General features: G+C 42.2%; 2 protein-coding genes across 2 annotated transcripts in view; one reads left to right on the top strand and one right to left on the bottom strand.

Annotated features, from left to right (window-relative positions):
- The first annotated feature begins 655 nt into the window (after positions 1-655).
- Positions 656-16985, top strand: RUVBL1 (RuvB like AAA ATPase 1). The gene is made up of 10 exons (XM_035894831.1): positions 656-738; positions 1360-1492; positions 5394-5545; positions 6820-6909; positions 7762-7911; positions 9286-9349; positions 10583-10781; positions 12790-12892; positions 16056-16147; positions 16461-16985. Exons 1-10 carry the CDS (start codon positions 691-693, stop codon positions 16618-16620), a joined length of 1191 nt encoding a protein of 396 aa, XP_035750724.1. The 5' UTR covers positions 656-690; the 3' UTR covers positions 16621-16985.
- Positions 16986-40246: 23261 nt separating this feature from the next.
- The window catches only part of SEC61A1 (SEC61 translocon subunit alpha 1), a 12799-nt gene continuing 721 nt past the window's right edge, over positions 40247-52324 (bottom strand). The window contains exons 2-13 of the mRNA XM_035894649.1: positions 52151-52157; positions 50981-51048; positions 50218-50283; positions 50037-50115; positions 49011-49142; positions 48111-48220; positions 47747-47900; positions 46650-46810; positions 45802-45999; positions 45188-45379; positions 43508-43584; positions 40247-42559 (exon numbers count right to left, since the gene is read on the bottom strand). Of these exons, the coding sequence (XP_035750542.1) occupies positions 42373-42559; positions 43508-43584; positions 45188-45379; positions 45802-45999; positions 46650-46810; positions 47747-47900; positions 48111-48220; positions 49011-49142; positions 50037-50115; positions 50218-50283; positions 50981-51048; positions 52151-52157 (1431 nt within the window). The 3' untranslated portion in view covers positions 40247-42372. The remainder of the gene's footprint in view (positions 42560-43507; positions 43585-45187; positions 45380-45801; positions 46000-46649; positions 46811-47746; positions 47901-48110; positions 48221-49010; positions 49143-50036; positions 50116-50217; positions 50284-50980; positions 51049-52150; positions 52158-52324) is intronic.

The raw sequence follows: 52324 nt of genomic DNA, 5'->3' as shown, positions 1-52324 counted from the left end.
CCCAGGGGCCCCGGGCGGCGCAGGGGCCGGGCCCGATCTGTGCTGGGTATCTGTAAGTCCCGTTAGCGAGTGAAAGTCTTTGCCCGGGCTCCTCCGTGTTTGCCGCTGCTGTGCGAGAAGCGCTGGGGGTAACCGAGGCTGCTCCTTACGCCCCTACTTTTTTGCGTTAGCTGGCGGCAAGAGCAGGCGACTGCCTCCCAGGTTTTAGGCGTAGAAATTGGCTTATCAAAGGCAGTGAAGCCTACCGAAAGGCAAGAGATTTGGTGCGAGTGGGGCTTGGAGCTTCCGTTTCAGTCCGGTGTCTGGCCCCGGGCGGGTGCTTTAGCTGATCAGTCGTTCTGAAAGTGAAAGATTGATTTTCTGCTGTATTTTTAAACGTTTGTAATTATGCAACTCCAGGAGGGGAGTCTGTGCTCTTAGGTTGGTTTGTTGTCTGTAATTTTTTTTTTTTTTTAAGTCTGTCTTAGATAAAGTGATTGTAGGAAGTAGGCTTTTCTGATCTTGCCTCATTTCATGTTCATGAAATTGAAATCCTCTTCATTTTTAGGGGGCTCACAAAACCTAATATTTCTAAACACTTTAGTAATATTGGAACAAAAGGTATTATAGCCATACCTGTGTTAACAGTGTAAATACTTATTTAATTTACAGGCTTGTGGGGTTATAGTGGAACTAATCAAAAGCAAGAAAATGGCTGGCAGAGCTGTGCTGTTGGCAGGACCTCCTGGAACTGGCAAGGTATTATTTTTCTTTTTTTGACATGAAATAAAGTATTTCCAAATCTATTTTATTTTAATTTTCTGTCAAAACCATTTTAGGGTAGTGGTTATATAATGTTTTCATCAACTGGATGTTTTTTCATCAATGTATTGACATGGTTTCCTGCTTTATATTTTGATTTTTGCCATGTCATCAACGTTGGCAGTATCCAGTGGTGTGTTCAGGCATCATTAGTGTGGAACCACCAGACACATAGGTAATAAGGTCTCTGAAGAAGTGTCTTAGAAGGTAATGTTATATTAGAAAGCTAAACAGTTTTTGCTTTGGTTTTTTTCCCCCTGTGCTATTTCAGATTTCTTGCATTTGTATCACATGTCAAAATGCCCAGTATGGTTTCTTTAAGGTGTTATGCAAGTTTTTGATAAAAGTCACTTTATACGTGTTGAACTTGTTTTGCGGGAAGGAGGGTTGTTATATGTGAGAAATACATGTCAGACAGAATAATCTTAACATTAAGTTGATAGTTAATACATTGAAGGTGGTATGATGAGGCAACTTTTGTGCAGAAAGAAGCCTATGTTAATTCTCATAAAAATTAATACGTGGGGTTTCTTTCTGTTTTGTTTTGGTTTTTTTAAGACTGCTTTGGCTTTAGCTATTGCCCAGGAACTGGGAAGTAAAGTTCCCTTTTGTCCTATGGTTGGAAGTGAGGTCTATTCCACTGAGATCAAGAAGACAGAAGTTCTGATGGAAAACTTCCGACGTGCAATTGGTAAGTTTCAGAAAAACACAAGAATTAAGCATTTGCATGACACTTATTTTGCTTTTTCCCAGGCATCTCAAAAGGAAAAACTTTTCAGTGGTCATGGTGGTTTTTAGATTATTGTATGTTCTTTTTTTCAGCGCTGATCTTAATTTAGTGAATCTCTTCCACACTTAGTGAAGTCAGATTTTCTGTTTGTAAAACATAATTTAATTGTTGCGTTATGGTTTGTTCTACTTCTCCTGATTCTCCTCTCATGCTCCAGGTTCATCTCCTGGCATTGCCTGTGACTCTGAATAAAGCTGAAAGAAAAATTATTTTTAGTTTCTTGCGTTAGCAGAAATACTTGTAGACAGGAAAATGCCCTCTCCTTTTTTATGTTAGTGATTTCACCCTACTAAGCAAGCAGTCTAAATCGGGCACTCCCAAATGGCAGTGTTAGCCTGACTTAGTATTCCAGCGAGCACAAAGAAAGTTCCATGCCCACAAAATAAATACTTCACCTTAATGCCTTCCTCAATTCTAGAGTGCTTTTACAAGTTTGATGTAAATTGGTTAAATTTGCAAAACAACCTCAATGAGTATCTAAAATCTCTTATATGATTGCTGCTGACAGCTGATAAATGCAGTTAGAAGTGGCCCTTGTTTGTATGAGGATTGGCTATAGATAGCCTAACTGATTTTACTACTGAACATATTAACAGTTAATTTTCCCGGTTTCTGTACCATGTTTCTCCTTGGACTTATACCTAAGTCTTCCGTGGCAGCAAGGTGAAGAAATCTCTCAGTTCTGCAATGAAACAAAAGTATTCCATTGACTTTTATAAGAAAGCAACTCTGAGTAGTCTCTAGTCTTCTGGTTACCATGAATCTGGCAGGGCCTGGGGGAGGGAAGCCAGAGACTGAGTAGTCTGCAATATTTCCTTGATGTGATGAAGTTCCCTGTCAGAGATTTGGAAACCTGAACCAACAGATGAAACTTACGCCATCCATGTTGTCATTTCTAGAGATAGCAGTATTTTAACTCTCTAAGGTTTAACAGCCAGCTACATTGTTAGTTCCCTGCATTCCCTGAATGTCAGTAGAGAGACGCTTCTAAACAAATATTGGTGTTCATGAAAGATGGAACTCCTTTTATTCCTTTCTGTTGAATTCCATGTCACATTTTCATAACACAACCTTTATTGAATATTTTTATCAGTGTAAAAAAAAAAAAATCTCTGAAATATTTTAAAGGACTAGTAGCTACCATTTCTCATAATGGAACACTTTCTTATTATGTTTAAATCTCTATTATGTTTTAGCTTCCTTGCCTGGTAAATAAATGATTTTAAAGGGTGTGTTTTTAAAAAAATTATTTTGTATGCACAATGTCAGCTGTGACTGGGTGCAAGAGAAGCTTCAGCTCACGTGTCAACCAGGACCTAAAGTAGTGTTTGGTTTTTTGGGGGGCGGGACACGGACGGCATTGTATGATTCCTTATTAACAGGTCCTGTAGAAATCATCTATTGCTCATATTGTGTGTTTTACTTTCAGAGGGTTTAGACACTTCAATTTATAAAAATGATCAGGGATATTAACATCAATGTTTTACTTTTTTTTTTATTTTCTTAGAAACAATAGTTTGACTGGTTATACAGTCCTCACTGTATTAGGAAACCAGGATGATTCCAAGTTCACAGAATTTTTATTATTGAGAGTCTATTAATAACAGACACGGCATAGTCCCATGGCCAAATACTGCTTGGGGTATAGTAGAGGGTTTGTAATACCTAAGAAACATAAAAGGACAGAGTGGGAAATGAGAAGATGGAATTGTTGTACTGGTTAAAAAAACTTCGGCTGAGAGAGATTAATCGTGTAGAGCTTATTAGCAGCTGGCAAGGATGATGACAGTAGCTAATGTTAGAGCTCAGTTGCAGTAAAAAATAACTGCTGGAATAGCCACTTAAATAGCATATCTGTTCCCTGTGTCTCCAAATTGTAGCTGCCAGTAAATCAAACAAGCGCTATTTAACTCCATATAGTGCTATTGAACCAAAACATGAAATAGCCCACAATAGCCGCCTTACACTCGTGCCTCTGACTTGTAAATAGGAAATGTCTCTGTTTAATTTAGAGCTCTTTTGAGAATTAAGTCCATAGTTGATAAATGCAGATTCATTTGAAAACAAAGGATAATCAGCAGCAAGTTCAAAGCATTGATTACCTTTGTTCAGCTCATGTTCATCTGTAAATATTTTCTCTAGACACATCTGTATGATGACATTAGTTTAGATTAGAGGTGTGCTTTTGAAGTAAATCTCTAGGTTGTCATTGCTGACTGGGCTTTGGTTTGCATTGTGGAGCAGACTCTGAGCACGTGAATTGGATTTTTTTCAGATGAAATGAAATAGAAAGATGCAGCATACAAAATATACCCCATACACAAACAGGCTTCCAGTTTTTCAGAGCAGAATAGAGCTTGTGCTGGAAGTTTAAAAACAAAACAAAAAGGAAAAACAAACCTCAGTACCAGCAGTTCCCATATTGCTTGCATACGTAGCCTTATCTACATCAGTTTTATAACTCAAAGGTTCGTTAATTTTTTTTGTCTGATGTTTTAGCATGCCTGAAAAACATTTTTTAAAAAATTACTGGACTTAACCTTATATAGGACTTCTTACACAGTGCTAAGAGAAAGCAAACATTTCTTACCAAGGATTTACCATGTTATGCACAATTAACCTATTTCTCACATTTCAAATCCTTGTCTTAATTTGGTTCCAAACTCAAGATTACTGGTGAAGTGTCTGATCTATTTCAAAGCAAAATGAAAAGTTATGGAACAAGGAAAGTTTTATAAAGTCCTAATAGCCTCAGACTGGGCAGGATGACTTCCTTATATCTTGTTACAGCCCGTTCATTATTTTTGGTATGGCATGTGTGTCTCATAAAATACTTTATAGAGTCTCTTCAGATGTGGGTTCTTTGAACTTTTATGTAGTTAGAACGTCTGCATAATTGTAGTAGTGGTGGTGATGATAGTGGTTTTTCTCTAGAACAGTCTTAACTGTAAAACTCTTCAGCTCTATTATTCACCAATTTAAAATAACTTAGTTAATTACAATAGTTGTGACTGGAATAGAAGCTACCCAGGTACTGTGATGATTGTTCAACTGTATGAAAACCAACAAAGTAAGGATGTCATTGTCAGCTATTTTGAAACAGTTTTAAATTTGCATTATAGCAGATTCTGCTAAATTTTGTTTAGCGCACCTTTTACTATTCACTTGAAAAATATTTTAAATGGTACATTAACCTTTTCATAGTTTTATGAGGTTTTAACACAATACCTGTTAATCAATGTATGTTATTTTTAACTCAGTTGCTAAAATTTAAAGTTCTTTATGAAGTTACTTCTTCTCTCATGTCTTTTTCCTTATTTTCCAGGGCTTTTCTAATGGTACAAAAATTGTGTAAAACTTGCAGTTGTATTAGTGTCACTGATCTTTAGTTTCAGAAGATTATAATTTCTCTGACTTGAGCATAGGGGAACAAATCAAGCGCATCCCCTCTTTGGGGAAGGGAAAAAGAGAGAGGATGCTGACATTTGCTTCAAGAACCAATAATAAAGACAGAAATAAAATAATTTCTTAGAGTTTAATAAATTGCTTTGCAGTCAGAACTTGGGCTGAACTTCCACTCTAATGACACAGGATAAATATTCTCGCTTCATATTGAAGAAGAGGACAATTAACTCGTATTTCTACTTTTGAAAGTAAAAAATTACCATTAAATGTAATGCAGCCTAATAATATGCTACATTCTGTTGGCAGTAACACAGCAAACTCCTGAGTGTATACAGCCATTGGTTTGTGCAAACTATTCTAAAATTTCTTTTTAACTATTTCTGAAAATTTCTTTCAGGCTTGAGGATTAAAGAGACCAAGGAGGTTTATGAAGGAGAAGTCACAGAACTAACTCCATGTGAGACTGAAAATCCTATGGGGGGCTACGGCAAAACCATCAGCCATGTAATTATAGGACTTAAGACTGCAAAGGGAACCAAACAGTTGAAGGTATGTATGGTAGAATCTCAAAAGTTTCCTTAAGTATTTCAGGTCTGCATCTTCTGTTTTTATCGGGTCTTATTTCCATTTCAAGCTCTTGATCCCCATCTCTGCAGAGTGGGGATGCCAGGAGGCTGTTTTCTTTTGCTAGACAACTTTATCCTGCTCCTGAGCGTGTATGTTCATCTGCTTTGTGTAGAATACTTAGATGTTTGTCTTGTCTCCTACTAATTGAAATCGGGGATAAACCCATGGCTCAATTAGCAGACCCTGTTATTTTTCTGTTTGGCAGCACACACTTGTATGTCTTCAACAAGTTAAAGGAGAGTTTAAGCAGGAAGACATCCTGTTGCAGTTTTGCAGCATTACTAGTACCACAGAAAAATGGGCTTATTTGGGAATCTGAACTATGATCTGTCTCAGTCCGTGATACACTCACACTGACCCTGGCTATAAATTCACGTTCGTGATAACAAACGTACGAGAAGGGTCTCATTTGTTTTTTGTTTTCCTGATTTGTCAACTGAATTTTTGAGGATGGTTTTGGGAAATCTTGCCTGCTTCAGTATAAATGTTTCTGTCACATCCCTTCTTTCTACACGGGGAGGTGTGCTCTAGTGAATATTTGATGTGGACTGGAAATTGAGCTGGTGTGTTGCCAGCTCAGACCCACTTTCCCTTTGTTTTCTTGTATGAGTCTCTGCCCATGTTGTTCAATTTCCCTGTCAGAGCATGAGAGAAATGAAAGCTGTCTGTGCGGTTATCATCTTGCATTTGTTCACTCTGAAAACAAGAAAATGCAGAGCAAAAGTGAATAAACATGTACTGAGAGAAACAAAAGCATCTAATGTATTCTACATTCACTCTACCTCACACAGCTCCACAGAGGGTACAGATTCAAGAAATCAAGTAGCATAGTCCAGTGCTGTAGCCAGATTTTTTATAAAAGTTTTGTTTAAAAGCAAGTGCTGCATCCTAGGTATAAATATATTGCTACATTAACACAAAGACGTACTTTGTGATAGTAACTGGTATCATTATGTTTCTGACACTTAACATCACTTCCTTCAGATAGCAGATCTTTTTGGTAAGAAAGAAAGTTCTGTATGTAGTCTTTCAGATTTATTCTCTATCACTACTCCAACTGTTACAGCTTTATAAAATCCTAGAGGTACTATTTAATTTTGTCTGGTGGGAGTGAGCTTTAAACTAAATTTCTCTTCCTTCATTACCATAACAATATGGAACTGTTTTGACCAACTGTGATGTTTGCTTGTCTCCAGCTGGACCCAAGCATATTTGAAAGCTTGCAGAAGGAGCGAGTGGAAACTGGTGATGTTATTTATATTGAAGCAAACAGTGGAGCCGTCAAGGTAAAAGAAAAGTTCTACGCTTTTATGCAGGTGTATGTATTCTTGCAGACCTTTCTGTGCCTTTGTCAGAAGGCTCTCAGATTTATTAACCTTAACTGACATGAAATGGTTACATGGAAGTTTTAAAAAGAGCCCAGTGTTTTCCTTATCTGGAGAGAAAATTCTCTCTTGCACTGAAAGAACGTGGTCACCTGGTTCACAATTAAGGTCATCTGGCAAGGAGGCTATCACTGATGCTGTCTGGATGAGTTTTCTTTTCTGTAAGATCAAGACATCTTTAAGGGAAGGGGGGGAAAAAAACCAAGCAACTTTAGTCATTTTCAGGCTGACATGTGCAGTGTATTTAATCTTTCTTTTATCGCTCTGGTATTTTCTCCAAAAGATATATACATGTAGAAGGGAATACTGCATTAGTTAGCATTCTTTTCATATCTGATTTAGAAAGTAGTGTACAGGGATACTTGCTGTTTAATGGATGAGCATAATATTTTGTATCATATAATAAATCACCCACCTACAAAGGAGTCTTGAACAGTTCTCCCAATCTCTAGTTAATCTGCTGGATTTGTCCTTTAGCAAGAATTGCATACGGTTAAAAGAAGGGGAGAGAGGAGTGGAATATTCTTACCACTGAAAATATCAGGTGTTTTTCAACAGAGTTTTTGAGCTTTGATCAGTAGATAGGGTATTCCTGCTGCTAAGCAGAGGGTGGGATGGCAGAATTGTCAGCTGAAGCTTGTCAGGACTGGAATTGTGAACCAAGCCCTTTATCTTTATCAGGTTCATGTCACTCAAGGTTTTGGCACTGAACCTAATTCTATACCTGGGTTTCTCTTCTTTGCTTTTTCTCAGAGGCAAGGCAGGTGTGATATCTATGCTACAGAATTTGACCTTGAAGCTGAAGAGTATGTTCCCTTGCCAAAGGGTGATGTGCACAAGAAAAAGGAAATTATTCAGGATGTCACCCTGCATGACTTGGATGTGGCTAATGCTCGACCTCAGGTATCTGACTCCACAGATGAAGTCTTTACAGAAAAATTACTTGACATAGATGTGATGGTTACTAGAATAATCAAGGAGATGTAGAAAGTTGAGCTGTCCTAAATCACCCCCAAAGATCCCGCTATAGGAAAAGCAGTAGGTGTTACATGATGAAGGCCGGTCTAGCTCTCTGGAGGGAGGTCGTGCTGCAGTTGGCTACCTCAGTGGCCCTGCCATAACAAGTTAAAGAGGCAGTTGCTAGGTTAGGATTCACGCACCTGGTCATGGAATATTTATCAGAATACATTTCCTAACACTACAGAGAACAGACTTGCAGCCATAGCGGAGCTTCCACATGGATATTTGGGATCCGCTACCTTCACAGTTAATGCATAATCTAGACGTAGCTCTCCCCCTTCCCTCTGCTGCTGTGCCCCATCCCCTGAAGAAAAAGAACAGCATGGGCTGCTCCTCTTGACCAGGAAAAGAGATTATTATTTTCTTTCCAGAAGGAAAGTTGCCTACAGCTGTGAGGTAGCAGCAGGCAGATCTGCATCATTTTATTTATCGGAAGTTCTGAATACAGATTAATTTATTCTGCTCTGTGTTTATGGTTTTGTGGCTGTGAAATGGAAACTGCAAGCACTATGATAAAAGGTCACTAAGTATTTTTGACTGCTGCAGATTCTGTTGATGTCCCTGCTTCCTTCAGAAGTGTTTCATAACCTCTTGTTAAATTTCCTTGTGACTTCCAGTAGAGCTCTGAACATATTGCAGCAAAAAATTGAAAATAGGAGAATTACTCCTTGCTGTACCTTAACATAAACCCAGTACTGAGGGAATTCCATCTATGTCATAAACAAAAGCCACTAACAATACAGTATCTTTGTTTAAAGGCTGGCATCCCTACAACATGATACTACAAGCCCTTAACGTACTCCATTTCAAAATAAACATCTTTTTCCAACAAAATCAGTTACATGATAAAAAAAAAAGGTGTTCATAACTCTTAAAATTCAGCATAATTGTTCCTCTGTTTACAGGTTGAACACCTACTGCGCATGCAGGCAATCAAAGTCTCTGTGTTCCCTGACAATTCTAGTCCTTATGAGCTTCTCTGTGAAAATTTTTTTAAGAGGGTACTGCATTTTGGTTTTTTATGTTCTCCAAATGAACAAGGCTAAAGGAACGGTGAGGAGGTAGCTAAATGATGATGTTTAGAATACTGCTGCAGTGAGGGGACCTAACCTTGGACACCTTATTAACCAGTGCTGATATAAAGTATCAAGTTAACTGCAAGAAACAACTTCTTTAACCAATTCCTGATTTATAAAATTCTCATAGTACGTGTTCACTGTAAGACGTCATAGCTGACCTGTAACTTTGTTTTACTAGGGTGGGCAAGACATCCTTTCTATGATGGGACAATTGATGAAGCCTAAGAAAACTGAAATTACTGGTAGGAATCCTGTGTGGTATTTTTAGACCAATATAACCTATATGTTTGCCGGTTAGAAAAGGATTAAAAATAGGGTTATTCATGCACCATGTCTAAATGAACGCCTACATAATATTTATTCATAAATATTCAGATTTCAAAAAGCAGTGATACAGCTGCTAGAATTGCAATGGCTGGAAACAGTACAACATGTTATTGTTTCACACACAGAGTGATAAAATATATGCTGTACTCTGCACCTATCTTCCTGGGGAAATAGATCTTAGAATGCAAGTGCTATCCCCTGTTCTCAAAACAGTCCTGCCAGAGAGTCTGAGGTTCACACTTTGACAAAGGGCCAAAGTGAACAACAACAACAATCTAAAAAACGTTCTTAGGATGCATGCTTATGTGAAGCAGCCATACTGAACTTCTGTGGAGTAGAAAAATGGCTTTTTAAGCCTCTAACCTTGGTTTGGTCTAGACACCTCTATAGCAGCTGTCTATTGACTTGGTGCTTTAAGTGCACTGCTGCTCTTGACTTGGTGCTTTAAGTGCACTGCTGCTCTTCCTACCTACAGATCATTGGAGGAAAAAAAAAAAAAAAGATCTATTCTCCTTTTTGCTTTGAAAGAAACGATGTTTCAGTAAGTGACTATCTAAATTTAGATCAAAGTCTGTTTCAATACCTAACTTGAATGGGGGTCTTTTGAAGTACTTCATCTGTTCCAGAGGTTACGTTCCTTATTCTAATGTCAGATGTATCGATGTGACATCTTGCATAGCTTTGAGATCCATATGTTCACAAAAATATATATAGCCCTATAATTCTGTTGTTAAACACAAATTCTGTGCTGAAATACAGTAGTAATATTTCATTCTTTCAGTGATGTTCTTTTCAGTCATGCTTGGAGACTTTGTTCAAAGTTTCATGTTTTAAACTGAGGCTTGACTGACTTCTCTCCCCCCTGCCCCGCCAAACTCCCCACACCCACAAAAATCATAGTTTTTCAGAAGCCATGTGAGGGGACAAACTACTCAGTTGAGTGCTAGAAGTTGTTTAGAAATATCTCGTTGCACAGATGTCTCCCCAGTACAGGAGGGAATGCTACAGAATTTTAGTGTCACAGAGATTTTTCCCTGTGGCAGTAAAGATACCATGAAAAAGTTAAAGGAAAATTTTACTTGCTTTAAGTCTTCATATAGACCTATAGTTCACTAGCAGAACAACTAACAGTTTCTTTCTGTTCTCAGACAAACTTCGAGGAGAGATAAATAAGGTGGTAAATAAATACATAGATCAAGGCATCGCAGAGCTAGTCCCAGGCGTACTCTTTGTAGATGAAGTTCACATGCTGGATATTGAATGTTTCACATACCTGCACCGAGCACTGGAATCTTCTATTTCCCCCATTGTCATCTTTGCTTCCAATCGAGGAAACTGTGTTATCAGGTATGATGTCTAAAGTTGAATTTTCCAGTTTGCATTGGTCTATGAACCCAGGAGTTCTATGAACCCAGCTGTTGCAGCAGTTATAATCTCTGAAGGCTTTTGTTTCTGATGCTGACATCTGTGGTCATCCCTGGGTTACAAGCTGCATCAGTGCTGAAGAACGGCTCGTGAGCGTCATGATTGGACAGGCATTTAATGCCAGTTCGACTGAGTTAAAGCAGAATGGAATTCCTCCTTTTACTTCCACTGACAAATCCCTCTTTCTCTAACAGCTCCTGAATTGTCTTATTTCCTGGGTGATCTGTAACAATTACCTTTCTCATAGGATACCTCAACACATCTGTTGCTTGCACATTAGGGACATCAAAAGCACCAGGGCTACACACCTGTAATATCATAGTTTCTTGCTTCTTCTGGATGATTTTGCTGTTTGCTATACTCATTACATCAGACCTAAGCTTCCTGTTCTTACTGTTAAAGGATGTCACAGTTCAGTCTCGCCCTACCCTTCCTTATTTCCTGTGTTGGTCTAGCATTTTGTGATTATTTGGTCTTGCCAGATAACTTGGTTTTTGTCTCCACTCCAGTTCGTGCCTCCACTTCAATATTTTGCACCCACGCAATACGTTCTTTGCATGTTGAGTAGAAGTGCTCTCCTCTTTCAGATTTCTTCCTTAAGTTCTACTGCTACTTTGTGGTCTAGGTCTAATTATGTCTAAACAAGCTGTCATTAGCAATGATTGCTACTCTTTAAATTGATTTAATTCAGCTGTGTAACCAGCTATTCCTTTCCCTCTTAGTGGCTCATCTGGTATTAATCTTCCTCTGCTTGCATTGCTTAGAAGTTAAGGTGATAAGCCCTTCAAAAACGTTTAAGGTGGACATTGCAGTGCTTGCTTTGCAAAGGCATAAAAAGGCTGTCCTTTCAGAGAAAATGCAGATCTGTCAGCGTGGATTCACTGCAGATCTTGTTAGGAAAAAAACTGATTTAAGAAAGGAAGATTTCCATAGCATAGCTTTATCTAATATTGCTAAATTAAGTCCTTAAAAACAAGCTCTTAACTGTATACTGCTGTCTCAAGAAGTTAGCAATGCTCCGATTTGCCTGCTGATGGCTCTTAAAAGGGCTGGGGAAAAATTAATTGGATAGTATAGTTGATTCTGTAACCTCTTAAGAGGAGGAATCACTTCAGAGAAGAGAACACCATGTACTCAGGAGTACAGCAGATGATTGCAGGGCATTTTGATTCATTTCCCAAGGAGGACCATGGCCAAAGCTGCAGTGTCTGAATACTATCACTGAACTTAGAAATGTAGTTCTCTACCAGCACTTTGCTGTTTTTACCTGTATTCTGTAGATCTCATGAAATCTGGATATCTTTCAGTCTTGACTTCACAGCAAATAGTGGTGGTCCTGGAAAACTGAGAGTAGATGTGTCTGCAGCCTTTGCTGTTGGGTGTTGTACATCAAACAAATGAAATGGTTGGGGTCTAGATCCTGCTCTATCCTTCAAGCACAGACCTCCACTTATCAATTTGCTGGATTCCAAGTATGGAATGTAAACCACTGCAATATTCACTGGAAGGACTGGGGAAGGGATTGAACAGAATAATGATTTATTCACCAAGAGGGAATGTTTTCCAAATGGATGATAGCAGAGATAATTTCTACTGATACTGCTAAAGTTTAGTAAGAATGATTTGTTCCTTGCTGGAAGATACTTTGGAACACTAGATTAGACTGGGTTGTAAGATATAATTCAGGGAAACATGAAAGAAAGCACCACCTGTAAGTATTTTTGAGTGGCATGTTTAAGAACTCCAGAAATAGTATTTGTTTCCCTCGGGCTGTCCGGTATGAACTTCAGACTACAGTGTTTCCTGTCTGTATCTGGGGAGTGTCTCTCTATGGGAAGACACAAGAATTGTAAACTAATAGATTTTAGTAAAATCAATGTACTGAACTCAGAATAGCATCTGATCTCTTTCTGTTCGGTTTCTCCTTTAGAGGCACAGAGGATGTCGTGTCTCCTCATGGAATACCACTGGACCTGCTGGATAGAGTGATGATTATCCGAACCATGCTGTATACACCCCAAGAAATGAAGCAGGTGTGCACAGCATTTTAGAGAAATTCTAAAAAGTCTCCAGAGTTCTATTCTATCAGGATGACTGCTGCGTCTCTGTATTTTCTGTTACTATAACGCTGTTTGACACTTTGTGGTCACCAGAGTTTGTGCCAGAAAGCTTACCACTTCCTAAATGCATGCTGCTTTAGTAACCATTTACTGTAAGCTGGTTAAAATTGTGCCTGCAATTTCTCTGTCTGATTTTCACCCACCAATGAGCTGTACTGGGGGACGTATCTAGAGCTGAAAGTGACATCTCACTTGCATGAAATAGCATGAATAGTTCACTGACCTTACCTCTTGCACAGATGCACTTTCCATAGAGTTTGCAGGTTCCAGCAGGTAACGCTTTTTCAGTTGGTAGGAGATGAAGTGTCACATTTTGGGACTTTTAGTCTCAGACCTCAGGCTGTTCCTCCATGTAAGAGATGAGAGGGATTGAGGAACGCAACTTCACGCGCTGCGTTTTTGCCTCTGCCCTGTACTATAGCTTTAACCTACCAGGACTGTCTCCATAAACTGGGAGGATTTTTATGCCTCTAGTCAAGTTTGGAAATGTAAGCACAGTAAGTGTTGCAGAGATATGCTTCTAAATGCCCGAAACTTTTCCTGTGGGGCCATCACAATGTATTGTGTATCGATTATAATGCTTGGGTGCCATTATGATGCATCGTGTCAAAGATCCCCCTCATTAGCGTCTCAATGCTGTGAAGTGACACAATGCAGAAGACATTACGGTTTATCATGTCAATTCTTTGTATTATTTAAGAGATAGTGTCAATGGAGGAGAGCGTTGTCACAAGATAATAGTCTCCTGCTGCTGGATAAGTGCCAAGGTGAAGCTAAGGCATTTATCGAATATAAACGTAGAGGCAAAGCTTCATTTCACTTGGTTTGAGGAGCTTTTCACATGCGGCTGCTGTGAGCCATTCTCAGGGTGATTTTTTTGTGCCTAAAAGGACGCTTTAAAACATTATGGTACAGATTACAGTAGAAGCAACCCAGCTATTTAATAATACAATTCTGTTTCATCTGTATACAAAATACATTTTAAAGTGTGACTTTTACTCAGTCTGGAGATGTTAAAGACTGTTGTCTGGACTTCCCTATACTGTGTGTGAATTTTGTGTAGTTAGGGTAGTAGGAGTATATGTACTCTGAGTTACTTTGTTAAGGTTGCTATATATAATACCTGCCTAGCGTGCTGTATTATCGTGCAGGTAATACACTGTTAAAGAGCTCGTTTCTGAACTGTTGATTTTCAGAAGAGCTGGGTAAGTGCTGTGATTTCCACTCTCCCCAGGCGTGAGGGAAAGGAAGTGTTTACAGTAGCATTTCCTAAAGCTAAAAACAGAGTACAGACATGATGTCCCGTAAATCATGTTCCCATAGTCAGATAATCTCATCTTCCCTTAAATTATGGCTTTTGAATGACAACTTCTCTTGGGAGGAGAAGCTATTACACTTAACTTTAGTTTCTAATTAAATACAATTGAGAGGGGCTAAAAATAAGACGAACATAAATTACTTCTCTATTTTTGCTCCCATTTTCATTTCATGCTAGGAAGAATTTTTCACTGCTTATGTTTCTGTGTGAGATTCTTTGCCTTGGCCTTTCACAATTGATTTGTTTAACAGCACAAGAACTGCCCATTTATCTACTGAAAGTTTGTTCATAACCAGTTCAAAATATTCCCCTTGGTGTTGATAAAGTAGAAATCCCATTGCGTAGCTCTGCTCTGAGAGCAAGCCCACAGTTACCTTAGTGCAACCAGAATAGAGAAAAAATTCACTTCTATGCATATTCTAGTCAGGTATTGTTGTAATCAAACTTTTTTGCATACATGCCTGCTGTTAGATAATAGAGGTTATAACCTGGACTTTTTGTTCCTAATGTATTTTACCTGATAAATACTTATTTTCCTATTTCATAGCAACTTATATATATATATGTATTTGCTGAGTTAATGGCTTGGGCCCCAATCCTTCAGTGACGTTCTACCAAGTTGTTAGATAGCTATTTAAAAAAAGTTGTTAAAGACGCGACATTCAAGATACCCTGGTTCTAGAAAGGGAAGAGTAAAGTATTTTATTTCATTCATTATTTGAATGAAAGGAAAGTGATATTTGAGTGATCTAAAGGATAGAAAAAAAATTTCTTCAATTTGAAATTGCAATTTGCAGCAGCATTGCCAATATTCAGTATTAATATCTTAGCACAACTTCCTGCCATTTCAAGCCCCTCTCTTTTACTCTGTTCCCTACCCTGACTCCCCTAGCGCATTTTTATGGCTTTAATTTAAACGAGTGCTTCTTGATATCTTGTTTACAAAGCTGCCAAAGTGAAAAATACCTGTATTATATGAGGCTTGCAGTTCCAGAGTTATCTCAGCACTACAACACAACATCATTATCCAGTCTGCCCCTTATCACTCAGCTGGCAATACGGACTACCGAGAGACTTGTGCCACTTTTGTTACAGCTTTATATGCTCAGGCTTATTAGTGATATCTTGCTCTCCAACTTCGTAAAGATCTTCAAACTGGTACAAGCCTGAGACTGTTCTTGAAAGATTAGATTCTTCTTGGTGATTTTTTTCTTCTTGCAGGAATAGGTGAATCATAGAAAGTAACTTTTTGATTTATTTTACTATCTTCTTGTCAATTGAATAAAAAGTGTGTTGTGAGCTGCTAAAGAAAGGGCGTAGCTTTCTGTAGGGCTTTTTGGAGGGCTCTGCTGTACAGCGGCAATGACACACTGCAAAATTTAGTTACTAACTGGTGTAGCTGTCACTTACTGCCTGCATACTTTTTCCATTTTCTTGTATAAGTTCCCATATTCTGCTCCTTATGAGCAGATAAACTTTGCTAACCATGCAGAATTATCATTGCGGGTTAGTAGTCCAGATGTGTTACTTTACTTGCCTTTTGTGATAATCAGTTTTTCAACATTATATTTGCCTACTCAAAGACGTAGAATTCTACAAATTCTGGTTTAGTGGTAAGTTACGCTAGGATAACTCTCCACAGCATCTCGTTTTATAGCATGTCTCATCTCTAAGCTGACAGTTTCCAGATACTAAGCTAAGTAGTATAGCATGCTAACTGTTTGGGCTGGTTCCTCACTTACTCATCCCTCCCAACAGATCATAAAACTTCGTGCTCAGACAGAAGGAATTAATATTAGTGAAGAAGCTCTAAACCATTTAGGGGAAATTGGTACCAAGACCACTTTAAGGTAAGTTGACTGCAGTTGACTTTTCTCTTAAGTATGACTGGGCCAAAACCACTGTAGAATAACTCACTCTTGGAAGTGAGACAACCCTCTCCCATATAAGAATGTGGTCTGTTAAGAGCAGTGCTAACATTAAAAGAGAGTGGTAACCCTCCTTTTCGCTCATATAAGGAATGTACGTGCTGGAGGGTCTTGCAGACTTCTGACAGTGCTGGTAGAGCTGTGTGTTCCCTAACAAATCTCCCACCCCTACATACATTCAGTTGACCGGGATGCACTGAATTGTAATTATTCATCCATCTCTGTTTGATCACAGGTACGCTGTGCAGTTACTGACCCCAGCTAACCTGCTTGCCAAGATTAATGGGAAAGACAGCATTGAGAAAGAGCATATTGAAGAAATAAATGAACTTTTCTATGATGCCAAATCCTCAGCAAAAATCTTGGCTGATCAACAGGAGAAGTATATGAAATAAAGAGCTTATCGTGTTAGGTGCTTTGAAGTGGCTTTAACCCTTACCCAGGGCTGGCTTAATTATTGAATGAGAAATGTTAATGGTTTGTCTCTTTTGGGACTGAAAAATACTTAAATGTTGGACTGCTTTGTCAGGCCAGAGTTAATTATCAAGTATCCCTATTTCATTATCAACAATAAGATGCTCTGTGATGTCTGTGTAACATCTTAGTCGCCCTTTTATGAGTATATATATGAAAAGAATAGCTCTTGACCCATCAGTTTTGTCCTTAGATTTCATTACAGAAGAGCTCTAACTAACCGAAGTTGATGCTTAAGAACAGTCTATTTTCTTTATGAATGTTGTTTTAAAATAGTTTCCTTTTACAGATGAGAACTCTTTTTTTTTTTTTTTTTTTGAATCAAAGTTTGTCTGAAGTGCTTTATAATAAAATATTTCAAGAATATTGGAAGCTTGCATTTGTTTGCCCCGGGTGTTGACCTGCCTAAAGAAACAGTCAAAGTAAGTTGAAATTAACAAAGCCAAGTATGAGTAAAATGGATTGGCAACACAAAAATAGATCTATAGCAAAGGAAAAAAAAAGTAATGGGACCTTTTTAAAGTATTTACTCTTTTGTAGGTCTTGTTTTTTATTTTCTGAAGACTTCATTGGAGAATGCAGAAATACATAACAGTAATTATCTTGGCCCTATTGAAAGCCTTTCTTTCAGGGTAACTTATCCTTTGTGTTTTCTTAAAGCAGATTAAATAAAAATTGCTTTCCATCATGGTTAGCTATTTTTCCACTATGTTCCTGTCCCCACTTTCTTGATCACCCAGGATCAGAGAAAAAAAAAAAAATCAGAAACCAAAAATGTGTGAATATTCATACATAAACCTGAAAGTTAGCAGAACGAATAGTGAAAAGAATAACCCAATAATTAAGGTTTGAAATCCTGCTCTGCGCGGAGTTTGTGTGAACTTAGCCTCAGTCTCTTGTTCACAGTGTGCACCTGTGTTTTGTAAAGCAAGAGTACTTGATTGTTTCACAGCACCCTGAGGATAAATGATTTAAAGATTAAGATCCTTGTAACACTGAAATACAAATCTATGTAACCATGTAAATGGGTGAACTAGGAAAAAAATGTAGAAGCTTTATAAAGTGACTAACCTCACATTCTTTATTAGAACCTTTAGTGATTTAAAACGCTTCATGTGCACTTACTTAAGTAAGCATGGTTCTTAGGGTAGGGTGGGAAGGGAAGAAATAATAACTTGCACAGGAGCCCGGTTTTAAACCCCATTTTAGCAGCTGCAAATTGGAGAAGATAAGTTTCCAATTAATACTTCTAGCTCATCAAAAATGTTAATCCACATTCCTAAATGAGAAGCTTTCTGACAAGCACCAAACATACATACACCTACTAAGCCTTCCACAAACCCTTCACAGAAAGTCATCGGTTCCTCACGCTGGGAGAATCTCTGTAGCATTACATTAGGCAGACACTGGCAATTGCACTTTTTTTTTTTTTAATTTAAAAAGGTAAAAAGCACCTCTGTTACTACTCATTTTGCTTTCCTAAGAGGTTTTCTTTTAGGAGTTCCTGGTAGCTAGAGAAGCTAAAATGATCACAGAGCCATATCATGCGTGTTTATATAAAATACATTTACATGGCTTAATTGCTACATACCAATTATAACAAAGATTCCTTGTTAAATTGTAGCATTCTGACTTCTAAAACTAAGGCATAAGCTCAGTCATCGTCTTTTGGGGAAAGGAATCCAGCTGCTAAAAACCTCTGTCCTCACCCCCATATGCGCTAGAGGCTCATCTCTCCCTTGTGCTGAAATGCTCTTTGTGGAAATTGCTGATGATTTTTCCACTCCAAAAAACGTGGACTGGACAGCAGAGACTGCTGGAGGGAAAAAAGCAGAGCTGGAAGGAAGCTGGATGGTTTGGATTTAATAATGTTTTGATCACATTCTACCATCTCAGTCATGTAAAACCTGTCCCATTCTTCAAAGTAAAATTCAGTACTCTGTCAGCCAACCCTAATTAGCTTTCGTACTTTAAATAATCTATCTACTCCTTTCTCTACATCTGCAACTAAACAGTAGTGACAGAGATATTTAATTCATTATTTTTGGTTTATCTGTGAATATTTCTGGCCAAGGGGCAATCCTGCTTTCAAACTTAAAACCCCTCTCTTCTTACTGACTCCAAATGAATAAAGATTGCAACTCTGCCATCAGACTCATTTTCACAGCGCTTCCAGAATCTCTTTTTACCGCGGCAGGATGGCACATTCTGTCTTAGTGCGATGGCAGGGTGGAAAGAGACCCGGTGAACTAAGCTGCTGTGTGGTTAAAACTGAACCTTTTTTTTTTTTTTTCTGTTGCAGTTTGAAAGTCCTTGGCAATGATGAATGTAGTTATTTAAGAATATAAGTACCATTTTTCTTTGAGTTTTCTGAAATATCTAACTGATTGATTTAGAAAGAAGTTTGAATAAGCCCTAAATAATTGTGAATGACAGCTGTTCAATGTCCCAATCAACGTTTGGTGGCATTGGCTTCTTACTGATAAATTTGACTCTGTTCACACAGCAGCAAAAGACCTACTGGGGCAGCGAGGGGCAGAAGAACAGTGAAGTCTTAAGACCACTGTTCCCACTGCCTACCACTGGCAGGAGGGGGCGGAAACTCGGTTTCTCCTTTGGCAAACCAATTATTTGCTTACAAAATGTTCTTTATAAAAATTCAGGCTCTGTAAAACTGGGAAGGAATAGCTGTTCTCACAAGTAGTAAAACAAGCGGTCCTCTGTAAAACTCAAGCTGGATAGCCTACCAGACCTCGGACATCAAGCAAAGACCTAGGAGGAAGCGAACTGCGTGCCACACGCTGAAAATGAGCGGTTCCATCCGACCCTAGTTTCATAGCTGGCTTCATGACTGATGGTACCTGTCACCTGAGGCTGACTGCAGGTACAGAAGTGTACTTTAGGAGGAAAACAAGATCTCAAAATACACATGAGGGGAAAGCAGCAGCGATCAATCTAAATTGGCATTTTCCCCAAACCTTGAGCAGAAAAAAAAAAAAAAAATCATCACTACTTCATCATGTAAGACCATCCTCATACCTGCCAAGTTAAGCACAGCCGCTGCTCTGCAGCAGCGTGGTGGCCAGTACCAAACAATGCCCAGAAGGGAGCCAGAACCCTTCTAATGGGCAAGAGCAGAGTTAGGTGCGGGGTGCGCTCCGAGGGATCGCTGCTCCCTACCGGCGTGCTCCTCCTAAACCCTCAGTTCTGCTGCTGAAGGGCTTCGCTCCATGCAAATCAGCTCATGACAAGAAGGGCCTTGCTTTTCCGTTCTGCACAGTAACATTCGTACAGCAGCAAATAAGCCCCTACCTCGTCTCTGACCGTGCACCGGTCTGGAGAGCTCTCTCCCAAAGCTGCCATCTCTCTAACGGCCATTGAGTGTCTACGAAAGACATAAAGCTGTGATATAAAGGGAAAATCCTTCTACGCTAAATGGCGAGCGAATGTTTATCTAGCCTATTAAGTGACGTCCAGCAGACTTATTGGTGTCAAAGCTTTGCCCATGAAAATAGTCTTTCATATTACTGATAAAAATAGTTCTGGTGAAAGAATCACTGCACCACATACCATAGCTACTGATGAAGGATCTCAAAAAAAAAAATAGAAATACTTATTTGACGCAAAGCTGCCCCTTGCAGTGGGAAGGCACATGCAGCAAGGAACATTCCCACCAAATAAGTTTGGTTATTAATATTAAATGTGAAAGAACAAACTATTATTTTAATTCTTTTCTTCCTATTTTCCACAAAGGTTGCACTTAATGCATTAATCTTCTAAGCGAAGTTTTTACGACCGATTGCCTGCACACTATGAGAAGTTTCTCCATCCATTACTTGCAGGCAAACGGGCCCTGCTGTGTAGGAAAATATTTGTTACATCTTATCAGGGTGACACATAATCTAACAACAATTACAGCAAGCCCATATTTTGTACTATTTCGGTTTCAACGTGAAAAATAGTTCTAATATTAAACCTGGGGTGGGTGGGGGTTATAGTAACCAGTTGAATATTATAAGCTGTGATTTCCTTTCGACGCAGAGCGGTGCCACACTCGGATCCTGCTCCGGGAGAGTGGATACACATAAATCCAGTGTACGTGCCTCCTATGCAGATGCCACAGTGTGGTAGCCACTGAAAGTTGATTCCCCCTCTTTTTTTCTGACCTACTGAGTCAGAAATTGCCACACCTTTAGTTTTCACGTGGCCAAAAACATCTAAAATGCAATTAACATTTTTTGAGAAAAATAGGGGATACTCTGAAAACTGACCCAGGCAGGAGACCGCTGAAGTCAAGAAAACACAAGATCACCCACATCCTAAAAACTTCCCATCTCAAAAACTGGTCCAAATGCCCTCAATGGAAAACCACTGAGATTCCCCTCTTCCATTGGCCTTTACCATTCAAAACTGGGGTACCAAAAAAGAATGGCACCGGGGTGCGCGCAGCAGCTCACGGTGGGGTACGGGCGATGCCGAAGGACAGCAGATGTGAGACAAGGGTGTACAACCCAAGGACAACCTTGTTTTAGGGAGGCAGGATGGCCGGAGGACATGCTGGCATTACATCAGCTGCCTGGTTTAGACCCTGCATCCACAGCACCATGGCAAAGCCGGCAAAATGCTCATTTGGGAAACCCTTCTTCTGTCCTGAGGCCTGTGCTCAGTGGGAATGTGAGATCCATCAGCATTCCTCAGGGTGGGGAACACCCCAGAGAGGTGATGATGCTTTTTTCTTGTTTTGGCAGAGGGTACCCTAGTAATCAAGAGCCACTACCAGCAGGAGTTTATTTTAAACTCCAGTGTTCTCGTCCAGCCTCAGAGTGCCCAGAAGCAAGCGTGAGCTTTTCCTGCCTAACATTTCTTTTAAAAGGAGCAAATGCAAGTGCCCAGCCCTGTGTCAATTCTGGGAGCTGGGTATAAATACACTCTGGGCTCTCAGTTCACCATCTGTATCTCCTCTGCTGATTAATAGCTTTGGAGCCCGTGCATCATTGTACATGGTTCAATTGTGCATGTCCAAGCGAGTCATTAACATCAGGCAAAGAGACAGCACCCGTATCCTGGGAGTGGGCAAGGTTACAATGGCAAAATTTATTTAGCGGGAAGATTTTGATAAAGGCCAGGGAAAGACCAGCCTTTTTTCCTTTAAACAATAAAAATTAAGAACCAAATTATGTTTGTTACAAACAAGATTTTCAACAACCAGCACTCGGGGGTTTTTGGGGTGCCAATTAAAGATTTCCGAAGAGGAGAGGACCTAACACTGCTCGCTTGACCTGGTAACTCTGCAGCCTGCACAGCCCTGCTGGGGTCCCAGCCCCAGTTTCCAAACCAGGCTCCAGCCCCCCGGCTCTGCCACTGCCCCTCTGCGCTGACTGGCAGCCCTGTGACTCTGCCACCAGCCAGCAGAACTTGTAATGGTTTTCTGGTGAAAAAACAAGCAGACAAGGAGAAAGAGGAGAATCTTGAGCACGTTTCAGATCTGAAACCAGGCATAGGAAGGGGCGTGGGGATGGCGCGGAAGCAAAGAGCACGCTCACATGTGCCTCTCAACATCTGCAGCTGACGTCTTCTTTTTCTTTTCCAAAGGAAGAAAACACGTTCGTGAGTCTGCAATGAAAAGTGGGAACCGGCACAACCTGCAATTTTGCTGCCCACTCGCCATGGCCCCCCATCCCACAGCCCCGTGTGGATCCTGTCTCCCATGGGAAGGTGGAAGCCACAGGGGCTGTTGGAGGCAGCTGTGGTAAAAACACATTAGTGCCCCAACTTCCAGACCAGGCTCACATTGCGTGGGAGACAGCCAGAGAGGCCGGCTGTGGGGTCCCACGCTTTGGGCTGTCAGGGTGCAGAGCGTGGCAGGAGGTCTGGCCCCATCCTGCCCCGGGCTGAGCTCCCTGCAGGGGCTGCTGCTCTGTAAGCAGGGAGAGAGGGGCGGCTCTGCCCTCTCCCTGGCAAAGGCCATTTGCCTGTTCAGGACCTTTGTCAATCAAGTGTCAGCAAGGACAAAAGCAGCATTCCCAGCACGTGCCTGATCCCCTAGACCTGGAGCTCCATCCCTGCAGCTGCCAATTCCCTGTTGCACTGAACTCACCCAGCCATGACAAGCTCTGCCTGGTGGGGTGCTCCACACGCTTGTGACTAACACTTGCTGGGTCAATAACTCATCCCCTTGATGCCTAGCTTGCCATTTTCTGTCCTGGGCTGTTATTCCCCCTCAAAAACAATGGTGGTAACTGGCAGGTATCGAGCGTGTTGTCATCTCAGATGACAAAATGGATTTTACTTCCAGGGAAACCTGTAATTTCCCAGGAACCCCAGCTGAATCCACCACTGTGGTCAAGAACGGTGGAACAGCATCACCAGATCAGAAAGCGCTCCAGGCTCGTTTGCCAAAGCAAAGACATTGCCCACAGACAGCAGCAGCCACATATGAAACCACAACATGTAATTACGGGGCTCACACAGAAGTACACGGTGCCACTGCCGTTGCTGCTCCACGTGTCACAGCTGCGAAACCCCTGCAGATGCCGTGGAGGCCCAGTGGCACATGGCTCACCTCAAGGCATGTGTTTGGGCAACTGAAGCGAGCCCCAGAGCATTGCAACAATGATGAAGCACATAAGAAAAGATTTTTAAGGCTGTCTAGTAACCTTGAGTCCGGCCTGAATCAGACATCTGCCAAGCACATGCTATTTCCTTGATCTGTTTCCTGGTTGTGGCTGGAGGTCCCAGCTGGGGCCATGGTTCCGTTGCCTGGGATGCTGTTTGCCCACACAGCAAGGGATGATTTCTGTCCTGGAAAGCTTCCAATCTTTACACTGAAGTTGGGCAGTATATTGGTGTCCAGTGCAGCTCTTAGCAGGGAACATTCCTGGGGACTGGCTATCCCAGTTTGTGAAATGGACTTTCTGAGACTAGAAAATACATTTCACTCTTTGGGGGAAGAAGAATAAAATACTTTGTAGGCTGAAGTGTCTTGTTAAAAAACCCCTGTGGTTTCCATGATCTGGTGTCATGCTGACTTTTGCAATAGGCTCCTAGTTCTGACCTCCCCCAGCCATCCCACGCAGACTGCAAGGAGGTGTGTGAGGTGCTGCTAAGACCTTTCCAGCAAAATCTTGGAAGGGTCTGTGCCAACCTTTGCTGGGGAGGGAAAGTAGGTGAGAGCTCTGGCCAACTGAAGGATTTCAGGTTGGGCCAGGAAAATTCAACCATAGTGAAATTACTTCCCATGGTCTCACAGGGAATTACAGCCCCTCTCCAGCAGGGAGGGAGCAAGAGCGGGATCAAGAACACCCCATGGGGCAACTGTGAACACAGTGGTGGTAGTAACAACCTGTGCACAGTCCAGCTCCTGCCATCTCAAGAGCCAGAGAGGAGCAGAGACAATCACTTTGCGGTCTCTCAGTGATGTCCAGGAGACGTGGCAGGGTTCAAGAGCTCCACTTGCTGCCATGGAACAATGGAAGAGCACAAGTCAGTGTGCGGTGAGGGTGGAGGGGGGCTTGCTATCCTGTGACCTCCAGTGCTTTAAGAAGTTGGAAGAGCCCGAAGATTTGTATTGTCTAGTGGTAAGAGCAGTAGAGCAAAGACCAAGTCATTTCTACACTGCAAACTCAACTATGTTGAGTAGTTTCCCCATTTCATTAAGATGTTTGCAGACAGGACCAAATTGTTCATAATCATCTTAGTAGAATGGTGCTACAGCAGCCAGCTCATAACCCAATTTCTTTAATATGATTAAGGGACAATTTGATCTCATCTGCAAAAGCAATCAGAATACTGCAACGCATCTGTACTCTGCCATAAACATAAATACCATGCAAACATGACCTCATCTCGCGTTTAAATGCATCTTGCCCAAGGTGACAGCCTCTCTGGTTAGATTTCGTGCAGTGTCTAGCTCTTTGGTGCAATACTTCAGAATTAGGGTTAGCAAGAGATTAACCACATGCCAAGAAAGCACTTTGAAACCTGCTTCATTCTATAATTCACCAGATTTACATTATGAATGGAGCCCCCACTCCGCTTAAGTCATTACAAACCTGCACTGGTTGCATTAGGCTAGAGCAGATCCAGGCAGCAGAGATGGACTTTGTGTAATGTCATTTTGGCCATTTTTGGATGAGGCCATTGGGCCTGGCTCTGCCTCCCACACTCTGTACCTGCCCAAGCAGCGTGGTACAATATTAAATAACAGTTTCTCAGCATGCAGGTTGCACTGCACATGTGGCACGTCAGCAGCATCACATATCCTAGGACCTATGTTTTGAGGCTCATTTGTAAATGGGATGGGGCACTGTTTCACCTGGCAGCATGTAGGATGTTTGTGCAGGATTCCCTAACAGACCTGTTTTTTTAGCCCCAGAAGGCTGGTATTCAGGCCAACTCTAGAGAGCACCAGCATGATAACCATTTGCACTGGAAAAAGACCTGCTTCCCATTGATTTGGATGCAATCACCTGGGAGAGGTTTGTTGCCAGGTTGCAAGCCCCTGTAAATGTGGTAACCCTAGAGACACAGCCGATCCCTCATGACACGCTCCGAAAGCATGAAGCCAAGCCCGAGTCGCACACACAGCACATCCTTCCACTGGAGAAGTAACAGCTGAAATGAACTTAGGAGTCATGTCCTGATACCTCAAGGCCCAACTACTTCTAGTTTACACTGCAGTCCTCAATGAGTCATTCTCTTGGGTAACAGTTCCCCACCATTACTTTGGGCACTTATGTTTTAGAGATCATGGCACACGAGAGATAAAAATGTGCGGTACCTCTTCAAAATCAGCTCAGGCATTTGAGTTAGAGGTCCCTGTTCTTACAGCTCCAGGCCATGGAGACACCAGCCTACAGACTGCAGAAAATGTTACCAGGCAAAAGTATTATTTCCTCATTTTATCACCAGCAAACTGCATCTGTATCATCTTTGCAGTGGATATGTGAAGGATTCATCCTTTAAGCGTCCTCCAAAGCTCCTAGATGGACAGACCAAGCCATCTCTCCAGGACCCATTTGCTCTTCCATGCACTCTTGCTAAAGGGGTCTGCATGGAGACCAGAGCTCCACTTCCCTGCATGAGCTGTGCTTATCCATTCTGGGTTCAAGTTTCCTGTATGGATGAGGGAAATATTCCTCAAGGATTGTTTTCACCACCACTTATTACCACCATTTATCCCAGCCGTATGGTTGACACACCCACCAACTACTGTCTGCAGAAGTTATCTGCTTTCATGGAGAAGGCAGAAAGTAATCACCACTCAATTTTTGGAAACCATATAGAACAAGCTGCTACTTTCAGAGATGCTGCCTAACCCTCCCCGCTTTCCTTCTGATCCTCCAGGATTTGAGATGATGGACCGCAGAGACCAGCAGCCCCAGCTTTTACAGACAAACTTATTAGGATAAAAACAAAAACAGATGCAGATTAGCAAACCAGTTGTAGGTACAAGAGAGCGAATATGCAGAATGAGAGAACCAACTGCCAAATGCTAATGCTAAAGAATTTGAGCCCAAGGGCTTCATCCCACAGAGCAGAGCTGGGCAGCCTGGAAAGCTAGTAAAAACCACAGCAGATAACCGTGTTAGAGGATGTTGCCACTTAGCCCTTAAATTAAAATAGACGTGTTCCTTAAATACAACAAAAGCGAGCCCCCTCTGTGCCTCCTGCAGATGCATGCGCCTGCTGCTCTCCCCAGACCGCCGGTGCGGGGCTGCCAGCATCTTTTTTTTATGCCGGGGAGGAATGTATACCCTGGGAAGCTTCTCCAGCCGACCCCATGCACATGTGATCTCTCGGAGGGGCTGAGGGGTTCGTGGTGCTGGGTGGCTGCAATGGGAGCCCCCGGGCACAGGGATGCAGAGCTGGGTGCTGAGGCACACGCAGGCAGCGGCTCTGAGCAACCCCACGCATTGGCTCAGTCCAAAATTCAGGGCTTTAGGGAGGCTTCGGGGTGCGGGCTAACACGCAAGCATCTTCCAACGCAGGAGGAGCTGTCAGAGCGTGATGGGCCAGGGCCAGCCGCACCACAGCCTGGAGACAGGGGCATCACATCCTGGAAGGCGAAATTCCTCCTCCTTTGGGGAAATAGGGCAGTTTCCACACAGCACTGTGAGGATGGGGCTGGGGATCAAGTCTGGCTGGATCCGAAGGATGGAGTCCCAATTACCCAGAGCAGGACACAAGTAGGTCCCCGCTGCAGGGAAACTCACAGGACTTGGAACCACGTATTTCTTCCTCCAGGCTGCAGAGGCAAAAAGAGGTTTCTGTCCAACGTAAATCCATCACACACAAGGGTCGTGCTGGTTTACACCAATGACTCCCTGCGCAGGGGGCTGCTCCCCAGTCCCCCCCACCACAACCAGCTCTGCCGTGCAGGAGGACGATGGCTCTCAAAGTTGCTCCTCTCCAAGGGTGGGTGAAGGATCCCTCTCCCCCCATCGAGGGCGCCCTGAAGCGCTGCGGGCCAGGGAACACGACAGGAGCTTCAAACCCGATGCCGGCTCCCTGCTGGAGGCACGGGCACGTTGAGCAGCCAGCATCACCTCCAGCTTCACTTTTTGATTAATGTTCTTCCAAACTTTCCTTGGCTCCCCGCGCTCCCACTTTCTGTCACCCTTCTCATTACAGATGTATCTTTGCATCGAGGAAAGCGGGAGGAAAAATTGTTCTTTCAGGGTGACAGCTGAGCGAGGGCTATATTATTAAAGGTACCAATCATAGGTGCCGAGCTATCATCGCACGATGAATGCGCTTGTCAGGAGCCCGCGGCGGCCGGGGGAGAGAGGGAGGGAGAGAGGTGGCGGGACGGCAGCGCTCGCTTCCTCGCTCCTCTCCTCCCGCCCCCCGCTCTCCCTCTCCTTTAATGTTGGCCACCTCCGCTCGCCTGAACTTGGACCTTCAGCGGCGACAATTTCTCTGGCCTCGACAGCACGATTAATTTCTCCTGCCCTCAGCGGGGCCTCCGAGTGCGGTGGAAGTCCAGCTGGCCTGCTGCTGATAAGATGTACCTTTTGATTTGTTTTGTCTTTGATTGCCTTTTCTGTCACCTACAATGGCTGGCCGCCTGGAGACCTCCACATCGCCTGACTGACGGATCTATTTATCTATAGGCTGCTCCCCGGCTTCTCCTCCCCCTCGCTCCCCTCCTCCCCCAAACCACCACCTTGTACCACTGAAGTCCCAGTCTAATAGAAGCCGTGAAGGCTCATCCACCATAAAATACATCTGCCATCCTCCTTCTCTCCAAGATAAAAGCCTGTCAGTGTTACTTTCCAATTCCAGGCAGCTTGATTAATGGTGAAAAGCCACTGCAAGATCGACTTCTGGTTTTTACAAGCGCTGTCAGCCGGCCCAGGGTTATGCGAAACACACACTCATAGAAAACAAAACAAAATGAGAAAAGGTTGGGTGGGGAGGGAGGAAAGGGACAGGAAGGAGGGGGCGAGGGTAACCAAATCATATTAGGCTCAAGACTAAATAAAATAGGAACCTGGAGTCATCAAATCCCTGTCAGCCGGGTGCAGAAATACGCTCCGCAGCTCATTGTACCAAGGCAAATTATGGCAATAATAAATCATTGTTGAAGGAAGATTGTTGATAATTTTTTTTTTTTTTTTTTTTTGGATGGTGGCATTCAATAGGGGCGCTGGGACCCCTGCCACTGGGCTTGGAGCGAGAGCTGGAGCAGGTTATTAGCCTGTCACTCAGCCCCCCTCCCCTTACCCCTCAGGGATCGCAGGCAGTGGGGCTGGAATAAAAAGTCTGGAAAGAAAGATATTAAAAAAAAATTAATTAAATAGCAGAAATATTCCTACAGGGGGGAAAAAGAAGGGGAGGGGGTCAAAAGAATTACAGCCCTCTTTGCAGTGCTCATTTTTGATAAAGGCTATTTTATGGTGGCCCAGCTTAGTAGTGCTTCAACCACTCCACTTCATCTTTCACCGAGAGGCAGCCTTCTGGGGAGGACAAGACACGACCGTCCGATGGAGCAGAGTAATGCCACACACTCTGGAAAAGTCTGGAAAAACCATACAGCCCAGAAGAGAAAGCAGGGAATATTCCTGAACCATCGAGGCTAGGCTTGAACGGTCAGGAATGGGGTTTCATCAGGCTCAGTCCTATGACAAGCGGCACCAGGATGTGTGGGGCTGTGAGCGCTGCAATGTTGGATCCCAGCCAACCCACAGCACCTCTCGCAGTGCAGGACCCTTACTGCTGTACGGGAGCATTGTCCGCTTCCGAAAAGGAAGAAGAGTGCCCTGAGCTAAATAATCACGCACTGCAGCAGCTCTGCATCTGCAGCAAGTTTCCCATTCAAGTTGATTAATCCCAACATTTCTTGGGTGACAAGGTCTGACCAGATTATGGGAGAAGGTGCAGACTGCCTAACAAAATGAAACCATGTCCCTACTTTCACCACACCAACATGGGAAGGGCTCAACATTGCTTCTTCTAAACTGGAAGGTCAGGAAAATCGGCAGATACCGTCTTAACTCTACCAGCAGGAGGGGAAAGCTGGCAAGGTAGACATAACTTCCATTGACCTCACACAGACAACTCTTCTGTTCATTTGTGGGGTAGTGGGGAGGCCAACACACCAGATTTGGCCATTTAGAACATATAAGCTGCCAGCCCAGTTCTTGGAGCCCAGCACCATGCTATTTGCCTATCACACCAGCCAGCACTCTGGCCTGGCCATCGTGTTTCAGTTTACTTCTGTTGCCTGTTGAGAGACCACCCACAAGGACTCATGTGAGTATCTCCCGAATCCTCCAATTCATACCTGCAATCCAATCACCCAGTATCCCACAGGATAACAGCAGTCAAAACCTCACCTTACACAATGGCAGCACCTCGGCTGGATGAGATTGCAGGATGATGCTATTTAAATGAATAGAGGAGGGATCCCTCGCGTGCCCCAACTCCGTTCCACACAACTGCACTGGCTGCCGGGGGTTGCACAAGTGGAGATTTACCCTGCAGGGGAATCAACACCCAACTTCTCTAGCCTCCGGTAACAACTCCATGAACGCCCACCGTGCTCCGGCGGTGCGGGTGCGTCGCTGAGCCAGCGAGCAGAGACCCTGCTGCTCGGCTGCTGCCGAGGAGGAGCCCAAGCAGAGGAAATCTGCAAGGGAGCAACAGGGCAAACCTGTTTGCAGCTTGCTGTCCCCCGAGCTGGGCCACCTCAGAGAGCAGCACTTGGGGGATAAGGAGATGGCAGAAGGGACCGAAGGAAAGGGGCTGATAAGCAAGGAGTGGATGTTGCAAGGGAGGATGGCAAGCCAGCGAGGTAAGAGGAAGAAGAGAATGGAAAAGAAAATTCCCAAAATCAGAAGAAATTGTGAGGAGGAAGAAAGAAAGAAAATCCAGAGAATGGGGAAGAAAAAGGGAAAGGCAGAAATATGCAAACAAAAGGCAAGAGAAAGCACAACCAGAGAGGTGGAATAAACCCTTTGTGTAGTGGATGCAATCCCAGAGCAAGCAAGAGGAGAAGCAGAAGAGAGATGGGGTGTTTGAAAGAAGGCTGTGCATTAGAAGAGAACAGAAAAGGGGAAGACACAGAGGAAGAGTAGAAAGGCGAAATGGAGAAGGTAAAAGAAAGAAAAGGACCCCCCCGAGAGGATGCAGCAGGCTCCCTGGCAACGCTCTTCTCAGGAAGCCAATGCCAGTAAAAGAAAAGAAAGAATTAAAAAAAAAAAAAAGTGACGAGTATAGAAGCAAATCCCCCAAAACCCCAGGCAGGGGTTTTACTCAAGTTATGTATTCAATTTGTATTAGAGAGACCTCCACGGCCACACGCTTTCCAAATCAGTGTGCACAGGGGACCTCAAATCCCGCACCCCTTTTTATTGCATTGTTTGCTCAAACAGCTTTGTTCCCCTCAATTATCTTACTAGCCAAAAGCCATCACGATTCGCTCCCACCAAGGCCTTTCTCCGACACATCATCCACACGTCTGTGGCGTCAGACCTGCGTCATGCGGCCGTCGGGCCGCCAGGTAGCGGGATATGGGGCTCTGGCTGCGGGGAGGCAGGCTTGCGTCCCCAGCCAGGGCGCAGATACCCGGGTACAATGTTCCCATTGTCAGAGCGCGCCTTGATCTGCTGACGCACGTACCGACGATGAGAGCGCCTCGGCAAGAGCCGTCAGCGGGGCCCGCGCCCGACCCCGCGCCGCGCAGATGTGAGGGATCGCAAATGAGAGATGACAGGAGAGACCAGCGGAGCGGGGCAGAGCGGAGGCGGGAGGAAGGAGCCAGGGGTGGGCGAGCGGCAGCAGGTAGGGCCACCACCGCGTGCGCTCAACACGCAGAGGAAGCCTTCGCAGACTCCCTCTGGAGTGGGACCACGAGACCGTTTTTCCATCTGGGTGAAGTTAATGACTTCCACACGTAACAGAGTAGCTGACAAGACTAGCTTAAGTGGACACATCCAAAGCCTACAGAGATCACAGGGAGGCACGAGCTCCGGTTCCCACTCCAGTCCTACCCGCAGCCAGAGATGGGGGCTGCAGCCAGGCGGCAGCTCTTCCCGGAGCCGGGTCGGGAGCTCTCCCTCGGCATCGCCCCCAGCTCAGGCAGCTCCCGCCTGCCCGGGCTCAGCGGGCACCGCTCACACCCCTGTTTCCAAAGCTTCCTGCGCCCCGCGCAGCTGGAGCCTCTGCACCACCACGCATGGGGCCGAGTGCCTGGATCCGGCCAGATGACCCCCATGCCCATCTTCGCCAACAGCAGGATTGGGAATGGGAGGGGTCAGAAACAAGGAAGGCCCAATTTAAAAAAAAAATAATTAGGAAAACATGATAACATCCTTTACACACATTAATTTTTAAAGTTATAGTATTACTTCTGTATTCCATTGATTGAAAAAACAAAAAAAGCTTTCTATAAAATGAATATTTAAGTTTGAGTTATTTTAAGTTAAAAGAGTAGGTAACTATAATTCCTATTTATCGCTGGCCAATTTTACTGTCAGCCCGTAATATTGCACTCTATTAACCACATTATAATGAACCTATATTGAAATCCCACATCCTTTTTTTCCCAGCGAGTTCTTTAAAACAGAAGTTTTGTGTGTATCTATCTGCATTATTATGTCTGGATTTAAGTTCCGCTTCAGAGCCACAAGATATAACCCTCTTTTCTGTATGCACATTAGCAATATTGATGCTTTTTGTTTTCAGTATCTTATTCCCTCCTCTTCTAGGGATAAAAGTATTTAATTTCTCCATCAGTGCAAGAATCTTTGTGAGCAATGCAATGTCATTTCTAACGTGGGGTGTATTTTGAATATGACACAGTAAAAGAAATGACAAGTATTTCATAAATATTACTATTTTCCATATACTATTTAATTGTACCAAATGCCATTTGTCGTCGTTAGAAAAGCAGACAAGGTTTAGCTGAAACAACAGCTAGGGAAAAGTGAAATATCTCCCAAAGAAGCTCAGGGGCTTTCATCCATAGAATCATAGAATCATAGAATCACTTTGGTTGGAAAAGACCTTTAAGATCATCGAGTCCAACCGTTAACCTAACCCTGCCATCCCACCACTAAACCATATCCCTAAGCACCTCATCTATCCTTCTTTTAAATACCTCCAAGGATGGGGACTCGACCACCTCCCTGGGCAGCCCATTCCAGAGCCTGACAACCCTTTCAGTGAAGAAACAAGATTCTCTCCACTCTTCAGCTGCCTTTGTTTTTTAGAAAAATTTTTACAAAATTCAGCATCTTTGCCTATGATAATCTCCCACGCAGGCCTTGATCGCCACGTGCATTCAAACCTGGCAGACTGTTCCCTGCCAAACTAGAACACGGGAGCAAGTTCACCATCAGCTTTGAATTTGGCATGGAGCGAGTCACCCGAGCCCGTCACACGGCCCCCCGCGTTCACACAGCGATTCGCATATTCGTGCGGCAAGAAAGGAGAAAGGATCTGCGAGTCCGCGCTCGCTGCTCTCCTTGCGCCTTTCTTCCTCCCCGCCAGCGCAACTCGCTGTGCCGGCCCGCGGTAGCGCCACGGCTTTGCCGTGTCACTGCAACCACACACTGCCTGCCTGGAGAGGCAGACAGAGATGGATAGCGAGAACCGCCTGATCAATGGACCGTTTGTCCAACCCTTTATCACAAACAATAGGAGCTGCAACAATCCAAAATATATTTAGGTAAATACTGAGGACTAGCAAACCAACAGGGGTCAAAGACAATCCCCCAGCACCAGACAAACATCTTTCCTGCGTCCCAAGCGGTGACTGTCAGGACCCCAGCCCTGCTTCAGCCTGTCCCTTCTTTTATTATCCCAAATGCTCTCTGGGTCTCAGAGACACATGCAGTTTTCCAGACCACTGACCGCAGGAGTGATGTGCTCAAGCTCAGTATTAATGTAAAGAACTATAGCAGCAGCTTTATTGAATGGCTCCGGCCCCTCTGGACATCTATATTGTACAGCTTGGATACAGGTGATAGGCACCTAAGATTAGAAAGACTGATAACTATATATTCCTAAAGGGTCCTGTCCTTCCAGATAGATTTTTTCAGAGGATGAATTTGCTTTGTCCAATTCAGAAGGCAGGATCTTGCCAGGAGCACCCACACCTATCATCACTTGTCTTCAGAAACACCAGCCACCCTCCCTCACCCAGAACCAGAGCAGGGTAACCCCATCCCACCCAGGCTAGGACAGGAGGTAAGCAGTCATCAAATGGCAATTAAAGACCCACGGAACACGTACATAGGAGAAAGTAAGAAAATGAAAAACATACATCTGGGAGTTGTTAAGCCTTTTAGACAGAAATAAAGCAAAACGGTTGTTTTACATAAAGCCAAGTGCTCTTGCTGTTGTTGCAAGACAAAAGCAAATTGTGTGAAGCTCATCTCATGCCCTTTAGCAGGTCATGCTGGACAAGCTTGCAAAGTTCCTGGGCCCCATCTGACTCAGGAGCCAAGGGCCGCAGGCTCTTGTGCCTTCCAGCAGACTCCTGTGAGCACAAAGCTCTGACACGCAGGGAAGGGAGGCATCTCTGACCTCTGCTGCCCACCTCTCTGGGCATTCATCCTGTTCCTGAAGCCCCTCGGGTCTTCCTACCACTTACAGAGGTATTTGGCAAGAATCACATCAGGCTCCTGCCAGAGGATTTACAAGAGAAAGGCAAAGCCGCCCTGTCAGATCCGCGCTTTATTGCTGCAGTAATAGCTCTGCTGGGTAATGGAACAAAGCAGCATCTTTCCCGATGACAGAAGTACCTGCTGGGAGGGCTCCGGGCTGGGGGCTGCCAACTTGGAGCACCTGCAGGAAAGCACCAGCCACCAGTGAATGCCAGTGGGCAGGGAGAAGAGATGCCTTGCTGAGCTCTTTAACCTTTAACATGCTCATGCTCAGCTCTCAGAGACTTGCAGGCCGCACAATACCCACGTTCTCTCCGAGAAGAGGGTGGTAGGCTGCACGCTCTGGTGCACGCTTCAGGGCTGTGCTTAGCACAGGCAGTTTTGATCTGGTTGGATCTTCTCAATGCATTTGTGAGACAGATTGCACAGGAAACCCACGGGCCAGCAGGATGCTATCAAGGTAGCAGGTAACTTAAGGAGGGTTATTAGTAACAGAAACACTCAATGGAAGGAGGAGCAAAATCCATAGAAGTGATTCATTATAGACTGCACTGCTCTCCCGTGAATGTCTTTCCCCATGCAAATGCTTCAGAGCATTTAACAAATCCCGATATGAGAAAGACAAAATCTTAACACATAGCCAGAGGGAGATTAACAGATACCCACCACAGTGACTCTGTGGCAGGGACAGAACGTGTCCTTGCTCACATTTTTCCCGTGCCAATCCCCTCATCACAGCATCTTCCTGTAACTGTAGAAACACCAAACAAGTTCCTTTTCCGGCTATCGGGGAACACTGGACACAGATGGAAATTTCCCAGGCACAAACAGATACCCAGCCAGGTACCGGAAGTCCGTCAGTACCTGCACCCAGAGCCCCCCTGCTCCCCCCACCCAAGCAGGAAAGAGAGCATGGCTGAGCCCCTCAGAAGCTGAGAGGTACGTCCATCAGTGGGCTGCACGTGGGTGAGAGGGTTTCTCTTCTTACCTCTCCCCTCCACCTCAGACTCACACTTAAATGCTGGAGGATGCTAGCTGTGCCTCAGCTCACATCAGGGATGTCCTGGTAAACTACAACCACAGGAACAAATTTGGGTCTGTCCTATTTAATCCCTCCTTTCCCCCTTACTGCCCCATCCTGATGGACAGAGAGTGCCCTTCATTGTGTTTACCTTTGCTGCAGCATATTATCAGGGGGAAATGTGAGGTGAGGATAGTCTAAGTGTCGCTTCCATGGCAGGACTGAAGCTCTGACAGGAGCAATGTCTGTCTCACGCAAGAACCTCCCACCACAGATCCACCCGTGGAAAGTAGGGCGGAGGCTTTTACTCAGGCCTTTCAAGCTGTGGGGGGGGAGCCTGGGCTAAATAATGATCCTTTCTCCCAATTTCTAGAAGGTGCTCCTACTTCATTATACTCATGCAAAGCTCCCTGGGCCACCATAATGTAACAGCCTTCAGGCAATTTCACCTTCTAGAACCCCAGTAGCATCAATCTGTCACCTCTGCTTAGGGAGATGATCCAGATTTGGGTTTATTTTATAGCAATTACTTTTAACAACCAAAAACATAGAGAAATGTTTTTGTCTTCTCATATAGTAAGCGTAAAGCGTTAAACTTGATGAATTGCAGGCACTCAAAGCTCTGACCATCACTTAATGAACTATGCATAAAAGAAACACTCTCTGGAGAAGTGGAGATATTCTACAAGGATGAAATAACATCAAGGCTGTGATCTCTCAGCAATTCTGCAAGAACAAAGGAAAACATGACCATGCTGGTACATGGACCCCTCGGTTCCCTGACCCTCTTTTTCCTACAGGCGCGAGCTGCCTGCTGACATGCTGATTTTGGGATTAAGGACAGAATGAAGCGTACAACTTCATTTATTAGCTGCTCATAGTTATGTTTTAAAGACACCCACTTTACAGACACACACACACGTGCAATTTGGATCTGCATTTCAATTTCTACAGCATCACCATTTCTTTCTGGTGCTTCAAGAAGAGGCAACATCAATGGAAGAGGAAGGTACAGAGAAGGCATGGTACAGACATTGTATTTGAGTCCGGACTCTTGCATTGATCAGCTGTATGACTGGGGACAAGTACTCTCCTTCCCTACAGCATTTCCTTTGGCTTTTTAAAATTTTATTCAGACTGTACAATCTTTGGAGCCAAATATCTCTCTCAATATCAAATATGTTGTAATTACAGCCAGTACCCACCAAAATGGGCGCTCTCATGCAGAACAAGCAACTCCCGCAATACAAGTAACAGCTGAGAAGCCACTTCATAAAAATGGAAACCCTTCTAGTTTATCTGCTCTACAAGTAGGGCTCTTCTCTTGTCACATGAGATACTCCGGTCACAATTCCACTTCGAAGGATCATGCAAGCTTCCAGCTATCCACTACAAAAAGGTTAGATACAAGTGTTTAAAGCTAAATAAAAATGACAGCAGTGTACCTCAGCTGCAGAAAGTTGTGTTAGACCCCCTGGCTTGTGTTACCGTGTTCATTCCATCATTAAATTAGATAAGCCTGATTCCAAATGTTGGCTTGCTTCCACTAGCCTGCACTGCTTAAGAAATGGGAGGCACTGAGATAAGAGGCAGCTCTTTTCTAACTACCTAAGGCAGTTAACTCCCCACCCCTGTAAATCTCTCCTCCTTTCAAGAGTTACTCAAAGCAAGAGGGGCCAGGTTAAAAAAATTCTCTTCTTATAACTTAAAGATCACCAGTTCAAGCTCTATCCTGAAATGGCTGAGATAAATTAATTCCTTTTCTAAGCACTTTTACACACTTCTCTATCTTACAAGTTCCTACATCTGCAGAATACGAAGAAAACTTTGTATAGTGGAAAGGGAACACCAGGTCAGGCCGGGATAACAAGGTTAAACAAAACATCGATTTCTATAGCACACAGGTATTCTGGGCTTTCACTAGGGAGATCTAGCAGGCAGCTACCCCTTTGGAATTTTAATCACCATCCCCATCAGCACAATGCACTCACGATTTGTTGTCAGCAGTCATCAAAGTCCTGGAGCTCAAGAGCATTCTTAGATGCACTCATCGTAAGCACAGACACGTCACACCACCGCATCCTGGCTTCGCAAGGATACAGCTCCTCACTGCCCTGGCTCCCACGTTACTTCTGCCCACATGGAGCTCCATGGAGCCACGGCCTCTCACCACACACCCACCAGTCCAGTCTCTGCAGCTGAGCTCTGCAATCCCCAATCACCGCATAAAATGACTACATTTGTGGTGGCGCTGAGCCCTTGCTCCAGATGCATTAGGCACAGTTCCGCAGCACTCGGGAGTCCAGCAGCAGCAACAATTCCTCGTTCTTGCGCTGCCAAAAGGTAAAGCTCTTTAAACACAAATGAAATTCACACTTACATAGTGCAGTTAACCATGCAAAATGTTCTGCTCCCTGTTCCCTGCTCCCGTATGCCCGGAGCTGTCTTTTATAAAGCTTCATGTCACAGGTATACAGAAGAGGCACATCAGAGGTGTAAGCACATCAAATGGCTAAAGACATACTGAAGATTAAAGTGGATAATGCTCACCTCTGATTTCGGATCACTAATATTCCCCCAACAGCACTCACACGATTTTTAGAACTGTCCACTTCAGCCTTAATATGTAAGAAAGGGAATCTGGGATTTTATATGTGCCATGTATCCTGATTTTCTCCAAAGCCATACGAAAATGCCTGAAACAGGTCTTTAAAAATTTATATCCTAACTGTTCTTCCATTTTATTTGTTCCCTCTTTTAAGCTCTTGGGTATTCATATGGCTGGAAAAATGACTGGCCCAGTTGTCTTGTTCTCCAACAAGAAACATCTCAGAGCAGGCACCCCATCCCTGACCTTGACGGCCCACTCTGCGATGACAAAGTGTATCATGTCTGTGCTCATTCAGCCCTCTGATGCGGCTGCCAAAGGAGGTGCCAATTCTCAGGGTATTTCCTTTCTGCCCAGCGCTGCCAGCTTGGCTGGCATCACATTAGCAATAGCCAGAGGATTGCTAGAACCTGGCCCACAGAAGAGTTTCAATTTTAGCAGATCCATCCAGTAGCACATTATAAAACAGCAGCTTAAAGTCTAGCTGACTAATTAGGTCCCCAGCTTAGAATATTGATTTTGGTTTTAAATGCTTCTTTTCTTGTCTTCTTTCCAATCCCATAGACTGTCTCAGTCTAGGCTTAAATTGTGTGGCAATATTCAGCAGACTAAGTGGCCGTCACAGCAACTGCCCCTTGACACCTAGCACGCTTGAAAAATATTAGAAAATATTATAAATAATATAAAATATTGTAATTATTATATAAACTTTCTAAAAGAAGAATATTATAATTTTAAGCAGTTCAGCTTAAAATCAACCTCAGTCCTGGCCCCGATTCTAGGAAGTACAAATAAATATTGGTGTGCTCTTTTCCCAACTTTTTACATTGTACGACACCCGTCAGCGCAGCAGCGAAGTAAAGAAAGAACACACATTTGGAACAGATTTGATACGCATTTCACTGTTCCAAATTGCCTTGAACCTGGTGCCTTGAATTGCAGTGTAACATTGCCACCAGGCGGGCAAACGCTCCCCTTCGGCGTGCCAGCCTGCGTCCTTCGGGGAGGCTGGGTGAAGGTGGAGGGGCCCGTGTTTCGCAGAGCCAGGCCCCCCTGAACAAGCAGGCATTGTTTGAACACCTGCACATCTCTCCGTGCGGCTGGGAGGGTGCCAGCAGCACCGCTCGCCCTGGCCGCAGCTCAAACCGTGACCTGTTTCGGCAGGAAGCCGGCGAAGGCTGAGGTTTCGTGTCAGAAAGCTGGCAGAGGGAGCAGCAAGAGAAAGGGCGACGGGCAGGCTGTCCAAGCCACACACCAACTAAAAAAAGTGTTTCAGAAACGCCCTTGCTCTCCCTCCCCTGCGCACTTCTCCCGAAAGCACCCTTCTTTACCAGTGACAACACCCTGCAGCCACCGTGTGCATGCACTGGCGGTGGGAAAGGCTGGAACACTTGTTCAGCACACAGCAACCCACCAGGAAGCAGTTTTAGCATTCCAGGCAGCCAGGGCTGATTGAGGACCTGTCAGCTGTGTCACACCACGTCGGTAAGCAAACAGCAGCTTACAAAAACCTGCGCGAAACTCCCCAAAGCTGTGATAAAATTGAAGGCCACCTAAAGCTTATTATTCCTTGCTGCAAGGGAGAACAATTAGGAAAAGCAGTTACTAGGCCACTTGGCTTCCTCCTTTACCAAAAGCTGGCTGAGAAATCTATTTCACAAATCACAGTCTGTTTACAGTACAGGGACAGGGTTATCCCCAGAAGAAATCAAGGGAGCACAGCCATGAGACGTTTCACAGAGTAAAGCAACAACCTTTATAGTTGCAGCCAATAGGATTTTTTTTTTTAAAACAAACAAAAAACCCAACAACAAACAAAATGTTTGAGGAAATAGGGGAAGAAGTCCCTTTGTTTGCCATCTCAAAATTATATGGGGATAGGCCCTAGGAATAAGTGAACCAGATGATTTTTAAGGCTTCCTGAATAATGGCACCAGGGACAAAATCAAACACCCAGCACTTAAGTGAAATCTACAGTGCACTTAAACTACTAGCAGAAAGAGGATCTCAGACTTTGCCTTGGTGCTGGTATTTCACCCAGCTGCATCATGGATAACTCACCACATCTACAGTGACTTCAATTATTTCTGTGAATATACGCGTGATGACATAATGTTCCCACAGCAACCACAGTTCATAATGCAAGTTTCCTGGGGAGAAATAAAACAGCAAGGGACAAATCGAGCTGTTGCTTAAAGCAACTTTATACATGACCAAAATCTTGGCTGAACTTCTTGCATCCCATAGCAGGATTTTAAATAAATTTGCTTGTTTGAATTTGTACTAGTGCATTTCTATTCAGGAGGAAGATAGATAAAAATTCTTTCTTACTCCAAGTTAAGTTTAAAAACTCAGAGGGCAAAACAATATTGGGAGTACCATCAGCTTTGAAATTTGTTGTTTCGGTTAATATCCTGTTACTACTGTCATGCTACAATCAGGTTGGCACTGTATTTCCTATGGAAATACAGTTTTTGTTAAACTGATGCATCATTACCTCACTCTCCCACTATTTACTTGTGCGGTGCCTTTTGAATCACAACTCCCCTGGAACAGGAAAGCCCAGAGGAATGGTTGAGGTTCTGTTATTTTGGCAACCTATTGTTGAGAGAAGACCTTGGAGCAAATACAATTTGTCTTTATTGTACACTGACACTATAAACAGCTGGTTTGAGAGGGATCACTTTCATGGTCTCATAGGTGGGTAACGTTATTCTGCAAGTGTTAGAATCGTAACAGTATTCAAAGCACCGAAAGCCAAGCATTAGCTCCAAAGATGTACTTTATTTCATTATAAAGCAGATTGTTTAGGCATTATTTCTTTTTGTGAACATCCACCATATGGTCAGCAGGTCCTGCTTTGAGGACATAGCTGCTTGATAACAGACGAAGATTTCACTACTAGACAACAAAAATACAGATGCAGAGAACAAGCGCTGCTTAGACACAGAAGAGCTAACGGTCTAAGCTGCAACCAGTTCAAACAGATGATATGACCAACACCACATGTACAGCTCCAGCCCAGCCAGAGCTGCATGCCCAAAAGCGGAGTCCTTTTTATTTCAAAACAAAATCTGTATTGGGCTTCCTGGAAAAATAACAACACAAAAAATCCCCGAAGCAGAAGAACCACACCACGCTCCTTCCCTCTCCTTTTAAAATCACTTTTTAACTGTCCCTTATTTCACATCAAAATTGTGCTGTGGCATACTAGTAAAAAAACTACAGAAAAATTATTGAACGTAGTGTGAAGTGAGCATTTCACAGATGGATACTTTATCCCAACACTTTTGTTCCTTTTCCAACTGTGATCCTCACCCCAGGAGTTTCACTGTTATCGATAGGTGTGTATCATTCCAAATTTGCAGTTTTCTCACGCATTTGGTATTTCAGCTCAGTGCATTAACAAGGGCTCCTGGATGTCATCTGTGCTCCTCGGGTATGTAACAAAGTCCCGTCACTCCAAGCAGAAACAGTAATTCATATACTGTCAGCCCAACATGTAAAAATGCACAGAAAGTTATGTTGATGCGGCATAAAGAAACGTTCCAACATTGTAACTCCTCATTCTGGTTTCCACATTGTCCAATACTGATTGAGGAAAAGTGTATTTACAAGACTTGTACACAAATATTTGCATTTGGTCCTAGGCACCTGATTAGTACTGACAATCTAAGTTTAAATGGAAAAATAAGTATTATTCTGGTCCATTAAAGCCTTTTGCTGTAATTTCTCTAATTTGAAGGCGTGATCTTCAAAAGAAAAAAAGTCCCTATACCTTCTGAAAAAGTACTTTTCTATGCACCGTTCAAGCCAATGAGATTATAGGATGGAAAAGCCTTCTACATGAGCAACTTACAAGAGTTACCTGACAAGGGTCTCATATCTAGGTCTATAGAAACAGACAAGTGACATACATTCTTTTCACACTGTGTTGTGGTAAGGAGACTCAAAATTCACTAGATATGAGTGGTCAGATAACATCCTGATTGCAACAAGACCAGAATTTATTATCAATGAAAGAAACTTAGCTTCAGCAAAGAGCACAAGCAGATTTGCATCTATGCAGCCATAACATCCATTTCTTTCAGCTAGCATCAGAACTAGAGGTACTACCACTAATGGCGATGAAAACTAACTAGGAGGTTTCACAAAGCTGCCAGTATGACCAAGTCTTAAAGTTGCATCTCTTAGGCACAGACTCTGGCAGAATCTAGATTGACCTGAGTTTTCTGCTTATGGAGGAGGGGTGGTGGGAAAGAACACATTCCTGTCTTACACAGAAACTTGACAAGTCTCAAGCCAATATTCAACCTCTGACAAGGTCTAGCATAGTAATTACAAGACAAAATGCTTGGAATTAGAGATATCATTAAGTAAAAAGAAACAACCGCCTTCCAAATCTGCCATACTGAAAAAAAACCCCAAACACAAACCTGAACGTATTAAACAGTGTTTGTGCTTACAACAATAATTATGGAACATGAGCATAAGAGGGAGAGATTTTTCTCACCACTACTACAAAGCAGCTGCAAAAACAAGTTAAATGGAAAAAAAACCCTTCCCAACATTCATTTCACAAACATTTATTAAAACCTGTAAAGGCTTCAGGGATACTAAATTTGAAAGGGGCTCAAAAAAATGTTAAGAGTCACTGAACTAAATCCAATTCAGAAAGCTGATTCTCGTAACACATAATTAAAAAACAATTTTCTTAAAAAAAATTTTTTTGCACATTTTTCTTCATCAATTTATAAAATGCAAACAGTATGCTAGAAAAGTTTGAACATAAGGGAATGCGCTTTGGAAACATTATTAAAATATGTGTTCCTATAGAATGACATTATCAAGTTTACAATACTTCTTTTCACCTGACTGGCTATATTTTGAGTGTTTCTCCCCGCTTTCCTGGGTCCATCAGAAGCTAGGCTTAGAAAAGAAGAGCTCCCATACTGCCAACTTCACTCTGTTCCTTTACAAAAATTTCGAAGTACTGATAAATGATAGTGACAGCGAGCAAAATTCCAGTTCCAGACCCAATTGCCCCAAGGAAGTCTGCCAACACAGAGAGGGCGCCAATACAGAGACCACCAAATGCAGCAGCTGTAGGGATGTACCTGTAAAACACAAAATGAGAACAGAAAAGGTGCCATTAGTTTGCTCAGGATATTAACAAATATACTAGGGCAGGCAGTATATGGGATCTATGGAAAGTATCTACATCAGAGGCAGGTTTTTTCCTAAAAACACCAATCCCACTGAGAACATAAAGAACACTCCAAGAGATAATCTAACCAGGTGGTTAAAAAACAAGAATGAAACTACATAGAATGGAAAAAAGTCAATAGCAGAACACTCTCTTCTCTCGTGGGCCTGTGATCCAGGATAAGGATTGTGTAATAGTGCCAGTGTACTAGGTAAGGAAATAAAGAGCTCAGCCTAAATGGAGGAAAAAATGCTAAGCTAAGAAGAGAAGGTATTACAGCCTACCACGCAATTAAGCCCAAAGATTAAGTTTATGGCTACTAGCTCTTCAAGTCATTAGCAGATGACTGAAATCTAAAGTTATGGTAACATTTCTGCAACTTGAAGGGTGCATAGGTCCTACCCTGCAATTAGAAAACCTAGAGAGACCAACTCCTGCCTACTTCTGCACCCAGTAGGTTTCAGTAACTACTTGTTTTAGAGGCAAGGTCTGCATGAAAACAGTACAAGACATAACACATTAAAAATTACAGTAAAAAATACTTGTGCATCAGTTTGAGGTACTGAAGTACACTCAAATGCTCATTATTAGCTATCCTATATCAAGCATAAAAATGAAAAAATGTAACAACAGGAAAATAGAAGCTCCAGAATTTAAGGCACATTCTCTAATTGTGAGGCAAGACTATGCTGCACTGTACAAGTTTTCCATTAATGAGATAATATTCTGTCTCATGCATATAACATTGAAGCTGAAAGACTATCTGTGTTCTAGGATCTATAAAATGGAAGTCAAAGCAAAATTTGCCATATTTCCCCATAACACTTTGCATAAATAGCCCGTGAAATGTGTAGCTCACCTGTTCAGTTCGTGCACCATTGAAGTTTCTCTGTGGCCTCGCATTACCATTTGTTGTTCTTTCAACTGTTTGGCAACCTGTATTGAATCAAGGAATGGAAGTAAAGTAAGCTTAGCATCATTTGCCGAGGCCACAGAACTCAGTACTATGGGAAAACAGAAGCAAGACATTTCAGTAAATGGTGGTGGCTTTGGGGTTCTTCTGTGGTTTTTTGGGGTTTGTTCTTAATATTATTCATCAGAGTTTAAAAATATCCAGTATTTTAACTTCAGACAGATTGCAGTCACAATGCAAAGTCTATGCAAAGCTTTTTGGATAATTCTAGTCCTATTGAGAAAAGGAAAGTCTGGAAATCGGTAGGCTCTCTACACATAATTCAATTCCTGTTTTGCCACCTACCCTCCTCCTAGTTAGGGTTTAGTAGACATTAGCAAAACCACCCTATGAACTGTCCACTCCATTTCAGTTTCCCACATTCAGTTGAGCTATTTATTTGTGGGGCCACATTAGAAACTATGTGACTTAGAAAGAATCCCTTCTTGGAACATTATTCTTAAACTGGATTTCTGCGGTTGTACAGGGTTACAGTAGAGCCCTGCAAACATGTTACTAGCAACTGAGGGGAACTGAAACTCTAGCAGGGGAACTCCTGAAGGTGCTTGTCACTGAATCTAATGTACTGCGAAAACACACTTTCAGATGATTAAGCCACCAGTTTTCCACTATATAATGAACACGTAAGTAATGATTTATCAATTCTTGTTTCTGATCTTGTTTACATGAACTTAAAATAATTTTATTCAGTATCAGAAAAGTATATGAAAGTGTTAAAAGCTGTATGCTGGTGTATACTGAAATAAAAATCTGGCTATACATGGCTGCGAGTGCCTCCCTGCATGCCTGACAAGAAGCAGCTAGATGCAAGTCCAAAACAAGAGTGTTCACGCTGTTACAGTAACTGTGCAACTATTACATACTTGTCAAAGAATGGATTAAACCATTCCATATGGCTGCCAAACTTGATTTCCTACCCAAAACCACACAATACAAACATACCATGATGACAACGATTTTCCATCTTGTTTTCCAATTCCAATTTCAGAATACAGCTGCTGAATATCAAACATGCTGTAGCAAATGGAAGTGTTGAGAAGCTACATTCAGGTACACTAATGCACTACACTATATTCTCTTTTATCAGCACTCTCAAGTTAAAAATAACAACCTCTAGTTAATCTTCCCCAAAAAGAAGTTCAGAACTCTCTATGCCAGGCATGGGTATTCAAGCTTTACCTGGGAGTTCTTAAGTGGCAACTGCCTCACACACAGTGCATCTGGCCTTCAGCACCAAAGGAGTTTCTACCTTTCCTGTTACTTTGCCTGCCCTCACACTGATCACGTTACATAGCAATGTTCAAAGTTTCCTAATGCTGATGAAAGCAATTATTTGAGGTTTGTTGTTGGTGGTTTTGAAAAAGCAGTAAACAGGGAAAAAATTACCCCCATTCTGGCCTCATCGTCCCCCACTTACAGAAAAGACATAGTCACTGTTTATACAAATGACAGATATTACCAACAAGATTACCAGCATAAGAGCTATTTCAGAAGTCAGTCTTATTCTGACAACAGCCCACCTGTTTTCATCATGTAAACTTACATAATTTATCATTTTAAACTTACATCTTTGGCAGAGGAGCCAGAAACTTCAATCCACGTCTTGGAGAAGAAAGCGCAGGAGCCCAACATAAATACAATATAAACAACTGCATGTACAGGGTCTTCTAACACTGAAGAAAAGGACTCTGGAGGTGACAGATAATAACAAAGTCCACCAACTGGATAAGCACGAGCAGGGCCTCCAGATGATGTGTCCTAGAAGAAGGAAGCAAGCAGTCACCAACTTTCTCACTATTTCTTAGCCATTAAGCTAAGCCTGGGTTTCTGTCACCTTCATGTCACTGTGTATCATTACCACTACAGCATCACACAAAGATTCAACTTTACTATCACAAGCAGTTTCTAAAGTAGAAATAGAATACAATAAGGAACAGCAAAAATACCTAGGACAGCAAAGCACAGCCCAAGGTAAAAGGTAAATAGAGACTTAACATTGACATTCATCACAGCAGGTCTCATACTCTACCGTTAATTTAAACAAATTACTAATTTAGGAGTTTCGGTGTACATGATCACCTGTAGAAGCATGCCTTAATATTTAGAGAAACCATCTCTTCAACTATGCATTTTAATGGTGCTCTTATGAAGCTGTGTGCAAGATCAGAAGGAATACTCACAGACCAAGTGCCCAGCAGGCTAACCAGTAAGTTGCCACTGAAGCGAGCAGAAAGCATCTGGGAGATGACGTACAAGTTTGACACCAGGGCGGACTGAAGAATAATGGGAATGTTGGAAGTATAGAACAGCTTGATAGGGTAGGTGTTGTACTGGCCACGGTAGCGAGCAGACTTGATGGGAAGATCCACTCTGAAGCCCTGAAAAGTTTTCAAAATAGTTCCCCGTCATGTCTGAACATGAACCCATACCATAGATCATAAATTGCAAGTGCAAGGCCTTGACAGCAACAGAAAGAAAACTGTGATCATTTTGTGCAAGTACATATACTCTGCCTAGAGGGCTATCCATGCAAACACTTCTGCAAAGGGCCTGGAAGCCTGCAGGGTTGTCTAAACTCACACATGTAAGAAGGTATGAAAGATGTAGAAGTCAGAAGAAATTTGAAGTTTCAAGAAGAACATAGCATCCAGGAAAAGAAACATTAAAGCTTTCTATATTCTTCAACAGTTCACTGCAACAAACAGTAACAGACATACAGGCTTAAAAACTTCAAAGTAAGTTCCAGCAAAAAGCAATAGCATGTGGGTTAGGCAATATTACACGTACACATTCATCTGTTGGTTTGGTTGGTTTTTTTTTTTTTCAGAGACCAAAGTAGGTCTTAAGTTTCTTTTTTGGCTACAGTAAGTGTGGAAACTGATTAAGAGAAGCTAATGAACATCCAGAAGTTGCAGGTACAAAAATGAGTCTTCTGGAGGCACTAGAAAGTGAAAATATAGTTTTCTGTAGAAGGAAGCAGATCTACTTCTGTACTAACAGTATTACAGTCCTCTTTATTCCAACTGACCTGGAAATAAATTACAATAGCAAAGACAAAGATGGTGGCAATCAGATTCATAAGGTTGGGGAGATTCTGACGGTAAAAGGCCTCACGAAGAGCTCTGACTTTGTCAGTACGAGTAGCCAGAAGATGGAACAAAGCAATGATGGCTCCCTCAAATTCCATGCCTTGGAAAGGAAAAGAAAAACCAAGTTAGGTGTGCTGTGACTGTCTCCAAACTTCAGTGCTTTGTCTCATTAGGCATACTTCTGAACTACAGGATTCCAAATGGGATTTCTCTTGAGTCTTTTTCATCTTGAGCATGCTCTCAGACTTTTACTACAGTCAACCTCCAAGATTTTTTTTTTTTAATCCCTAGTGGCCTAGAAACTAAGTTACTACTGAAGAATCACATGGGATAACTTTATTGGTCTAAAGAAACACGGACATTCACCAAGTTCTTTCACGATTTAATAAAATTAAATTAAATGAGGGAGGCAGCATGCTTTATGGTATCGTTCATGGTGAGACACTAGTTATCATTTGTATTACAGAAAATGTGACAACCTCACTTATGTTTTCTACTGTACAGCACCAAACAAGATCACCTCCTGTCAGGTTTGGAGAATAAGGTCTTTGGGGCAAAGAGTAAGATATGCAAGCAGCAGAAACAGATGGTATTTGTCAGTAAGTTGGGCAGCAACAGCAGTCTACCATTATTGAGTTTTAATGAAGGCACTGCAAGAAATTCAAGCTGAGGAAACATCTTGCAAGATACTACAAAATTAGAAATAAATGTCTTTGTACTTGCAGCTTGCATAGGAGCACTTGCTGTATTAACAAGATTCATTACGTGGCAACCACATAACTAAGACAACAGTAACAGCATTTGCCATTTAAGTTACCATACTGCAGAAAAAAAAGATTTTGCCTTTTTGTACAAAATTAAGACTTTTCTACAACTGACATTTTTATATTTTAAATGATCATTGTACTAGTCTATATAAGAATGTGAAGGGTTGGAATTCTAGAAGAATATGGGGGGGAAGCTTGTTTTTTTATGTTTCATTTGATAAATAATTAAATCCTAATACAAGTAAAGAAAACGGACTATGCCATATTACCTCGCCCTGTGTTCACTGTGGTGGGGCTGAATGCCTTCCACACAATAGTCTCACAGATATTGGTAGCAATGAAGAGAGAGATGCCAGAACCAAGACCATATCCTTTCTGCAGGAGCTCATCCAACAACAGAACTATCAATCCAGCAACAAAAAGCTACAGTAAAAAAAAAAAAAAAAGCAAAACCAGCATTAGTCCCATCCCTTTTTAATTTTTATTAAAAAAATTAACTTGTAGTAAAAGACTATATATATGAGGAAGCAGGCACACTTTGATTGTTTTTCTCTGCATGTGGAGTAAGCAGTCCATAAGGCTGATTTTTTGATTCTTTCAGAGGGAGAAAAAGTAGAGAGGACTAGAAATTACCTGAATTGTGATAAGCAAGCAGATACCAGCACCCATCTCAGACGGGTCTCCATACATTCCAGTCATTACATAGACAATAGACTGTCCAATGGTAATGATCATTCCAAACACTGTAGAATACAAAAAAAAAAGTATGTGTTTGTTCTGGAGATTTAGGTCAGTGGGCAATTAGAGAAATATAAATCACTTCTTCATAGAGAAATTTGGGAAAGAATACATAAGTCATGGGATATTAAATTCAAGGGCAAGTTAAGTTTGTTGTCTGGAATCTGGCATTGAAAATATAAAAACACACAGACACTTCAGAAACAAATACACTTAGAAGCAAGTGGGTTTGGTTGCCAATGATTGCTTTAGATATTGAAAACTCTGAAGGTGTTAAGATATTACTTTAGCAATTTATGATTCTTTTTTTCCAGTAAAAACAGATCAGTAAGTAGAATGGTACAGCACAAAATAGCTAAAGAATACTTTTTCTAAAAGCCAATTATCAAATGAGCACAGAGATCTCTTACTGCTAAGAACCATGCCTAAAACTGCAAGGTAAAAACGACGACAACAAACATCTTAACTTTTTTAGGTTAACCATGACCACCACAGTTCAAAGGTTGGGTCCCTCCAGCCTATATATCACTTAGGTTTGTAAAGGAAAAGTATCTGCAGTTGGCATTGCTGCTGTAATCTCATCAGATAAACTATCTGGAGCTTAATAGTTAACAAGCCAGTGAGCAGCCAGTAAAAGACTAATGAAATACAGAAATCTGTAGGACAACATGAACACATAGCATGACAGAAACCCATATATCTGACTCCAGCATTCATCATATGGCAAGTTTACACTTCCTGTTGCTAGGGTTAAATACTCTAAAACATCAGCCTTTAATATCAGCTGTTACTTACATTTCTGTGCTCCATTGAAGAGAGCTCTGTCCTTTGGGGTGTCACCAACTTCAATTATCTTGGCACCTGCCAAGAGCTGCATGATGAGCCCAGAAGTGACAATCGGTGAAATACCCAGCTCCATCAATGTACCTGCCAGACACAGGAAGAACAATGAAAGAAAATAATGGGGCGTACCATACCCAGTTCAAAATTTGTTTTTTTCCCACTCCTTTACATCATGATGGAGAAGATATAAAACTCCAAATCTCCAGAAACACAAAAGGTTTCAACAATAACAGAAGCTGGTTAAAAGTCAGTCTGATAAGTAATGCAGTACTTCCCTGTACCTTAAAAACTACACTCACTGAAAGAGACTTTTGCTATCCAGAACAGATTTAGTCTGCATAAACCAAGGTAGGAATCTGCTTTCTGCCTTTGACAATCAGTCACTTTATTATTTGTCATTTTAAACCAGAAAACCCAATTTTTTTTTAGGAGTGCACCAAGTTGCATGCATGCATACCTGCACATCTCATTATTACACAAACTGATAGATAGCCCAAAAGATAGATAATGACAAAGTGAATTCAGGAAACTGTCACCATTCTTAATTCATACCTGCAATAGGAAACCTCTACAAGAAACTGAAATTTATAAAAACTATCATGAATTTTAATCTTCTGTGAGACAGACTCAAAAGGTGTCACCCAGAAAATCACAACACATGTATAATACAGTTTGAAATATATACAGCAGATTGCAACAGCAGTGATGCAGGTAATTAGGAACTGTCTCTTCCCTAACCCTTTTCCCTCCAAAATGCTCCTTGATTTTTGTACATGTAATAGATTGCACACAGCCAACCATAAACTTGTTTTGTCCACAAAGTTGTGCCTTTTCCAATGCCACATTGGTTTATATAAAATGACTTTTCCCTCTCTACTTCAGTTTTTCTCTTTGCTAAAACAGAGTGCAGTGTAAGAACAAGTCCAAAAACGTTTTGATCCAAGCTAAAAAAATTCCCTCCTGAAAGACTGACCATACCTCTATTTGACGCCAAAATCACTCTCATCCAGTAGAAAGGATCTGCTGAGTCTGATGACATGATACCAAACAAGGGGATCTGCATTTCCAACCAACAGAGGAAAACAGGATTAAATTAGAGACTTCATAATATCCCTTAAACACTTCAGCTCTTCCTTAAAAACAAGGGAAAGAAACATACCTGGCAGCATACTAAGAAGATGAAGAGCGTGATAGCTGTCCATAGTACCTTTTCCTTAAACTGAATCTAAAGGGGGAAAAAAAAAACCAAACCACATCAACAACCAAAAATGGTAAAACTGTCAAGATAATAAGATCCAGCTAATCAGGCAAACTTTCATAGTAGCTAAAGCACTCTTGATATTCTTGCAAAGGGACAAAGTACAGGACATCCTACAGAAAATAACTCACTCGTCATCCCTTTTATACTATACAAGGCCAAAGAAAATGACAAAGCTTTAATGAAACTTTAATAAAAACAAACTTGCACCAATGGAAGGTAATTCTTGTACTTCCACAGAAATTAGTCTTATATTTTCATAAGAAAGAGCTTCTAATGTGAAAAAAATAATAATACAGAGAAGCTTATCTTAGCAAATAATATTAGATTAGAACTTAGGCAGGAAAATTTTTTTCAAGTTGCTACTTTATTAAACTACTCTAGTTTACACTCCAACATGTACTCCTTTCAACTTCTCACCACTCACTGCTATGGCATAACCATATCTGCACGACTGCAGTTACCAGCAAATATATTATTGTACAACCATATCCAGAGTACAGGATGTATTAGACAAGCACTCCACTAAAACCAAAAGTGCCTAAAACAGCCATTCTCCCACTGAAGAAAAAAAAAAAATCCCAAATCCTGCAAGTGCAAACTAAGCTGTAAACACTTTATACCAAACAAATATAGGCATATGAAGAGAATTTTATTAACTTACCTTCCGTTCTGGCTTCTGGATTTCAGGCAAGATAACACAGAAGGGCTTGATTACTTCAAGAAATTTTACTGTAAGGAAATTAGTTAAAAGACAAAGTGAAAACAGAGACACAAAGAACATCCAGAAAAATCTCAAATAAAATTGAATTTGGACACGTAGTTTATATGTTAAAAGTTGCAGTTAAGGGCAAATGTGGGGTTGGTTTTGTTTTTTAATTAAATTCTTATCTGTTCTAAATACATCTTGCTAGCTGAACCTCTGTATAAGCACAATATGGACTGGAAATAGAAAAAAAAAAAAACCAAACCCTGAAGTGTTTTCTCCTTTTACCAAGTAGGCTGACAGCACAAAAAAACTTTGCTGTTGTTTTGCATGACTTTATCAATACACTTGAACTTTTATTTCACAATAGCTTCTGCCCTAGCCTGATATTTGAGAAATACAACACCAAGATAATTTTAACCCAGAGGTTACTTTTGGGCCGTACAACTTAAGAATGCCCACACACTGTTCGTAAGCAACAATTCAAGTTACTTTACAGAATGCCTCATGCAAGGATCGCCTTCTAGTCAAAAGGCAAAATCCTTATATCAGAAAACCCAAAGTTAGTCTCAGTATTAGAAAATACATATAAAAGAGGAGGGTATCTGCAAAGTCACAATTTCTCCTATGAGCAGAGAAATCTGATTCTGAACACAGTTAATGCTAAACTTCTTAAGCCAAATTTAAGCCAGCACGCGTATTCTGGACTGATTTGAATTAAAAAGCACACAACAATGCAGAAGAACTGAAACCACTGGTGGCTTCCCACTTCTCTGTGGAAAGCAACAACTTTAGTGTCAATTTTGTAACACTAAGACCAGCCCATAAAAATTACTTAATTTCAAACGATTGTCTGAAAAGTTACACTGGATTGTGGTTTTAAATTTAAACCAAATAGTGATTCTCCCCCACAACTACAATAACATACAGACTGACTACGATGCTTTTCAAGCAGCTCTTCCTGGAGGTAGCAGGCTCTGAAGGCTTCCATTCACTCGCATTAATTCTAGACTGCAGACCACTCTTTATAGTTTACTCCGATCAAACGATTGTCTGAAAAGTTACACTGGATTGTGGTTTTAAATTTAAACCAAATAGTGATTCTCCCCCACAACTACAATAACATACAGACTGACTACGATGCTTTTCAAGCAGCTCTTCCTGGAGGTAGCAGGCTCTGAAGGCTTCCATTCACTCGCATTAATTCTAGACTGCAGACCACTCTTTATAGTTTACTCCGACAACGTAACTGGTTTTTTGGCTGCGAGCGTTACGACCAGCGTGAGGGCCGGTCTCCCCCCG

This window comes from Egretta garzetta, unplaced genomic scaffold (assembly GCF_000687185.1).
Source record: "Egretta garzetta isolate BGI_Z169 unplaced genomic scaffold, ASM68718v1 scaffold215, whole genome shotgun sequence".
Taxonomy (NCBI): Eukaryota; Metazoa; Chordata; class Aves; order Pelecaniformes; family Ardeidae; genus Egretta; species Egretta garzetta.
Note: the sequence above shows the minus strand (reverse complement) of the source record. Positions and strands in the feature narration are given on the sequence as shown.

What these genes read in the sequence shown, in the direction of transcription:
- RUVBL1 (XM_035894831.1), top strand. Translation starts at nt 691, where the DNA reads ATGGCTGGCAGAGCTGTGCTGTTGGCAGGACCTCCTGGAACTGGCAAG. An exon ending in TGGCTAATGCTCGACCTCAG is followed by an intron (nt 7,912 to 9,285) that starts GTATCTGACTCC and finishes TTGTTTTACTAG; the next exon opens with GGTGGGCAAGACATCCTTTC. An exon ending in CGAGGAAACTGTGTTATCAG is followed by an intron (nt 10,782 to 12,789) that starts GTATGATGTCTA and finishes TTTCTCCTTTAG; the next exon opens with AGGCACAGAGGATGTCGTGT.